The following is a 70,886-nucleotide window of genomic DNA, read 5'->3' as shown; positions in this document are numbered from 1 at the left end:
GCCTTGCACTCACACCAATTTGATGGATTAATAGCTACTAAGGCAACAAGACTTGCAACCAAATTGGTTGTGACACCCAAATTCTCGTAATGAGGGACAAGAGGGCCCACACAAGAGTTTGGTATAAATAGATTACTGACAAGAACGTATGGTTCAACAGTTTAAGTGTCCAACAGTGTGGCAGTGCATCAATAAGTGCTTAGCGGTGCCGTGGTGCAATAGGAATATGGGAGGAATACATCCTAAATTTCATCAAACAATATCCAAATTGGCAATACACAACAAATACATATGAATAAGGAAAGTAGGAGTGAGTGAGGGAGATTGGATATAATCGGGTGGTTGCAGAGCAGGACTAGCTTTTCCCTAATTTAGAAGTGAAATGCATAATTCCCCCCCGATGTAGATACTTTCTCATGGGTAATATCTAAATTTGGGCTCAGTGGTTTGAGTACTCGCTTAGCTCGTATTAGAGTTGTGGATGAATATCTTGGTTGGTATAGTGTTTTTTCTTGCTTTCTTAATTATGATAAGTGCTGATTGTTACACATTCAAGCCTCTTAATTTACATATGCTATTCTCTTAATTTTGTTATAGTTTGATTTTTTTATTTTTTTTTAGAATAAGTCTGCAAGTATATTGAAGTCAGCAAACTCACTTTTGGAAAGATTCAATTCCAAATCAATTCTGAATTTGTTTGCTGCAGAAAAGAGATATCAGCAAAAATCTGTTATTTTTGGAAAGATTTCAGAATGAGCACATCTCTGTATTTTAACCATAACTTTCGGCTCAAGTATCGGACTGTGATGAAATTAGTGATGTTGGACAGCTAATAAAAGAATCAACAAATATGAAATAGGTTTTTTCTAATTCAAATTTTTACTATGCCAAAATTTCCTTGCAATATAAGACCGAAAGTTTGGACGAATTTGGAATCCTTTTCCTTCTTAGATTGGATTTTCGGTCTCCTAATTAGACTAGGAGACTGACTTTCGATTTTTTTGGTTCTAGTGTTCTTTTAATCCCTGTAAATAGGCCTCTAAACATTGAAAACAAACACACAAGCTTTGGGAATGATCAAAGTATACTTCAAGAAGGGTTTTCTCTAGTTTTTCTCTTTGTTATTTTCTTATGAGGATGATTTTTGTCCAAATTATGTGTAGCTAATACTTTAGTTAGGGCTCGATTGAAGCTCTAATCATGTCTCTTTAAGTTTTCAATTTGCCTCACTACAATTTATATATTGATGCTTAACTTGATTACTTTTGGTTTTATTGAATTCCTCACATGTATGTGCTTAATCATCATATGCATGTGGTATGGATTTGTTATTTATGTCAATTTAGATGGCCGAGTCTTGGGCATAATAGAGTAACGAAAGAACCCCATTACAAGTTCTTGGATTAATCAACATGGAAAACTGAATGTAGATGCCATGCTCTAGGCTTCATGTGTTTGTCGAATCCATAGTTTTATGCTTTCTTAAAGAACAACTTAGTAGATGTCATGCTAAATCCTTTGACAAAAGAAAGGAAAGTAGATGCTATGTTTAATTCGTTGCTTAATGATATCAATAGCCTGAGGAGTAGATGCCATGCCCTTAGGTTGGCAAACATTAAGTCTCATGTTATGATTGTAGTATTGTGCATGTTGTGATTCTTAATTGAGTATGATTAGCAGTGGATATTGAAGTACTACCTTTTCTTCTTATTATTTCAAATCAATATTTTATCTCATCTCATTCAAGATATTATTTAGGAAATTCTCTTTAAGCATAATTTATATCAATCCTCGTGGGAATGATCTCGTACTTACTATCTACACTATTGGTTTGATCTTGTGCACTTACGAGTAAAACATACATTTATTTAAGTAGATATTTGCACAAAAAGTTTTTGGCGCCGTTGCCGGGGGCTGCATTGAATTATGTTTAGAAGTTTTTTTTTTTATTTATTTATTTTTGCTTAAATTAAAAAAAAAAAAAATCTAATTTGTTTTTCTAGATTTTGCTTCAAATATAAGTCATTTCAAATTCCTTTGAAAGTGAAATTTCATTTCAAGAAAAGATACTTAGAACAAGACTACGAAATCAAAAAGCAATAAATTCTTTTCCCAAATCAGTTACTTTTTCCAAAACAAAGAGTTTTCAACTACCTAAAAGTGCAATCTCGACATTTTTACACGATGCACGTGTGTGACCAAATTATTTTAGCTGCTGATTATCTAAGCGATTGGTCCATTTGATCACTCGATGCCATTAAGATCCTATTCAGCAGAATCCTCATATTGGTCTTCCTCATCTTTGACCATTGTTGCATAATCTTTCACGATACTTAGAAGAAAAGGTGTTATTTGGCGGCGAGTTCCCTTTCGAAGTGATCCGGCCTTCAATAATTGTTTCTCGTTTTGTCCCATCTCCACATACTCATCTGCTACACGGGACATATGAACTGCTATCTCGCATCTCCTCTTTGTGCTAAGGAAGGGATTGTGTGCTCCAGGAATTGGCGGGAAATTTGTTACTGCAAATATGTTGCGGCATTTCCACTTTACTGTTGTAGAGTCATTGCTGGAGTCCTTTGTCATGCTTAATTATCTCATTACTCTGGTATCCTCCCTCAACATGTTCAGTTTCGTTGACCTTTCCAGATAATTCGTCCTCAGTAGCCAGCTATGAATTTTATCCTCGGGCTCGTGCCTACGCGATGGAAAAAGGGACTTATAACCTTGTGTATATGGTTTGCACTCTGGTGGCCAATCACGTATAATTATCTCATTCCTGTGTTGGTCGTGCATCTGCTTATACAACAGAATCAAGCGTCTACAATACGGTGACTGGTTATAAGCTTGTACCCAAATACTCATCAAACCTATTTCTACCGCAATCAAACATAGGTTTTTACTTAGCCCGCACCTCTACCAATCAATCATACCATCAATACTTAATCCTATTCCTATGCTCTAGTCTTTACACAATTAAAACCTACTGAATCACCTCTTATTCTTAGATAAGTTTTTATGGTCGAGAAAGCCGAATGCTCTAATACTTTGCTGTAATGCCAACAAAATTAAATAATTAAATTTACTTAGCTTGGAGTGTTACTAGTAGTGCCTTGAAACTAACTGGTAATTAAATGAATTTACTACACCTAACTAATTAACAAAGTATTCTAGAGTGGAAAGTGGAAAAAATGATTTGAGAAAACAAGAATAAATCCATAAACAGTAACATGTATCATCAAAATAGACTTAGAGCTTCCAAACATATATTACTATAACGTTAACAACTTACATCTATCTAACCAAACTTAACAATGTGAACCATTCACTTAGCATCTTATTCCCAATGAATTTCTCACTCTATAGCATGACAACCTTCGAATATGCAAAACATTCAGGTGTTTCACAAGTGGAAGAAAGTAACTGCATAAATCCATGACTAAGAAAGTATTAGGGTTCATATTGGGCCAATATGGGACCCCTTAGTTATCAGGGGCGGGCTAACTTGATTCTTAATGGTGGCAGATATATCCAAATAAATTATTAGAGATGCTCACCGATTGATTAGTAAGATTTCTTCTTGGATAGTCCACACACTACAAAAAACCTTACAATTGGACGCGTGTCTACAGTACCCGTTACTGTAGACACGCGTCCAATTAGCCACGTGTATACAGTACACATGGCTAAAGGTATGTGCATCACAGTTGGCCGCGTGTATAAATTACACGCGGCCAACTGGACACGTGTAATTTATACACGCGTCCAATTGGACACGTGTATAAAATAAACGTGTCCAACTGGACACGTGTATTTATACACGCGGCCATATGTTGCCACGTGTAATAAGTACACGTGGCCAAATGTGAATTTTTTTTTTTTTCCAAATATATATTAAAAACGAAAAATATTGTATTTAGGATTAAAAAAAAAAAAAAAAAAAAAAAAAACTTACTTTCTTAACTATATATATATATATATATATATATATATATATATATATATATATATATATATATATATATATATATATATATATATATATATATATATATACATTTATACACACATATGGATCTTAAATTTGATCCATACATATATATATACACATAAGGTTAAGTTTTAGGGCTATATGTGAATACTATACTTAGGGTTTACATGTTGAGTTCCTTATAAGTACGTAAACCCTAACCTAATTTACATATTGTACTATATGCATTTACATAAATGGATGTACTGTAAATAATATACTTATTTATACATTGTACTAAATGCATAATTAAACCAAATTCAGTACTATATATATATATATATATATATATATATATATATATATATAGTATACTTATATAGCTATATATAGTATATAGACTTAGGGTTAATGTTTATAGATATATATAAAAGATATATATATATATATAGTATACTTATATAGCTATATATAGTATATACACTTAGGGTTAATGTTTATAGATATATATAAAAGATACACTTAGAGTTAGGGTTTTTTGCTATATAAAGTACATACACTTAGAGTTAGGGTTTATAGTTATATATGGTACATACACTTAGGGTTAGAGTTTTTTGCTATATATAGTACATACACTTAGGGTTAGAGTTTTTTGCTATATAAAGTACATACACTTAGGATTAGGGTTTATATGATGAGTTCCTTATATATATATAGTATATTGAAGAATAAGCTATATATAGCTATATATAGTGTATAGTGGGAGGGTTTATAGATATATATAGTATATACATTTAGGGTTAGGGTTTATAGCTATATATAGTATATAGGGTTAGGGTTTATAGATATATATAGTATATACATTTAGGGTTAGGGTTTTAGCTATATATACATATAGAACATACACTTAAGATTAGGGTTTATGGTTATATATAGTATATACACTTAGGGTTAGTGGTTTTATGGTTTAATTTTATGGTTAGGGTTTAATTTTAATTTAGGGTTTAGTATAGTATATATATATATATATATACTTAGTGTCAGGGTTTAAATTTAGGGTTATGATTTAGTTTTAATTTATAGTTTACGGTCTAGTTTTAGGGCTTAGGGTTTAGCAATGTGTCTAGTATATACACTTAGGGTTGCATGGGTTTGTATTTGTATTTAGGTGAATAAATTTTTTTTTTTTTTTTATATATATATAATATTTTATATATAATTATAGTATATTTTTTTATATTAAAAAAAAAACTACACTTGAAGACGTGTATGTCCATACACGTCTCCAATTGGACACTTGTACTACGTACACGTGTCCAATTGTTTGGCCAGGTCCACTGCGCGGGAGTTCTCCCGCGCGCCACTTGGCCAAACAATGGCCTTATTTTTTTTTAAAATCTTATAATTTTTAAATTCATATATATATATATATATATATATATATATATATATATATATATATATATATATATATTATAGAAATGGGTAGCTTCCTCTGGAAGCTACCCATTTCTTACGATCTCTCTCTCTCTCTCTCTCTCTCTCTCTCTCTCTCTCTCTCTCTCTCTCTCTCTCTCTCTCTCTCTCCGTCGAGCTCAGCCAGCCGGCGACAGCCCATCCCGGTGCCTCTCGGCCTTGTCTCCGGCGTGGTGACCTCTCTCTCTCACTGACTGTCTCTCTCTCTCTCTCTCTCTCTCTCTCTCTCTCCCTCTCTCTCATGTGTATATACACCGGATCTTAGCTCACTCTCTCTCTCTCTCTCTCTCTCTCTCTCTCCCTCTCTCTCTCTTTCTCTCTCTACTGGGATTACTCTCCGACAGCTGGGCACGGCAATCACCCTTGATTTGCTCCGGTAATGGTCATTAGCTCTTTCTGTTTACCGGATTCTACATATATACATGTAGATATTTTGCTAACTTTTTTTTCTTCTTTGTTCCTCCAAATATGCAGGTATATATATAAGCAACCCTAAATCCATAAACCCAATTTGGCAGTGAGTATTTTGTCCCTGATTTTTTGTATTTAATTTTTTCTTCCACATGTATATCCGGCCGAGTGCATTTTCTTCAACATGTTGAGGTCTAAATTTGTTTGGACTATAAACTGGGCAAACAACAGATTTATTGTAACAATTTTTATTTGTTCTAGAGTGATTTTTGTAATAATTTTTTGACTTTGTTCTTTTTTTTTATTGCAATGTTACTGATTTATTGTAATTTGTATACATATAATTTGGTTTTTTTTTTTTTTTTTTTTTCCTGTTTTTATGGACTAGGTATTTCGGTTTTGCTATATTTTGTGTTTTTGTTTTTGTTTTTTTTAACAATGCTGCATGTATTTGGTTAGTACATATTTGATGAATTTTTTGTGTAGACCTTTGTATTTTTGTGTCATTTAGGGTTATTTTTATTTTTATTTTTTTTGGAAGCCATGTACTTTTTCACTATGTTGTTGTGTTTTTATTGTTTTTAATTTTTTATTTGAGAGGTTTTATATATATATATATATATTTTAATGTGTTATTATGGATTAAGGAGTTTTTTTGTTAGAGGAAAAAAATCAAACAATATCCGATATTAGTTTAGCGTTATAAACCAACGATGACACTTTTGAAAATGATAAATGAAAAAAAAAAAAAAAAATGGTTTGAATAAGAAAGAAAAAAAAATAAAATTAACCGTCTACTTTTTAAGAAATACCTAAACTCTAACCCTAAACTTTAAATCCTAAAATCATAACCGTAAAACTAACACAAACCCTTAAAAAAAAAACACCAACACAAACCCTAAAAAAAAAATTCTAAAACTCTAAACCCTAAATCCACAACCTTAACCCTAAACCTAAACCCTTCAAAACAAACAAAAACCCTAACCATAAACCCTACACCCTTAAAACCCTAACCCTAAACCCTTTAAAAAAAATAACAATAAAACCCTAACCCTAAACCCTAAATCCTACACCCTTAAAAAAAAAAACAAAAACAAAAACCCTAAACCCTTTAAAAAAAAAAATCCTACACCCTTTAAAAAAAAATCCTACACTTTTTTAAAAAAAACTAAAACCCTAAACCCTAAACCAACACAAACCCTAAACCCTAAACCCTCTAACAAAAAAAAAATCCAACACTTTCTAAAAAAATACTAAAACCATAAACCCTAAACCCTAAACCAACACAAACCCTAAACCCATAACCTTAAACCCTTAAAAAAAATCTAAAACCCTAACCCTAAACCCTTAAAAAAAAAAAAAAAAATCCTACACTTCCTAAAAAAAAAACTAAAACCATAAACCCTAAACCCTAAACCCTTAAAAAAAAAAAAAAAAATCTAAAACCCTAACCCTGAACCCTAAACCCTTAAAAAAAAAAAAAAATCCTACACTTTTTAAAAAAAAACTAAAACCCTAAACCCTCTAACAAAAAAAAATCCAACACTTTCTAAAAAAATACTAAAACCATAAACCCTAAACCCTAAACCAACACAAACCCTAAACCCATAACCCTAAACCCTTAAAAAAAATCTAAAACCCTAACCCTAAACCCTAAACCCTTAAAAAAAAAAAATCCTACACTTTCTAAAAAAAAACTAAAACCATAAACCCTAAACCCTAAACCCTTAAAAAAAAAAAAAATCTAAAACCATAACCCTAAACCCTAAACCATTAAAAAAAAAAATCCTACACTTTCTAAAAAAAAACTAAAACCATAAACCCTAAACCCTAAACAAACACAAACCCTAAACCCATAACCCTAAACCCTTAAAAAAAAAATCCTACACTTTCTAAAAAAAAACTAAAACCATAAACCCTAAACCCTAAACCCATAACCCTAAACCCTTAAAAAAAAAAATCTAAAACCCTAACCCTAAACCCTTAAAAAAAAAAATCCTACACTTTCTAAAAAAAAACTAAAACCCTAAACCCTAAACCAACACAAACCCTAAACCCTAAACCCTCTAACAACAAAAAATCCAACACTTTCTAAAAAAAAACTAAAACCATAAACCCTAAACCCTAAACCAACACAAACCCTAAGCCCATAACCCTAAACCCTTAAAAAAAAATCTAAAACCCTAACCCTAAACCCTTTTAAAAAAAATCTAAAACCCTAACCCTAAAACCTAAACCCTTAAAAAAAAATCCTACACTTTCTAAAAAAAAACTAAAACCATAAACCCTAAACCCTAAACTAACACAAACCCTAAACCCTAAAAAAAAAAATCTAAAACCCTAACCCTAAACCCTAAACCCTTAAAAAAAAAAATCCTACACTTTCTAAAAAAAAACTAAAACCATAAACCCTAAATCCTAAACCAACACAAACGCTAAACCCATAACCCTAAACCCTTAAAAAAAAAAAAAATCTAAAACCCTAACCCTAAACCCTAAACCCTTAAAAAAAAAATCCTACACTTTCTAAAAAAAAACTAAAACCATAAACCCTAAACCCTAAACCAACACAAACCCTAAACCCATAACCCTAAACCCTTAAAAAAAAAATCTAAAGCCCTAACCCTTAACCCTTAAAAAAAAAAAATACTACACTTTCTAAAAAAAAACTAAAACCCTAAACCCTAAACCAACACAAACCCTAAACCCTAAACCCTAAACCCTCTAAAAAAAAAAATCCAACACTTTCTAAAAAAAAACTAAAACCATAAACCCTAAACCCTAAACCACACACAAACCCTAAACCCATAACCCTAAACCCTTAAAAAAAAAAAAAAAAAACCCTAAATCCTTTAAAACATATAAGTTAAAAAATAACACCTAAACCCTTAAAACACAAACAAAAATCCTAACCCTAAACCCTTAAAGAAAGAAACACCTAAACCCTAACCCTAAACCCTTAAAAAAAAAAACCTTACATCCTTCAAAACATATAAGTTAAAAAATAACACCTAAACCCTTAAAACACAAACAAAAATCCTAACCCTAAACCCTCAAAGAAAGAAACACCTAAACCCTAACCCTAAACCCTTTAAAAAAAAAAAAAAAACCCTACATCCTTCAAAACATATAAGTTAAAAAATAACACCTAAACCCTTAAAACACAAACAAAAATCCTAACCCTAAACCCTTAAAAAAAAAAAAAAACCCTACATCCTTCAAAACATATAAGTTAAAAAAGAACACCTAAACCCTTAAAACACAAACAAAAATCCTAACCCTAAACCCTCAAAGAAAGAAACACCTAAACCCTAACCCTAAACCCTTAAAAAAAAAAAAAAAAACCCTACATCTTTCAAAACATATAAGTTAAAAAATAACACCTAAACCCTTAAAACACAAACAAAAATCCTAACCCTAAACCCTCAAAGAAAGAAACACCTAAACCCTAACCCCAAACCCTTAAAAAAAAAAAAAAAAAAAAACCCTACATCCTTCAAAACATATAAGTTAAAAAATAACACCTAAACCCTTAAAACACAAAAAAAAAAAAAAAATCCTAACCCTAAACCCTTAAAGAAAGAAACACGTAAACCTTAACCCTAAGCCCTTAACGTACTACGGGCAGTTAGCCAATATAGTTGAGGTCGGTTAACCCATGTTCTTTATTTTGTTACAAGTTTATACTGTAAGAAGTATGATTTGTCTTAGTCTCTTAACCCTATACAGAGAAATATGGACAAGTCTTGGATGTCAGCATGTAGGGGTACAACACAGTATAACGACGGGTGTAGGGCGTTTGTGGCATTTGCCGTAAGTAACTGTACGGCCGTCGATGAAAAAATTTACTGTCCATGCAAGTATTGTCGAAATAACCAGCGTCACCCTCCAGATTACGTTCTTGCCCACCTGACAGGAGGTAGGGGGATGAATCCAGGATACAATTTGTGGTATATGCACGGTGAGACAACGACCGGGTCCGCTGTTCGTGGTCAGTGTTCGAGTCATCACAGTGGCACAGATTCCGCTGCCTGTAGCACTGAACATGATGAATTCACAGAACAGGGGGGTGTGGCCATGGAACAGGATGATGACATGCATGCCATTTTGCGTGACGCATTCGGTATGCATGATGTTGTTGAAGCCGTCAGTACGGATCCGCAACAAGTTGACGAAGGAACCTCTTGCGGGGGCGCATTGAAGTACCAAGAGTTGTTAAAGACTGCCGAGAAGCCCCTTCACCCTGGTACCAAGCATAGTAAATTGAGTACTACTGTACACATGTACAATTTGAAGTGCGTTGGAGGTATTAGTGATAAGATTTTTTATGACATTCTCGAGTTTATCAATCAGCTATTGCCTCCTTGCGATGAGACATTGTATGAGGCGAAGAAGTTCCTAAGTGTCATGGGTCTAGGGTATGAGAAGATTCCGACGTGCCGTAATGACTGTATGTTATTTTGAAAAGACAATAAAGAATTAGATTCATGTACCGTATGTGGAGAATCTAAGTGGAGGGCTGATGCACATATAGATGAGGATGGTGAGGTCATATCAGCGAGAAAAAAACGTCCGATGAAGATTTTGAGGTGGTTTCCACTCATCCCACGGTTATAGAGGTTATTCATGTCTGAGCATACTATGCCCCATATGAGATGGCATGCAGAAGGCCGCACTAGGGATGGCGTATGGAGATCGTTTGACCTTTTACATCCAGATTTTATGGCAGAGAGTAGGAACGTCTGGCTTGGTTTGACAGCAGATGGATTTAATCCTTTTGGGAACATGAGCACATCCCACAGCACATGGCCCGTAATGCTTGTGCCGTACAATTTGCCACCTTGGATGTGCATGAAACAGACGTCGTTCATCCTGTCACTGGTTATCCCTGGACCGAGCTCACCAGGTATGGATATTGATGTTTACCTTCAGCCATTGATTGATGAGTTGCTGGAACTGTGGAATGTAGGTGTACGAACATTCGATGCTTCAAAGAAGGAAAATTTTAATATGCGATCCCAGTTGATGTGGACAATAAACGACTTGCCAGCGTATGCAGATTTATCTGGTTGGCCTAACAGGGGTGTGAAGGCATGTCCTTGCTGTATGCACTCGACACGTTCTAAACACTTAAAGAACGGATGTAAATTTTGTTATATGGAGCACAGGAGATACTTGCCAACTGAACATCTGTGGCGGTTGAACAGAAGAACATTTGACGGTACTGAAGAATTTGATAGCGCGCCGATTGTGCCATGCGGAGACGAGATCCTCCAACTGTTGGACGGAGTTGCGTTTGGGGATGAGATCGCGGGTAAGAAGAAGAAACGGAAGAAGCAGAAGAAGGGTGCAGGGAGTTACGATGTTATATGGAAGAAGAAATGTATTTTTTTCAGATTGCCGTATTAGAAAGACAATTTGCTTCGGCACAATCTTGATGTTATGCACATAGAGAAAAATGTCATGGACAATATACTTGGCACTATTTTGGATATCAAAGGGAAAACAAAGGACAACCTGGCAGCTCAGTTGGACTTACAGGAAATGGGGTTGAGACCTAAGTTGCATCCGTTCACGGCCGCAAATGGCAAGACGTATATTCTCGCTGCCTGTCACACGATGTCTAGGGAGGACAAAGAAAATTTTCTGAAGGTTCTTCGAAATGTAAGGGTCCCGGACGGATACGCCTCGAACATTTCACGATGTGTTCGGCTCAAGGACCGTACAATTTCCGGGTTGAAGAGCCATGATAGCCACATACTGATGCAATAGCTTCTCCCAATTGCATTGCGTAAGTCATTGCCAGATAAAGTTGTTAGACCTCTTGTAGAGATTTTAGCATTTTTTAGAGGCATATGCTCAACCAAGCTATCACAAGAAGATATGGACCGACTGCAGGGTGACGTTTGTATAACTTTGTGCAAGCTAGAACAATTATTTCCTCTAGATTTTTTTACCAGCATGGTCCACTTGGTCGTGCATCTTGTGCGTGAGTGTAGACTCGGCGGACCTGTGCAGTATAGGTGAATGTACCCGGCAGAGAGGTAAAATTCGACGTAATATGTACATATATATTTTGATTTAATTGTAACCCTAATTGACGACAATCCAAATGTCGTGTATGTGTGTACACCAGGAGTCTTGGGAGTTTCAAGTCTAATGTGCGCAATAAAGCGGCTCCTGAGGGGGTGCATTGCAGAGGGGTACATAGCGACCGAGCTGGTAACGTTCTGTTCAAGGTATCTGTATAACGCACCAACATTCCACAACAAACCTCAGAGAAATCCTTCTGGATCCAAGGGGGCGAGCACGCGAGTTACCCTGAACCGGTTGACAATGCACCAGATTCATCATTATATTGTGTTCAACTCTGAAGAGTTTCACAATTTGCGGATGTAAGTAGTGTTTATATATTTAACAGAATTCGAATAAAATAATTAATAACAATTATTACATAATTGTATACGCTGAATGTAGGATGCACAAAGACGCGCTTAAGCGATCATGCACTAGGGCTCGCATTACGGAGGCTCTTATTGAAGCACAACATCATGAGCAGTTCTGGGAATGGTACCATGCATATGTAAGGAAATAGTGGTAATTTTGAGATAATAATAAATTTATGTGGGTTCAATGTAATTAACCAATGTGATGTTTAATATTTGTAATTATAACATAGGTCGATGGTCTGGACGATCAACGTAGAGAGGAATTGGGCCACAACTTGGTTATGCGTTGTAGAGGACTAAAGGAGACAGCGGTCAAGTATTCTACGTCGAAGATGGAAGGAACCCAAATTGGGTTTGCGCAGTTAGGACCAAACCGCGCAACGTGTACGACGTTGGTTAGGGGGAAGGGAGTAATGAGGCAGGTAAAACCTACCATGAGTGTGTACCACTCGTACTAGCCACTGATGACCTACCTGATACGAATGACGAATTCGAGTACGACCGGCCCGACATTGATCCGATCGAAGCTCCTGTGATACAATGACTGATATATTTATTGTTCGTACAATTCGCTTGAACTCAATACAATTTTTTTTTTATTTGCATAAATTTCGTTGTATAGTTTGGATATTCATTAAAAATATATAAAATACAAATTTTAATTAATTTGTCTACATTTGTTCGCAGGTATCGATGGACCAGAGACCCCCTCATGCATATCGGGCACCTCGCCTACCCGTGCCCCCCATGACCACGCCCACAGATTCGACGGCATTATATACTGCGGTGTGGCCATACCACCCAGGTGCCGCTTATAGACCATTGTTGCCGGGTACGATGGTCGTGCTCACGTCAAATCACGGGCAGACTAGCACAGCTGGATGTTGCAGTTCTCCATTGTCGGAGCTCCCGACATTATCTTAGATAGGGTTCACCCCACCAGGTAACGTGGCTCGATGGTGGGTGCGAGAGGGGATGGGGCCATAGGGTTATGCACCGTACTTTTCGTATACATATACTGGACCTATGACATGTAACCCTGATAGTGAGACGCAGGATGATAGATTTTCTCTGTCACAGACCGGGGAGATGCAGATGCCGGCTGTGGGGTTGGGACATGTGCTAGCACAGGCAGCGATGCAGGGCCAGATTATGGGGTTGAGACAGATGCCAACATCGACAGCGAGTCAGGTCCCGGGGCCTGGTGAGAGCCAGATGCCTTTATCTGGTGAGAGTCAGTTCCCACTTTTCGGTGAGAGTCAGATGCCAGATCTAGGGGGAGCCAGAGTACCCATGAGGAGGACGTTGAGATGTTGGTACCGATCAGTTGGCCCCCGATAGCCTCCAGGATATGCTTTCAGATGATGATCAGCAGCCTCCACCAGCGGGAGGGGTTGGCGAGGAGGTCGCAGGCGACCCAGCGACCCAGTACATAGATATTGAGCAGATTCGGTTGAAGGGTAAGTACATATTTAGACATCCTTATAACTCATATTATGTTACCAAAAATAAATATTAAGTTTGAATGAAAAATAAATTTTATGCACAATTTGTAGATATAATTATGTTTTAATGTGTTAACCAATTAAATGTTGTATATTTTTTTCATTAGGGTTCAATCCAGACGGAACCATATATTATGAGGTGATTAGGGACCCAGAGAGAAACTGGGTGCTCCCGAGGGGGAAGAAGGTTGTGTTGCAGTACAATGCTGCTCTACAACCTGTTGGACGAGCCTGCAACCGTTTTAGGCGGGCTGAGGGAAGGCTTATCAGGAGCGGGTCCTACATACATATGCGGGACGAATGGGCAAGGGTAGATAAGCAGATTAAGCAGGTAATGTGGGACGCGCTAATGGTATGTTTTAAAAATCTAATTTATTTATTTATTTGAATTAAACTTAAAATTAAGTTTTTCTTGAAGTATTTAAACCTATAATGCTGAAATTGAATGTGTAGGAGGAGTTCTATCTACCTGTATCAATAGACAAGTGCAAGGCACAACAAGAAGCGTGGAATGATATAGGTCGGAAGCACCGCTCGTGGAAGTCGAGGTTCAAAACCAAGCTACATATCCAAGACGGTGACACTCCCGAAATTATCCGTGCGAGAGTCCCGGACAATTTTTTTGCAAAGTATGACGCAGCAGATGTAGAGTTCCTGCTGAGCGATTGGTGCACTAAGCATAAAAGGGTATGTAGGCTTTTAATTGTATGACAAGAAAATATTGTGGTTTTTTAATAACAGTTCATTTAATTTTATTACTACTTTAAGTGTGTCAATGCAAACATTTTTATTTCCATGTTCAATGCGTAGGCGACCTCTGAACGGATGAAGAGGCTGCGGGAGCAGAATGACCTTCCCCATTGTACGGGATCCAAAAGTTATGCCAAATTTAATCACGAGGAGGTGTGTAAAAATATATGTTTATGTTTTTAATATTTGTTGGTAATTGTATTTCTTTTTCTTTACACTATTTTATCGCTCTCTGTTTGTTATATATTTCAACTGGATGACGACAGACATGTACATCTGGCACGCCCCCCACTCGCGCCGCGTCGTTCGTGAAGACCCACACAAGGAAGGACGGCACTTACTTGAATGAACGTACACGGGTCCTATGCGTATGCTACTGATCTAATTTACTAATATTTTTAAATTATGTGTGATATGTCATTATTCAGTATATGAGTTTTTCATGTTGACGACGTACAGGAGAGGATGACGCAGAGTTCATCCAGTGATTCAGCCGCCACGAAGAGCGTCTTATCAGACACGGTGCGTTGGGCACCGAACGACGCGTACGAACAGGCGGTTGGGAGGCCTGAGTATGCGGGGAGGGTTCGGCAGGTTGGGCCGAACGTTACACCTGTTCGGGGGACATGTTTCTCATACAGGCCTCGCTCACAGGGGGGACCATCTGAGGGCACGTCTCGGGATTGGGCCGAACACGCCCGGAAGATAGAAGAAATCCAAGCGGAGTTACGGGCTGAGCGAGAGAGGAATGACGCGTTGGAGTAGCGCATGCAACAGTTCGACGCTATGGAGCAGCGCATGCGACAGTTCGAGGTCTTCATGTCCTCCATGGGAGTATTAGCACCATGTCTTGGTGCTCAGTCTTCACCTGCACACGTAGGTAGTACGTCGTCTGTTAGTAGTGCATCTGCAGGTATGATTTATATTGTGTATAGGACAAAATTAATTTCAATTTGTTTTCATTACCCCTTTAATTTTGCAAGTAATATTATATACTTTAATTGTCTATATTATTTGCAGGTAATTCGACAACGGTTGGTACGTTGTCGCCTGTTGGACGACTGCTAAGCCAGCACTCCCCTGTCGCTACACCTTCGCCCGCTACACCATCCCTTGCGCAGCAATCGCCGGTTGGCGATAACAACCTGGGACGGTACCTCGTGCTTCGCAGGGACGCCCTTCGGATTTGTAAATATTTTGTGTAATTATTTTGTGTAATTATTTTTTGTTTGTAAATATTTGCATATTTAACAAATACGTTATTAATTATTGATTTGTGTAATTTGTATTTTTTTTTTTTTTTTAAACGCAATATTTTTTTAAATATTGCTTTTAAAAGAGAAAAAAAAAATTAATTAACCTAAACAAATTTAAAAAGACAATAATCAAAACTAAATTAAAAAAAAAAAAATTCAAATTGTATTTTTTAATTTAATTAAAATTTTAATTTAATTGCATTTTTAATTTAAATTAAAAATATAATTAAAGAATTTAATTAAAAATTTAATTAAATTAAAAAATACAATTTGAATTTTTTTTTAAAAAAAAACATAAAATAGACACGTATATTGAGATACACGTGTCTGACAGTTTGACACATGTATTAAATACACGTGTCGAACAGTTGGACACGTGTATTTAATACACTTGTCCAGTTAGACATGAGTATTGGAATACACGTGTCCAACTGTTTGACACGTGTATCTCAATACACGTGTCTAACTGTCAGACACGTGTATTTAATACACGTGTTCAGTTAGACACGAGTATTTGAATACACGTGTCCAAATGTTTGACACGTGTATTTAATACACGTGTCTAACCGTCAGACACGTGTATTTCAATACGTGTGTCAAAATGCATCGTTTGTGACATCCACATCTGACACGCATCGCACGCGTGGCGAAGCGCGCGTGGCAACCTGTTTGACACGTGTACAGTGTCCGTACACGTGTCAAAATGCACGTGGCAAATTTCATGTATTTTTGTAGTGACAAGATCCACCCTAATGCCAATGTTTTCACATGCAACTTAATTTGATGGGTTGTCTCCCATCTCAATATGGGAAGTATTTTCATTTTTCTCCCTTCTCTGTGTACTAAATCAAATTAGTAATTACAACTCGCCTTTTCTCTGCCTTTGTATTTGTAAAGGAAAAAAAACAAAAAAATAGTCATCGCTAAAGACCGTTTTCCTGTTGTGATATATAAACACCCTTTTCCTTTATTAGTTTGATTTCCACGATTCAAGCATTCGGAATTTATCTGTATGTGGACATGCATATAAAATTCTTATTCGTTATATATATATAAAAAAAGAAAAAAAAAAAGAAAAAAAAAAAAAGAGAAGAAGAAGTTGGAATCCCTTTATTGATCATATGCACAAATAAAATAATACATCACAGTTTTTGTACAGAAGTAAATTCGACCAACAAAAAATAAAAAAATAAAAAAAAAAAAAAAACCTATATATGGCATTACCCAAAATGTATAAATTCTCTCGAGTAGTGTTCTTAATTCCTTATAAAAGGAAAGCCGCGGCAATGGGCAACAAGGAGACGAAGAAACTAGCAAAAACACCAGATGATGAAGAGTCGGGCGGGGTCGGCGTCTGACCAGTGGGTCCGCCGGCCTTGGGAGATGCAGCGGGGGACGAAGTAGGAGTTGGAGTGCAAGGAGCAGGGGTCCCTGAGGAGGGAGAAGGCGTGGTAGGAGTAGTAGTTTGAGGGGAGGGAGGAGTAGTTTGAGGGGAGGGTGGAGTAGTGGGCGTAGGAGAGCCGGAGACGGTAATGGCTAACTTCTGGCCAAACTGGCAGTGCTGGCCGACGGTGCAGATGTAGTAGTGGTTGCCAGCGTTAGAAAGAGTAATGTTAACAGGGCCAGTGGTGATGGTGTCACCAATAGGATTGGCTGAGCTGCAGGAGTCGAAGGATTCTTTTGGTACTTGGAGGACGTCGTGCTCCCCTGTGGCGAAGTTGAACGCTGAAAGACAGGAGTTATATATGTTAACATCAAATTAATACATGCATATATATATATATATATATATATATGAATGAGGATCGAGGATAATTAATGATGATTTTCTTAACAGAAGGAAAAGAGGGAGAGAGAAATCTTACTTAAAATATCACCAACCAGGAACTTCTTGTTGTTAGCCCAAGTCTGATATGCCGCAGCACCAGCTTGCACTACAAAAAACACTGTAAATCGCCGCGTGTCTACAGTAACCGTTACTGTAGACACGCGGCCATTTGGCAGCGTGTGTCTCTGGCCACGTGGCCAGATGGGGCGTAGAAACAATTGGCCGCGTGTATAAATTACACGTGTCAAACAGAATGCCACGTGTATAAAAATACACGTGGCTAACTGGTGTATTCCAGAAAAATATTTTTGGAATTCCTTTTTAAAAAAAAAAAAAAAAAAAAAACAAATAGTATGTACATGATAATATTACTATGTACCCTATACCAAATTAGAGTTTATAAACTAATTAGTTTTGTACAGTACTTGTAGTTAAATATTTTTGAATTTATTTATATAAAAAATTCTTATTATATACCCCAACAATAAATTTGTGCTATATTTAGTATGTATTGCATGTACTTATAGTTATGTTTTAGGGTTTACATGCAGGTTGAGTTTCTTGAATATGGTTTATGCGTTAGGACTTAATTTATTGTATGTGTAGTACATACTCTCAGGGTTAGGGTTCGTAGAACATCCATTTGAATGTGTTCGCCTTGTGGTCCCGATCATTATAGCATACCTTACACAAGTATAAAATTGCATGCCTCTATCATTTGATCTAGTTCAATGTTCAAAACTTGGTCGAATTATCATTTGATCCTAGAGTTAGGGTTTATCACTATATATATAGTATATATATTTAGGGTTAGGGTTAGGGTTTATGGCTTATACATATATTACATACACTTAATATTAGGGTTAAGGTTAGGGTTTATGGCTTATACATATAGTACATACACTTAATATTAGGGTTAAGGTTAGGGTTTATGGCTTACATATAGTACATACACTTAATATTAGGGTTAAGGTTAGGGTTTATGGCTTACATATATATGGTACATACACTTAAGATTAGGGTTAAGATTACGGGTTTTAGGGTTCAATTTTATGGTCAGGGTTTAGTATAGTATATATATATATATATATATACTTAGGGTTAGGATTTAGTTTTAATTTATAGTTTACGGTTTAGTTTTATGGCTTAGGGTTTAGCAATTTCTACAGTTCATACACTTAGGGTTTAACAATTTGTACAGTACATACACTTAGGGTTGAATGTGTTTGTGTTTGTATTTGTATTTGTATTTGTATTTCAAATCTATCTTGTCATATTATGTATATACATATATATAATATATGCATGCATGCATGCATGCATGTAAACGGCGTGCCGAAACTATATACCTTTATAGTTACTTGTATATACCCTAACATTGGTGTTTATGGCTATATATATATATATATATAGTATACTTATATAGCTATATACAGTATAGCTATATATAGTATATATATACACTTAGGGTTAGGGTTTATAGATATATATAATAACGTTGTATATACACTTAGTGTTAAGGTTTATGTTTATATAGAGTACTAAATGCATAAATAACCCAAATTTGTGCTATATATATATGCATAATTATACGGCGAGGAACAAAAAAACAATATGCAACATAACAAAGTACATACACTTAGGGTTAGGGTTTATGACTATATATAGTATATAAACATAGGGTTAGGGGTTATGGGCTACGTGCAATATGTTTATAGTATATTTACGTTTTACGTGTTGAGTACTTTACATATATATGGTATACTTATAAGTAAACCCTAACTCTAATTAGGATTTACGTTAATGGAATACTAATCTAATAAAACCCTAACCCTATATATATATAGGACCTATATATATATATGAAACTTAACAGAGACTTAGGGTTTAAGAATTAGTTTTAGGGTTATCGTTTATGGTTTAGTTTTATGGGTTAGAGTTTACGTAAACGTTTAACACTATATATATTACATACACTTAGGGTCGGACGTGTATTATTATACACGTCTATTATTATACGTGTATTATTATACACGTCTCTAATTAAAAAACCGATAGAGACGTGTATTATTATACACGTCTCTAATTGGCCGCGTGGCATTACGCCACGCGGCCAATTTTTGGCCAGGTGACCTGCGCGGGACAATTCCCGCGCGCCACCTGGCCTCGTTTTTAATTAATTCAAAAAAAAAAAAAAAAAAAACAAGGTAGCTTCCAGAGCTACCCCATGCGATCCACACATTTCTCTCCCTCACCTCTCTCTCTCTCACTCGGCTCTCTCTCTCTCCTTCTCCGTCCACCGACCACCGCCCTCTGGTGTCTTCTCCGGCCAGCTCCCTCTCCGGCCGTCACTGCACCACGCGGGTTGGCCCAATAGGTGCATGCTCTCTCTCTCTCTCTCTCTCTATCTCTCTCTCTCTCTCTCTCTCTCTCTAACCGAACCAGGTCCTATCTCTCTTTAGCTCTCTCTCTTTCTAGCTATCTCTCTCTCTCTCTCTCTCTCTCTCTCTCTCTCTCTTTCTCTCTGTCTCTCTCTCTATCTCTCTGTCTCTCTCTAGCTCTCTCTCTCTCTAAGTCTCTCTCTCTCTCTCTAACTGAACCAGGTCCTATCTCTCTCTACATCTCCCTCTCTCTCTCTCTCTCTATCTCTCTGTCTCTCTCTAGCTCTCTCTCTCTCTCTCTCTAACCGAACCACAGTAGGTCTGGACCTCTCTCTCTCTACACCCATCTCTTTGACTCTTTCTCTCTCTCTGCCTTGTACGTGAATATTATTTTGGGACTAATATGTTTTAATGCAGGTACATTTTGGCTAAGGAGCATACAAATCACTCAAAAAAAAAAATTTGTGAGTAATTTTACCATTAATTTTTTTTCTTTATTTTTGGCTATAATAAACTTGGTGCATTTAAATTAATTTGTTTAAAATCTGTTTCTAATTTTTTTTAATAGTTTCATATAATAATTGTGGATTTAGCAATTAATAATGGTCTATGCAATGCTGTTAATTTTGTTGGGTTTGAATATCTATTGTTGTGTAATTTTATGTATTTTGATGTGGTTGGTCGTTATGCATGAAAAATATTCGTACAGTTGTGGTATTTTTTTTTTTTATTTTTTTTTTTTGTAATATGTTTTACTGTACTACGAATTGGTGTGTGGATTATTATTTGTGGTAATTATTTTATTAACTTCATCATAAAATCAATGATCCAAACCAATAAAATATAAATAACTATGCGGTACTATTTCAACAATTTTTGGGTTTTTTAAGAACAAATAAAAAAAGTTTAATTGTTCATTCTCAGGTAATTTTTTTACAAACAAAAAAAAAACATTTCAAAGTAAACTCGCTATCATTTTATAATAAAATGATCGTATCCAACGATTATTGGATAGATACAGAAAATTAAATTTGGCCCCCGTCTACCATTTATAATAATTATTTTTATTATTCAATTTATAACAAACGTGTAAACAATAAACCCTAAACCCTAAATCAAAACCAATATAAAAATCCCTATGATCAAATCTCAAAACCAAACCCCTAAGCTTTATACTCTAAAAAACAAGCAAAAACCATAAACCTTAAACCCTAGCCCAAAATACCGTTCACCCTAAAAACCCTAAACCCTACAAAAGAGTGAAATTTTTTTGTTACTTTTTTATTTTAGTTAAACCCTAAACCCTAACCTTAAAACCCTAACCTTAAAACCCTAACCCTAAAAACTAAACCCTAAAAACCTAAATCCTAACCTTAAAACCCTAAAACCTAAACCCTAAACCCTAAACTCTAACCTTAAAACCCTAACCCTAAAAACTAAACCGTAAAAACGTAAACCCTAAAAACCTAAACCCTAACCTTAAAACCCTAAAACCTAAACCCTAAACCCTAAACCCTAACCTTAAAACCCTAATCCTAAAAACTAAACCCTAACAACCTAAACCCTAAACCCTAAACCCTAAAACCTAAACCCTAACCTTAAAATCCTAACCCTAAAAACTAAACCTTCAAAACCTAAACCCTAACCTTTTTAACCCTAACCCTAAAAACTAAACCCTAAAAACCAAAACCAAAACCTTAAAACCCTAACAACCCTAAACCCTAACCCTAAAAACTAAACCCTAACCTTTTTAACCCTAACCCTAAAAAAAGAAACCTTAAAACTCTAAACCATAAATAAAGAAAAACGAATATTAAAAAAGAAAAAATTAATAAAGGGAGAGATCTCTTTTTTTTTAATTACTTTTTATGGTGAGGTAAACCCAAACCCTAACCCTACAAACTAAACCCTAAACACCTAAAACCCTAAACCCTACAAATATTTTTACCTAAACCCTAAACCCTAACCCTAAAAACTAAACCCTAAAAACCTAAACCCTAACCTTAAAAACTAAACCCTAAACCCTAAACCTAAACCCTAACCTTAAAAACTAAACCCTAAACCCTAAACCCTAAACCCTAACCTTAAAAACTAAACCCTTAAACCCGAAACCCTAAAAACTAAACCTTAAAAACCTAAACCCTAACCATAAAAACTAAACCCTAAACCCTAAAAACTAAACCCTAAAAACCTAAACCCTAACCTTAAAAACTAAACCCTTAAAACCGAAACCCTAAAAACTAAACCCTTAAAACCTAAACCCTAACCTTTTTAACCCTAACCCTAAAAACTAAACCCTAAAAACCTAAACCAAAACCTTAAAACCCTAACAACCCTAAACCCTAACCCTAAAAACTAAACCCTAACCTTTTTAACCCTAACCCTAAAAAAAGAAACCTTAAAACTCTAAACCATAAATAAAGAAAGACGAATATTAAAAAAGAAAAAATTAATAAAGGGAGAGATCTCTTTTTTTTTTAATTACTTTTTATGGTGAGGTAAACCCAAACCCTAACCCTACAAACTAAACCCTAAACACCTAAAACCCTAAACCCTACAAATATTTTTACCTAAACCCTAAACCCTAACCCTAAAAACTAAACCCTAAAAACCTAAACCCTAACCTTAAAAACTAAACCCTAAAAACCTAAACCCTAACCTTAAAAACTAAACCCTAAACCCTAAAAACTAAACCCTAAAAACCTAAACCCTAAACCCTAACCCTAAAAACTAAACCCTAAAAACCTAAACCCTAACCTTAAAAACTAAACCCTAAAAACCTAAACCCTAACCTTAAAAACTAAACCCTAAACCCTAAAAACTAAACCCTAAAAACCTAAACCCTAACCTTAAAAACTAAACCCTTAAAACCGAAACCCTAAAAACTAAACCCTTAAAACCTAAACCCTAACCTTTTTAACCCTAACCCTAAAAACTAAACCCTAAAAACCTAAACCATAACCTTAAAACCCTAACAACCCTAAACCCTAACCCTAAAAACTAAACGCTAACCTTTTTAACCCTAACCCTAAAAAAAGAAACCTTAAAACTCTAAACCATAAATAAAGAAAGACGAATATTAAAAAAGAAAAAATTAATAAAGGGAGAGATCTCTTTTTTTTTAATTACTTTTTATGGTGAGGTAAACCCAAACCCTAACCCTACAAACTAAACCCTAAACACCTAAAACCCTAAACCCTACAAATATTTTTACCTAAACCCTAAACCCTAACCCTAAAAACTAAACCCTAAAAACCTAAACCCTAACCTTAAAAACTAAACCCTAAACCCTAAACCCTAAACCTAAACCCTAACCTTAAAAACTAAACCCTAAACCCTAAACCCTAAACCCTAAACCTAAACCCTAACCTTAAAAACTAAACCCTTAAAACCGAAACCCTAAAAACTAAACCCTAAAAACCTAAACCCTAACCTTAAAAACTAAACCCTAAACCCTAAAAACTAAACCCTAAAAACCTAAACCCTAACCTTAAAAACTAAACCCTTAAAACCGAAACCCTAAAAACTAAACCCTTAAAACCTAAACCCTAACCTTTTTAACCCTAACCCTAAAAACTAAACCCTAACAACCTAAGCCCTAACCTTTAAACCCAAACCCTAAAAACTAGAACCCTAAAAACCTAAACCCTAACCTTAAAAACTAAACCCTTAAAACCCTAACCCTAAAAACTAAACCCTAAACCCTAAACCTAAACCCTAACCTTAAAAACTAAACCCTTAAAACCGAAACCCTAAAAACTAAACCCTTAAAACCTAAACTCTAACCTTTTTAACCCTAACCCTAAAAACTAAACCCTAACAACCTAAGCCCTAACCTTTAAACCCAAACCCTAAAAACTAAACCCTAAAAACCTAAAACCCTAAACCCTAAAAATAAAAATAACAAAACCCTAAAGCCTAAAAAAAGAAAGAAGAATATTTAAAAATATAAAAGAAAAAGGTTCGAGATCTCTCTTTTTTTTTAATTTTTTTTTATTACTATTTTATTTTAGTTAAACCCTAAACCCTAAAACCCTACACCCTAAAAAACCCTAAACCCTACAAATATTAAAACCTAAACCCTAAACCCTAATCCTAAAAACTAAACCCTTAAAAACCTAAACCCTAACCTTAAAACCTAAAAAGAAAAAACCCTAACCCCTAAAAAAAGTATGAAAAAAATGATACTTTGAGTTAACTGTTTAAAACAAACATTAAACAAACAAGCACTTTATTTGCTGTAATCAAATAACATATTTCGTTTCAGACTGTTAACTCGCGTACAGATGAATATGGACAAGTCGCGGATGTCAGCACCTAGAGGTACGACACAGTATAACGACGGGTGTAGAGCGTTCGTGGCATTCGCCGTTCGTAACTATAGGTCTGTTGATGGCAAAATTTACTGCCCATGTAAGTACTGCCGGAATAACCAGCGGCACCCCCCAGATTACGTTCTTGCCCACCTGACAGGGGGGAAGGGAATGTGCACGGGATACGGTTTCTGGTATATGCACGGTGAGACAACCCTAAACCCTGCTGTTCCTATTCGGGGTCACGACCATCCCAGTGTCACAGATACGGCTGCATGTGGCATTGAACATGTAGAAGTCACAGAACAAGGCGGAGACCTGGAACAAGGTGGTGACATGCACGCCATGTTGCATGACGCCTTCGGCGTGCACGATGCATCAGATACCGATCATGTTGGCCAGCCCGGAGAAGTAAATGAAGGAACCTCTGCAAGGGACACATTGAAGTACCTTGAGTTGTTGAAGACTGCCGACAAGCCACTTCACCCCGGGACAAAGCACAGTAAATTGAGTGCTACTGTACATTTCTACAACTTGAACTGCATTGGAGGTATTAGTAACAAGATTTTTTCTGATATTCTTGAGCTTGTCAGTCAGTTATTGCCTCCTTGCGATGAGGCATTGCCGGTGAATACGTACGAGGCGAAGAAATTCCTCAGTTCCATGGGTCTCGGGTATGAGAAGATTCCGGCGTGCCGTAATGACTGTATGCTATTCTGGAAAGACAATAAAGATCTAGATACCTGCACCGTATGTGGAGAATCTAAGTGGATGGCTGATATACATTTCGATCAGGATGGTGAGGTAATATCGTCGAGGAAAAAACGTCCAGTGAAGGTGTTGAGATGGTTTCCACTCATCCCACGGTTACAGAGGTTATTCATGTCGGAGCACACGGCGCACAATATGAGATGGCATGCAGATGGCCGCACTAAGGACAGCGTATTGAGGCACCCCGCGGACGGTGAGGCATGGAGATCGTTCGACTCTCTACATTCGGATTTTATGGCTGACAGTAGGAACGTGCGGCTTGGACTGACAGCAGATGGATTCAATCCATTTGGGAACATGAGTACATCCCACAGCACATGGCCCGTATTGCTTGTACCGTACAATTTGCCTCATTGGATGTGCATGAAACAGACGTCGTTCATCCTGTCACTGGTTATCCCCGGACCGATCTCACCTGGTATGGATATCGACGTCTACCTTCAGCCACTGATTGATGAGCTGTTGGAGCTGTGGGATGTAGGGGTACGAACACTAGATGCTGCGAAGATGGAGAATTTCAATATGCGTGCTCAGTTGATGTGGACAATAAACAACTTCCCGGCGTATGCAGATTTATCCGGTTGGCCTAACAAAGGTGTGAAGGCATGTCCTTGTTGCATGCATTCGACACGTTCTAAATATCTGAAGAACGGTTGTAAATTTTGTTACATGGGACACAGGAGGTACTTGCCAACCGAACATCTGTGGCGGCTGAACAGAAGAACGTTTGATGGGACTGAGGAGTTAGAATGTGCTCCTGATGTGCCCTGCGGGGTCGAGATCCTCCAACAGTTGGACGGAGTTGCGTTTGGGGATGAGACCGCGGGTAAGACGAGACGGAAGAAGCGGAAGACGGGTGCACGGGGTGCTGATGATGTTGTGTGGAAGAAGAAAAGTATTTTCTTCAGATTGCCGTACTGGAAGGACAATTTGCTTAGACACAATCTTGATGTCATGCACATAGAGAAAAATGTCATGGACAATATACTTGGCACTATTTTGGACATCAAAGGGAAAACGAAGGACAACTTGGCAGCTCGGCTGGATTTGCAGGAGATGGGGTTGAGACCTAAATTGCATCCGTTCACCGCCGCAAATGGTAAAACATTTATACCCGCGGCTTGTCACACGATGTCCAGGGAGCATAAAGATAGCTTTTTAAAGGTGCTTCGAAATGTGAGAGTTCCAGACGGATATGCGTCTAACATTTCACGGTGTGTTCGGATGAAAGACCGTACAATTTCAGGGTTAAAAAGTCATGACAGCCACATACTGATGCAGCAGCTTTTACCAATTGCATTGCGTCAGTCATTGCCAGACAAAGTGGTCAGACCTATCGTTGAGATGTCAGCATTTTTCAGAGGCATATGCTCAACCAAGCTAACCCAAGCTGAGATGGACCGACTGCAGGGTGACGTCTGTATCACACTGTGCAAGCTGGAACAGGTATTTCCTCTTGGGTTTTTTACTAGCATGGTCCACTTGGTCGTGCATCTTGTGCGCGAGTGTAGACTCGGCGGACCCGTGCAATATAGGTGGATGTACCCGGCAGAGAGGTAAAATACAGCAGAACATATATAAAAATATAAATATATATATATATAAATATATATATATATATATATATATATATATATATATATATATATATATATATATATATATATATATATATATATATATTTATTAATTTTTTTTTTCATGTAACTCGTGGCATTAAACGGGGACAAGCCCTTAATGTTTGTGTGTGCACCAGGAGTCTTAGGGGTTTCAAGTCGAATGTGCACAACAAAGCGGCTCCTGAGGGGTGCATTGCGGAAGGTTACATAGCGACCGAGCTAGTAACGTTCTGTTCGAGATATCTAGAAAATGCACCAACCTTCCACAACAGACCTTTGAGAAACCCTGATGGTTCCAAGGGGGCGGGAACGCGAGTTAGTTTGAACCGGTTGACGATGCATCAGATCCATCGTTATATTGTGTTCAACTCTGAAGAGTTTCTCAATTTGCGGATGTAAGTAGTGTTTACATATTGAACCGGATTCAAATGATATAATTGATAATAACTAGTTTTTTAATTATATCCGATGAATGTAGGATGCACAAAGACGCTATTAGGCGATCATGCGTTAGGGGTTGCATCACAGACGCTCTAATTGAAGCCCAACATCACGAGCAGTTCTGCGAGTGGTACCGCGCATATGTAAGGAAATAGTGGTATTTTCGTATATAATATTTACCTATTTTCAGTGTCAATTTAAGATAGGATTCGACAATATGCCGCTATTAACCGATGTATTCTTCTAATATATGAAATGATAACATAGGTTGATGGCCTTGACGATCAAGGTAGGGAGGAATTGGGGATGAAATTGGTTATGCGCAGTAGAGGGTTGAAGGAGACAGCAGTGAAGTATAACAGGTACGTGGTAAACGGGAAACTGTTCCGCACGCTAGCCCATGATGTGGGAAGGAGGACTCAGAACAGCGGCGTATGTGTGCCAACCGTTGAATGCGAAACCTACTACGGGCAGTTAACCGATGTGGTTGAGGTCGAGTACTACGATAGGACTACGTACGTCCTATTTAAGTGCAATTGGGCGGACCCCACGATGGACAGAGGATTTAGAGTCGACCAGTATGGTCTAGCGTTTGTCAACTTCACTCACCTCGTCCACAGGGGAGAACTGCTTACTGACGAGCCTTACGTGCTTACATCTCAGGTAGACCAAGTGTTTTATGTCGAGGATGAAAGGAACCCAAACTGGTTTTGTACCGTGAGGACTAAACCGCGCAACGTGTACGATGTTGGTCAGGGGGAAGGGAGTAGTGATGCAGATAATGCATATCACGAGTGTGTACCGATCATATTACCCACTGATGACCTGCATGATATAAATGATGAATTCGATCATGACAGGTCCGACATTGATCCGATTGAAGCTCCTGTTATAGAATGATTGCTATATTTATTATTGGTACAATTTGCTTAAACTCAAAGTACTTTTGTTAGTTTGCATAGAGCTCATTCTATATTATGCATATTCTTTTTTAATATTAAAATTAAAACGAATTTCAAATAATTTGTCTCACATTTGTTCGCAGGTTTCGATGGACCAGAGACCCCCTACTTGCGCACATCGTGCACCACGCCTACCCGTGCCTTGCACGACTACATCCACACCGGCGATGTCAGCGGCACTACATACCACACCGTGGGCACACCACCCGGACGCCGTTTACAGACCATTGCCCCCGGGTACGGCGGGGATGAGCAGGTCAGATCCCGGGCAGACGAGCACAGCTGGATATTCTCCTTCTCTATACCCGCCTACGTCCACACCGGCGATGTCAGCGGCACTACATACTACACCGTGGCCACACCACCCGGACGCCGTTTATAGACCATTGCCCTTGGGTACGGCGGGGATGAGCAGGTCAGATCCCGACCAGACGAGCTCAGATGGATATTCTCCTTCTCCTTCTCCATACACGACGTTATCGCAGTTGGGGCTGACCTCACCGGGTCATATTGATCGATGGTGGGCGCGAGAGTGTCATGATCTGAGCAGATTTCCGTTGTACTATCCACACCCTCTTACACCACCTATGCCAGTCAACCCTGATAGTGAGACTCAGGATGACAGATTCCCCCTGCCACAGCGGGGGGGGATGCCTATGCCGGGTATGCGGTCGGGACAGCTGTCGGCACTGGCGGGGGGCCAGGGCCCGGCACCTGGGGAGAGCCAGATGCATGCTTATGGACAGAGCCAGTTGCCGCTTCATGGGGAGAGTCAGGACCCAGATGTGGGGGAGAGCCAGCTGCCCCGCGAGGGGAACCCTGTGATGTTGGGTCTTGATCAGTTAGCCCATGATGTCCCCCAGGATATGGCTTCGGATGACGATCATGATGATGAGCATCACCCAGAAGATGAGGTAGGCGAGGAGCATGCTGGTGACCCAGCGACCGAGCACATAGCGTTCGACCATATTCGGCTGATGGGTAAGTACATTTTTATACATCATTATATCTTAATTTAGCAAGTTCGTATAATATTTAAATTGAATTCTTAATTTATTAATATAATTAAGTTATTTAGTGTTAATATATTAACGTTTATTATTTATTGACTAGGGTATAACCCAGACGGGAGCATCTATTTTGAGGTAATTAAGGACCCAGAGAGAAATTGGGTGCTCCCGAGGGGTAAGAAAGTTGTGTTGCAGTACAATGCTGCAACACAACCCGTGGGACGAGCATGCAATCGTTATAGACGGGCTGCGGGTAAGATGTTGCGGAGCGGGTCCCACATTCACTTGCGGGACAAATGGGCAAAGGTAGATAAACAGATTAAGCAGGCGATGTGGGATGCCATAATGGTATGTGTATGAAACTAATATATGTATTTTGTGAAATTAAAGTTAAGATGATTTTTTTATTGAACTGCTAAAATTAATTATTAGATTGAATGTGCAGCAAGAATTTTATGTACCCGTATCCGTCGACCAGCGCCTGGCACAGAATGAATTCTGGGGTGATATGGGCCGTAAGCACCGTTCGTGGAAGTCGAAGTTGAGGACCCAGCTAAATATTCGAGACGGTGACACGCCATTGACAATACGTGCGAGAATGCCAGATACCTTTTTTGATAAGTATGACCGAACGGATGTGGAGGACGTACTGCACGAGTGGTGCACAAAAATAAATGTGGTATGTAGGTCTTTCAATGTATTACTAAAATGTTGTGTTTTTTTAATAAACAGTTCATTCAATCATAGCACATAAGTAATTAAGTGTATCAATTCTTACATTTTTTTGCGAATGTTCAATGTAAAGGAGAGGTCTGAACGAATGAAGCGGTTGCGGGAGCAGAATGACATCCCCCATAGTCTGGGGTCCAAAAGTTATGCCAGATTTAATCACGATGAGGTATGGAACAATATGTAAAAACCCTAATTCTTATTTGTACATAATTGTTCTTTCTTAACATTAAATGAATATCCAATGTTTGTTATATATTTATACTGTATGGCGACAGGCATCTATATCTGGCACGCCCCCCACTCGCGCCGAGTCGTTTGTGAAGACGCACACAAGGAAAGACGGCACTTACCTGAACGAGCGGACACAGGACCTATGTGTATGCTACTGTTAAATGTTACCGATTATTATTAGTTATGCGTGTGATAAAGTATTTATTAATTACCAGTGTTTTGTATGTTGACGACGTACAGGAGCGGATGACACAGAGTTTGTCCACTGATCCTGCTGCCTCGGACCCAGTCTCATCAGATACGGTGCTTTGGGCACCTGGCGACGCGTACGAGCAAGCGGTTGGGCGACCCGAGTATGCGGGTAGGGTTCGGCAGGTTGGGCCGAACGTTACTCCTGTTCGCGGGACTTGTTTCTAGTATAGGGACCGCACACGGGGGGGACCGGCCGAGGGCACGTCTCAGGATTGGGCTGCTCATAAAATTGCGGAGTTGGAGGGCATAGTGCAGGCCGAGAGAGAGCGGGTTGACAGCATGGAGCAGCGCATACGACAGTTTGATGCTATGGAGCAGCGCATGCGACATTTTGATGCTATGGAGCAGCGCATGCGACATTTTGAGGCCTTCATGTCCTCTACAGGATTATTGTTCGTATGCCCTGGTGCTCAACAGTCTTCACCTGCACACGTAGGTAGTACGTCATCTGTTAGTAGTGCGCCTGCAGGTATGGTTCATATTATGTATACATTTAGGTTTATTTTTAATTTGTTCTCATTACTTGTTTAAATTTGCATATAATATTATGTAGGTTAATTATTTTTATTACTTGCAGGTAATGCGACAACAGTTGGTCCGTTGTCGCCTTCTGGACAATTGTTGAGCCAACAATCCCCTCTCGGGACTCCATCGCCTGTTACACCATCTCTTGCGGGACAATCGACAGTTGGCGAGGTCACGCCCGGGACTGCACCTCATGATCCGCAGCGATGTCCTCCAGATTTGTAGATATTTTGTATATTTTTTTTTTTGTTAGTCACGAATAACTTTATTAAATCAAGATTTAAAAATTTGTTAATATTGTTGTGTAAGTAGTTATTGTTAGTAATGAATATATTTATTAGTACATGGTATTCGAATTTTTAAATATTGTTGTTTTGATTAATTTGTGCAATTTGATTTTGTGATATTTTTGGATGAAATAAATTTGGAGAATTTTAGTAAAAAAAAAATATATATAAAATAATATATAAAAAGAATATATAAAATATATATATATATTTTATACTGCGGCCAGTTGGCCGCGTGTACATTAATACACGTGGCCAACTGTGCAGTTAGTGCCACAATGATCCGCCACGTGTATTTACGTTGCCACTTGCACGTGGCAAACAGTTCGCCACGTGTACAGTGACTGTACACGTGGCGAACTGCAAGTGGCAAAAAACCATGTTTTTTGTAGTGTTGTGGAACGCTCCAACCCATGCCATCTCCCACCACATGCACTGTTTGTGCTTCAAAGCATTGTAAAAGCATTGCAGACAAAACAATCACAACAATGATGATGAACTTGTCCATTCTCTCAATTGTAGTAATTGTATGCCTCTGCGTGTTGTATTGTATATATGCCTTTGATGACAATGTGAAGGTTTCCACACAGAATATATATAGAATGATCAGGCAAAAATGATGAGCAACAGCTCCTCTAGAACCAATTAATTAGACGCGTCGTCCTTGACGGTGAACCGAAGGCGCGACCAGGCGCCGTTTAGATGCTACGACGAAGCGTGGGTGCCGGTCCATTTTGTACAATGGAGGTGGACTTTCTACTTTTCAATATGGCTTGACTTTCCCTTTATTAATGGACTTGGCCTATGAAAATAACTATAATTGGCCAATATTCAGTAATATATATTCCTGTGAATATGGATTAGTTGAAATCATAATCATTTAGTTAATTAGTTAATACGAAGCTGGTTAGAGAGGGATATAATTGCACTCATTTACTATTTTTAGATTAACCACTACAATTATTATTAATATTTTTTTTTCCCTTCATTTCTCTTTAAATTTCCCTTTCTCTGTACTTTTCCATGCTTCTTGGGTTAAAGTTTATACCAAATTAACACACACCAAGAAGCTACGAGGAAGTATTATATCTTCCAATTAATTGACTTTGAGCACATGATTAGTTGTGACTTGATTTACGTGTTTGTACGCAACGAGTAAACAGATATTAATTACAAAACAAGACTTGGAAAAACATGAGCCAAGAAAAAAAAAAAAAAAAAACACTTGGAAAACATGATCAGCCCTTGAAATTTGGGGCCTTTTGAACTTTTCTCAATTCTCACCCTCCAATATTGGAATGATCATGATTTAAATTTCCAACAGCGACAGCGTCCAGAGTTCCAGCAATTGGAAGCTTTCCACATCATTTCGTCTTCTATCTTGTTGCATGTAATTAAATTAGCCCAATTGCGAAGGAGTGTAATTCAGACATTCTAAGAACTTTCTTTTCTTATTGTCCCTATGCAATAGCAAGGGAATTGGGTAAAGGGGAAAATTGATACTAGTGCTAATTATGAGAAATGGTTTATAAGAAAGACCTCCAAAGATAACTCATCCATGCATGCAATTACAGAACCATTAGAAGAGGACCCGTGGTACGGTGCTTGTAAACTCATCCATCTTTCGCTCCTTGGCCAATGTGGGACAACCTGCTTATAAATCATTATCATCTATTCAGCTTTAGTGCCATTTCACCTCTTACGTAGAATATATATATATATATGTATACAAATAACTCTATTTTTCTGAAAAAAAATACTTTACCCTATGCATTACCACCACATTTTTATTTACATGTCCAAACTTTAAAAAGTGACGTCTGAGACCTTATACTACCACCGCGTGTTAAATTAGACACTTTACGTACGTTTTTCAACCCAAAATACTCATAAAGTTACTAAAAAATCCATTTGAAAAAAATTAAACCAAAAGGGAAAAAACAGAAAATTGCAGTGTTTCTTTTCATATTAGCCCCCTTAATTAAAATGGAGGAAAATATACTTTAGCTCTTGAATTACCACCACATTTTTATTTACGCATGCAAACTTTAAAAAGTGACATTGAGCCCCCCATTCTCCTATTGCGTGTCAATTTAGACAGTTTTGTATTTTGCTCCCCAAAAAACCCATAAAAGTTATTAGGTAAATACCTTTTTGTCCCCTTGAGTTTTAACAACTTTATTTTTTCCCACATCGGTCTCACTTTCGATCATAGGTAGTGCCTCGTCTATGGGCATATCCAAATAGTACATCGGTCGATTTGCCGTTAAGAAAACTAACAGATTTACACGTCAAACCATTCCAAATTTGACATGTGTCAACATATACTTCATTAAAAAAATAAAATATAAAAAATAAATTGTAAAACCAAGAAAAAAAAATTAATGGGTGGTTCGGCCACCCCCAAATGGATAAATGGGGGTGGCCGAAACCACGGTGCCTTGTGCCTTGTGCTTGTTTAGTTTATGTTTAGTGTGTGTGTTTGTGGGATTGTTGTTAGAGATTCCTATAGTGATTTTTGATGGGTTGATGATGATTTTAGGATTAGAAAGTTGGAATCTTTGGGGATACTTGGACTATTTCGTTTACCTTGCTTTGTATCTTATTGTTTGAGATGGTAACTTGTAGGTTCTTGTGTTTTGGAGTTTGTTTTTAAAGAGGCGTTGTGTTTTAGTAAAGGTTGGATTTTTGGAGAGAAATGTTTGAATTTTGGTGGTAGGTTCTTGTTTTGAGGTATGGTTTGTGCTTAGAAAGGTATTTAAGAAATATGTTGGGGCCTTGGATCATGTTAGGCAGGTTAAAGGTAGGACCTTTTTAGGTTTTTAGAGTTTATGCTTAGGGATTGGTCGAACATCCTGAGCAACGATCGATCGTTGCTAATGATTGAACGTTGCCAAGAATGATCAAACGTTCTGAACAATCAAACCTTCCCCAACAACGATCGATCTGTCAGTTGGCCATAATGTATAAAAGTCCAATTTTAGGGTTTTGACAGTGTTTTATCCTAGAAGTATGACTAACCTTTCGTAGGAGACGGTATTGAAGGATTTGAGGATACCAATATATAGGACCTTTGTGACCGAGGTGAGTGAAACTCATGTGAAAACTTTTATCAAAGCTTTATAGCATGTCTATTTTTATTATTAATCGTGCATGTTTTATACTCACATGAACTATCTTGTATAACGACGTGAACTCCACTTTTGTGTAAACGAGTATTTGAAAAAGGAATGATGCATCATGTGAGTTTTATAAGTCTATGCATGTAAAATGAAATAATTAATTGCATTTGACATGGCTACCATTATATAAGCTTGATCTTATTGTCAATTTGTCTAGAGACAGTAGATCTAGGGTTCCTTGAATCCATTAGCAAGAGCGACCACTGCGACACTCGACGGATGGCGGTCACAACCTACGGCATTACTAGTGGTGTAGGCAGGGCCGGGCGCGATACATTTGAGGCCTAAGATGAGAAGTTTAAATGATGCTTTTTATTTAAAATTAAATATTATTTAATTTAATATTACAATTTTATTTAAAATTCATTCTTCTCGCTTTTCGGGATGCAAAATTACTTATAAAATCTTATATTCAACTTTTCCTAACATTTCATTTTCAATTGATAATATGGTTAATCCATTTAATCTTTCTTGTGATATTGTTGACCTGAGGTAGGATTTTATCAATTTTAATTTTGAAAAACTTCTTTTTACAGAAGCAACTGTAACAGGTATTGTCAATAAAATTCTATAAGCGATACTTGAATTAAGAAAAGAATCAAGTCTTTTTATATAATTTAATGTATCAATTGGAGTACTTTCTTCTATTTGTAAAATTTCTTTCAAAATTTTTAGTTCTAAAAAATAAATATAAGCCATCAATATTATAATAGATATCATGTGTTAGAAAACCTTCAAGATTAAGACTTTTTTTTCTATCATCGTCTAGTGATTTTAATTTCTTAAATCTGAAATTGTTCAAACCTACTTTGAATTGAAGAAATGGCTTGATCTACTATATATAAGAAGTAAGATTACTTCTAAAAGATTCTTCAACAGATTGTGTTGTCTCTTCATTGGCAATATCATCAAACCGTTTCTTTCTATGAATTATGCATTTTTAATGAATTACATTTTTCTTTTAAAGTAAGAAAGAAGACATTTTAATTGATCTATATCAACATCAATATGCATGTCTTCTGATTATAAATTTTTACTGATAGTATTAACGAAAAATAATATATCATACCAAATAGTCATGCTTAAAAAGAATTCCAAACTTTCAATCTCATAGGCTGCTTAAGAATTAGCTTCATTTTTGTTTTAGGATCTTCACTTGTTTTTTCTAATTGCAACAAAGCATCTCTAATCTGCGTAGTTTGAAACTTTGTTGCTTTAACATGTTTAATCCGACTTTCCCAACGTGCTTGTGAGAGAGGCTCAAGAGTTAAATCCGACACATTATCTTGTAAAATTTTTCATCATTTTGTAGTTGAAGAAAACAAAGAATATATACGTTGTACAACTTCAAAAATATTTATAGCTTTAGGACAAGAATTGGCCATTTGCTTATTACAAGGTTAAGACTATGACAACTATATGGTGTGTAAAATGCTTTAGGATTAATATCAAGAAGTCTTTTGATGAGAAGATACGAAGGAGTCCTCCCCCTAGGTTCTCTCTCTGTGGAACCCCACGAGGTCAGTGTTTTAGTCTCTTACCGATTAACCCGGCTGAGAATTTTAGTCTATTTGATTTCCCTTGCTTGGCTGAACCATCATTTGAACTTCGATGCATTCATGATGGTGGACTCTATTGAAACACTATGCGGAAAGATGACTCTAACGGAAGGGGAGAAGGTGGGCATCACCATCTCCGAAGATGAAACTGCTGATTTGCGTTTGAAGAGTGGGAGATATCTCATTGGGTGCCTAATGTCCGATCGACGAATCCCAAAAGAAGCATTTTGGACGTAGATGTCCCAGCTATGGAAGATTTTGGATTGTGTGGCCTTCAAAGAAATTCACGACAACTTGTGGCTTATTGAATTCTCAAATGAGAATGACAAAAACAGGGACAAGGAAGGACTTTTGTGGCTATTCGATCGAACCGTCTTTGTTCTAAAGGAGGTGGAGGATAGTATTCCCCCAACACAGATGGATTTTACCCAATCTCTATTTTGGGTACAAGTTCATAATATGCCCGTCATCTGCATGAACTGTGAGGTGGGGCATAGGATTAGGGCAACTATGGGGATGGTGGATGAGGTAGACGTCACCAGAGATGGGGTTGGATGGGGACGCTGCTTGCAGCTTTGGGTCAACATTGATCTGACAAAACCATTGGACAGGGGCCGAGCCCTTCACCTGAACGGGAAATCCATTTGGGTGACATTCAAGTATGAAAAATTGCCGCAATTTTGTTATGCATGCGGTCGGATTTATCATGCGAGTACCAGTTGCAAGGGCAGCAAAGGGTTCTGGCTTAATGAGGAGGTACCAGCAAAACAATGAAGAGTTTGGTTACGGACTGATGATCTCCGGTACTGGAAGGGTGGACCACCAACATCAAGTTTGGTACAAGCAGAATCCTCACAAGACAAAGATGCTAAAACAAATTCTGGCCAGAGCATAGGGGTCGGCCGGAACGTCCACTTGACTGGCGATACAACAAGGAAATCCTCAATCCTACAATCACGGACCCTCCCAAATCAATTACAAAGGCTAGTAAGGAAAGTATTTATGGCAAGCAAGATTCTGGGAGCATGGAAGGGAAACTGACGCCCGTTACAACCTTGGAGGAGTTATTAAGGAAGCCGTTAGGAGAGCCAACAGAATCATATCTGCCAAATTCTATGGATTTCAGTGTATACGGTAATTATTCCGCTGTTGAAAACAAGGAGATATCCCAAAAAAAGTCAGAATGCGAGGTGGCAGCCGATACTAGGTCTTTAGCGCTCCAGATTTTAAGACATAAAATATAACGACTTAAAATAGAAATTTAAGACCTAATAATAAGACAAAAGAATATATGAATATTTATAAGAATAAATATTCATTAATATTTGATATGAATATTTATAGGATTGAATAATCATTTATATTTTAGGCACATTTATAGTTCTAACTGATTAAATAAACCAACTGGACCATAAAATTATAGGAGATCAGAAATAGGATAACACGCGAGGGCGATCGATCGACACAGCGCTTGATTGCCAATTCCTGCTGATCGATCGCCATAGTTCTGCATAAACAAAATTAGGCAAGTTAGTTTCCTTAAGTTAGAAATTAGGAAAAATTACGGTTTAGCCCCCCAAATTACCACTCATTTTGCGTTTAGTCCCACAAACTGCCAACACTCCAACTCCGGCCCCCAAAACTACCAAAACCTTTGAAAAATGCCCCATTTGGCGAAATATCCCGTATTACCGCTGCCATGTATCATTTTTTAATTAAAAAATATTTTTTTTAAAAAAAAAAAAACTAAAAACTAAAAAAAAAAAAAAAAAAGTAAACTAAAAAAAACTTATTTATTTATTTTTTTCAAAAAAACAAAAAGGAAAATCTGGTGGCTCGCGGCCATCCCAGCGATTGGGGGGTGGCTCGCAAGCCACCCCTAGGGCTCGGGGGGTGGCACGCGGCCACCCCCAGGGGCTGGGTGTGGCCGCGCGGCTACCCCCAGTGGCCGGGTGTGGCCGCGCGCCACCCACCGAGCCCTAGGGGTGGCTTTTTGGGCCACTCCAAATGGATTTCGGGATAGCCCGAAAGCCACCCCTAGAGCTCGGGGGGTGGCGGCCACCCTTGGGGCCGGGGGTGGACGGGAGTGGTCGCGCGCCACCCACCGAGCCCTAGGGATGGCTTTTCGGGCCACCCCAAATGGATTTCGGGGTGGCCCGAAAGCCACCCCTAGGGCTGGGAGGGTGGCGCGTAGCCACCCCTGGGGTCGGGGATTGCCGTGCGCCACCCCCTGAGCCCTAGGGGTGGCTTACGAGCCACCCTGAAATCCATTTGGGGTGGCCTGAAAGCCACCCCTAAGGCTCGAGGGGTGGCGCTCAACCACCCCCAGGGGCCAGGGTGGCCTGCGAGCCACCCCCCTCCCCAAGGGGGTGGCTCGGCAGCCACCCGCAAATCCCATATTTTCTATTTTTTTTAAAAAAAAAATAAAAAATAAAAAATTAGTTTTTTTAGTTTTTAATTTTTGTTTTTTAATTGAAAAATTACACGTGGCAGGGGTAATATGGAGAATACATTTTTTTCACCATCTTCATTTTTTCAACACCTTCTCCACTAGAAAACCTCCTCTTCTCTCTAACCACAGAGAAATTGACATCGTGTACTCCATTAAAAATATCAACTATTAAATTCTGACTATGAAATAAATATTATCTATTTCATTTGAAATCTTTAGATGTGTTTGATAATTATTTTTATTTTTATTTTTATTTTTTATTTTTTTTTGGGTTAAATACCTCTTTGTCCTCTTATATATATATATTCGTATATGGTACCTGTGCTATGTGAAAAGACGGAAATGGTACCTCTGTCAATTTTTCCGTCTAAAACTGACGGATTTCCACCTTAGTGACACGTGACACCATTGAAAATTGCGACACGTGACTACACAATTTTTTTTTAATATTTCGCCCCCTTTTTTTAAAAAAAAATAAATAAATAAAAAAATATTAGGGGTGGCTTTGGGCCACATGCCCCCCCCCATTTGGCCTGGGGGTGGTTGGGCCACCCCCAGACCGGTCGGTCCGCTCTGAGCCAAAGTGAAAAAAAAAAAAAAAAAAAAAGGGTTTTAGACCATGGGGGTGGCCAAACCACCCCCTTGGGCCACGAGGAGACAGGGGTGGTTCGCCAAATGGGGAGGCCCAAAAAGAGTGGCTCAGCCACCCTTAATTTTTTTATTTATTTTTTATTTTTAAAAATGCTTAAAATTTTTTTAAAAATGGTGTAGCTATGTGTCGCAATTTCAATGGTGCCACGTGTCACTGACGTGGAAATCCGTCAGTTTTGGACGGAAAAATTGACAAATGTACAATTTTCGTCTTTTCGCATAGCACAAATACCACGTATAAAAAAAATGAAAACTGAGGGGGCATCAAATAAAGTTTTTAAACCATAGGAGTGTATAAGATATTTAAGCCAATTTTTTTTTTTTTTTTTTTGGTGTTTCGATTGAAAAAATGTTTGTATACGAGGTAAAGGTAATATGATTTTATTATTCAATGTTATACTAGAAAAATTGTTCCTGTATATTTTGACTCTTTTTTTATTTTTTTTTTATTTTTTGGTATTAGTAAAAAAAAGGAAAGGAAAAGAGAGCTTGTCTCTTCAGAGATGCTCTGAAATGCAAAACCAACCAAGGAGCGATTAGTGCATAATAATTATGTAATTGTTATGCATCATTTTAAAAATACGGATGGGTCTCACGTGAAACCATACGATGGAATCTATCAAATGGAACCAACCTATGATTCTAAGAAGAATCAATTTTCAAACCAAAAATCCCACGTGTCAAACCATGAGCTCCGGGTTCTCACCGTACGCGTCCCCTCTCCCTTGTATCTCCACTCTATCTTCCTCCCAACGTTTAGATTTCTTCAACGCTCCAATAATATTATTCAACAACCTCAAAGGCCCGAAACAAACAGACCCGAAACCATTGTTGTGCAATAATCAAAGTCTTCGGAAATTTTAAGGAAGCCGACTAGAGATGAAAGAAGGCTTCGTTGTGGAAGCTGGGTTCGTATTCCAAGAGGAGACTCATCTCACCGTCCTAAAGACCTCTCTGTTCTTTGCCAATGATGGGTTCTCCGTGTATGATTGCAAGGGCGACCTGGTCTTCCGAGTCGACTCGTACGGTCCGGAGACCCATGACAAGGGTGAAATCGTTCTCATGGACCCTCACGGAAGGTGCCTCCTCACTGTCCGGCGAAAGGTAATGTAGGCTTTTTCGTTATGACCACGATTCGACTCAGTGAGTCAAGTTAGGGCCTATTTTTCATTAAAAAAAAAGAACGTATAGAAATTGCGAAATGGTTGAATCGTATTCATTACAAGTTTGTGAGTTTTTGAATCGTGCATGAAATGAACCTAAATGGGTCGCCTTTGTTTTTCTTGTTTTCTAATGGATTACCGATTTGATTTTAGTTTAGTGAAAGTGTTAATCGTGACTCAGGAGTGCCGAGTCAACTCGGGGAGTAGTTTAAACAATTATGGAAACTAAATTTGCCAATGCCAACTAAAACTGTCGTGAAAATCTCGTTTTTTTTTTTTTTTTTTTTTTTTAATGGGTATTAATTTACTTCCCTTTGTATTGTTCTTGACTCGTTGATTTGAACGATTCCGGTAGACTGTGCGAGTTAACTCAAATACTTTTTGTTTGTGAAACACAGCGGCCGAGTCTGCATCACCGGTGGGAGGGGTTTATAGGGGAGAGAATCGACGGGCAGAAAGCGACCTTCAGCGTGCGGAGATCCTCGATGATCGGACGGTCGAACGTGAACGTGGAGGTATTTAGCGACCCAGGGGAGGAGTACCAGATCGAGGGCAACTTTGCACAACGCTGTTGCACGATCTTGGATGCGGCGAAGGAAACAGTGGCTGAGATCCGACGCAAAGTAGATGCTTCCACCCAAGTGGTGCTTGGGAAGGACGCTTTCTCTCTTTGCGTTAAGCCTGGCTTCGATGGGGCTTTTGCCATGGGATTGGTGCTCGTTCTTGATCAGATCACCGGTGATGGTGATCATGGCGATGGCGATGGCGACGGTGATGATAGTGTTACTGGGGGAGTTCAGGTGGAGCCCCTCACAGATGATTAGTGGGATATTATTTCTGTTTCTGGCTTTGCTTAATTAATATAGCTAATCTACGGACGGTAATCTTGATCTTTGTTGTATTTAACTTCCGATCCATTTTCGCTAATTTAAAAAGGGATTAGCTTGGGCTCTTCCCAGCGACTGCTTTGATTTGGTGGATAATGGAAAATCATAAAGGAATAATGAAAATTTTAGTGTTCAAGTTCTTTCATTTGAATTAAATAAATTTAGGGATGAAATTCTTAGCACCATTTGATCATGGTGATTACCCATATTAATTTCTTCTTCCTCTACTCTACATAATTCTTTGGTCATCCTGAAAATCATGCATAGTTTAAGTGCAGATATGATACTAGTTTTTAAGTTATATACTTCTGTCATATAACTTGAAAATGTTACAGGAAAAATCATCATTTAAAGTACTTGTAAAAATAAATAAATTAAAGCTGATTTTTATTGGATTATATAAAAGTAAAATGCATATAAAAGGATTTTAAAGAATAAGAAAGAGACACAAAAGATTTACTTGATTCGGCCTATGACCTACATCCACGGATTAAAGTCTTTAAGGTACATTTTGCTGTTATTCACTTGATATTTTTTACAATATAAAATATTATATTTATAGGAGAATTGGAATCAAATCTGATTATAAGATATTATAATCAATTATAATCAAATCTCTTAAATCAAATCCCATAATATACTCTTAACGTTTTCTCTCAAAACTCAAGATGGAAGATTCTGAAAGTTTGAATTTGAAAAAGTTTGATTTGATTTGATTTTTTTATTTTTTTTTCTTTGGAGATGGCAGTCGGTAGGCAGAGGTAGAGGCCATAAAATTGGTGTTGGTGGCGGCCGATGACAATGACTGGAGGCGATTAGCGACGGTGATTAGAGATGGGCATTTAATAATAATAGGTCAAAAGAAAGCCAACTATGTGCCAAAATTAGAGCCAACAAATGGCAGAAAATGAGACTAACTATGAGCTTTAAATGGACCTTGGCCTTCAAACTAAGGGTATACAAGAGGACGGTTATTAATCTCTTAATAACCGATAACTGCTAATAATCGCTAACCGCTTAACCGTTCTTTTAAGTAGTTGGACAAAATGCTAAACCATATATGGCAGTGCGGTTAGGAATTTTAGGAGAAAGCGAAGACGGTTAATAACTGCTAATTGCTTGCCCTTATATATTAAATATATATAAAAATAATAATACTATTCCAAAACGAATACCATTTAAAATAGACCTTAAATCGTCTAAAAACCATTTAAAATTGACCTTAAAAAGAGGTCCAAGGTAGGCGCAAAACATCAAAATATGCTTAAAAGGCTCATTTCTAAAAGTTGGTTATGCGGGTACGGTTTCGGGTTTCAATTATCATTAATCAAAATTTACTTCAAAATTGCTAACCACTTAAGACGGTGCGGTCACTGTTACTAAAATTTGATAATTGCCTAAAGCGGTTGTGATTATAGACAATAACCGCTAATCGTAATTGCTTGTGCACCCAAATTTCAAATCATACCACGAAAGCCATAAATTGGGCCAACAAAGATCCAAAATGAGAGCCAACAAATGGTTAAAATGCCAACTATTGGCGTGGGTATTCAAACCATACAACAAAGGCTAGAAATTGGGCCTCAAATTGGCCAAAAACCTACTCCTCACAAACATAGCCTAGGGCATACGCATGACCGGGAGGCGGTGCAAAGATTGATTTGCGAGGCACGGTGAATGGAAGATGCGGCAGTGTGGGCTGATGGCGGAGGTCGAAGGAGACAACGACGCATCGAAGATGGTGGTAGCATGATGAGGCATTGATCCGAGGATCAAAACAGATCGTGGCGGCATGTGGAGTTCACATTGGTCGAAGATGTAACACTCCCAAAATTGAAGTCACAGACCACTCTATAGAGTCTAATACTATACGTAAACTTTAATCATGCAACAAATCCTAAATATTCCTTTTTACCTGAATCGATTTTTTGGTCCTCAATGATCGATCGATCAGTCCTCTATGATATATAGAAACAAGAACCTAAGTCTAGCTACTCAACTCTTGATTCCAAATAATAAACTAACCCTTAAATCATTCCAAAGATCCTAAAACATAACATCTAGCATACATGCATGTTTGAATAATGCGAAATAAATCATAAAACCGATTTGTACTTTTTAACACGTTAAAAAATGGTAGCTAGATCTAAATTTTCAAAACAACGACCTTTCAAATCTATGTAAAGAAATCCACTTACTATATCAAAAGTGTTTAGATGCTGGTTTAAGCTAAAAAAAAAAATGAGATACATAACGTTAAACCTGTGAGAAAACCATTTCTTCCCAAAGATGTCTATATCTACCTATATTTATAAAACTGGTTAAACTTAACTTAGTTATGGAGTAAACATTAATTGTAAGGACGTATAAAACAAAATATCGAAGTTTAGATTAGGAGGGTTACCTTGAATAGGAAACTTTCAAAGCTTGAGAATGGACTCCTCCAATTAAGTATGAACTCCCTCAACATATTAGAGCCGTAAAGACTATATTTTGCTCTTATTTATTTAATGTTTATTATAAGATAAATGTTATTTTGTATTCTCTTGTGATTCTTTGTTGATGTAGAATTGTCAATTCACCATTAGAGTTTTTTTTTTTTTTTAATTAAGATTGGTCTAAAGGTAAATTGATAATGTCACATCAACATAAAAGGATAGGAGAAGAATCGGAAAAGTGTGTATAGCACATACAAAATACTTTTGTTTATAAAAGAATTTGGATAGATACAAGTATCAAATGATTAGTTTCACCTTGCAAATAAGATTACTTTCTTACAAAGAAAAAAGTGTAAGTTATGAGAGTTTTCATGATTGTACTTTTGTAGAATAATAGTGTGTAATAACATTTATTAAATGATTAAATTTATCATGGTTTATACCATGTTAAATATCTACATATTCTTAAAGTTTAAACTCATAAAAAGTGATAAATTTAATCAATACTTTAATGGAGTATACACGGTAAACTTTACCAAAACATCGTTGACACTTAATTCTTGATGCCACATATTGACAACAAATGATGCATGCATCTTAGGAATTCTATTTTGAATTATGTTTGTAATCTTTTTTTTCTTTTTTTTTGGCATATAGTTGAACTATAATATATAAAGACAAAAAAAAAAAAAAAAAATGATCTTATCATTACATTTTATTTCACCGTACCCCTTCAAAAATAAATTCTTGGCTCCACCACTTTCCTCACAATAAATGATGCATCTTAAGAATTCTAGAATAAGAGACCTTTCTTTCTTCATTGCGTACGTTGTCATAGCAACGGAGGGTTTATTTTTTATTTTTTAATTTAATTTTTATTTTTTAATCTTTTTTTAATTTATAATTTTTAATGGGTAGACGTGGGAATGGATGATTAAACCCTACTCAATAAAGAGATGATTAAACCTTACTCAATAAAGCTAGTCGCTAGAGATGATTAAAGATTTCTTCATAAGAATCTTTTTTGTTCTGTTTTTATTTTTTTTCAAAATCAATTTGTTTTTCCGAAACTGAAATTCACAATTTTCTGCCTTTTGTTGGTGGTGGCTAGACAAGTCGTCACCTCGTCCGTACGAGACGACAAGCAATTTATGAAATTGGCCAATCGGGCCACAAAAGGGTTGCTTGGGAACAGATTTTTCTGCGTGTCATTATCACTGCGTTTTTCTAAGCTGTTTTTCTTCTCCTAAGCGTCATTATCGTTGCTTTAACACCACAAAATGAGACACAATGTTTGACATTTCAACTATTTTTTTTTTTTTTTTTTTTTTTCCGTTGCCATTAATTAAGGTCAACTTCAAGTTGAGGAATAAAACTAATTTAATTTGTTTCTTTCTATGAAAAACTGATTAAATGTTTTTTTTTTATTCATGTTATATATATATATATATATATATATATAAGAGAGAGAGGGAGAGAGAGAGAGAGTATATCCAAGAAAAAACTATATATAGTTATAAGTTAAGATATAAATGAGGAATTTATAATGCAATAGATATGTATAATATAATTATGTGTTTATCATTGATAATTATATGTCAAGATTGACAAAAGGATTATTAGGTTTTACTTATTCCCATGCAATCGATTATGGAATGGCAATGCGAATATCAAGGCCGGTTTTCAAAGAAGAAAACGAAATAAAAATAAAATAAAATAAACAATAAGACATGTGGCTTATTTAAAACTCTAGATTTTTTTTGAAAACATCATCATCATTAGTCGGCTCCTTTCTAATTTAAGTGAACCGGAGAGGACCTAAATCCATTTTGCAAGCCATATTAGTACAAACTAAAATGGTGGTAAATACTTCAAAATAAAAAATAAAAAATGGTGGCAAATGAGTAAGCATACAATTTGCCCAAAGGCCTATGCTGGCACTCGGTTTTAGTTTCTAGGGGCACTTTTGCATTCCCCTAGACTATAGAAGCCCCTAATATTTAAAGAGACGAGATAAAAAAGAAAAAAAGAAATTAATGTGATTTAATCAATAACTCACGTTTACACGTTAAAGTTTTTGTTTATTAGTTATATATTTAATAATTTTAATATTATACGTCTCTTTTATTTTTATGTTAATAAAAATAAATTTAATTAAAAAAAAAAAAAATCTTATAGACCTTGTTTTTCTATAGAATTCCCCCCAATACGATTCTTCGCTTTTGAACATTGTCATGTGGTCAAAATCGTACTTACATATCTTGTTTCTGCACCATTTTCACCTGTTGGATCAATGACAACCCGCCAGCCGACAGGGACAACTAATGGAGACAAACAGCACTTCCTTTTTCTTTTTTCAGAAGGGAAAAAGATATTTATGCACCTCTCTTTTTCAAAAGCTGCTAACCGGAATCAATCTCACGTACGTGTGAGAGAAAGAAAGTTTATGGGAGCACGTACGTAATCAAGATCGAAAAGAAAATTAAAAAAATGCAGGAAAAATCTCATAACCAATATTGGTTAGGTTGCATGGAGAGATTAAAAAAATACTGCATGTTGGACTGCAAGTAGTAATAACGTTGTATAAAGTATGCCATGTTTGGTGGACCAATATGATTTGATACTGATTTTGCAGGGCTGTCGTATGAGATATTTGTTTTGAAAATAGATATACAATGACAGATTTGTAGGGCCATCATGCTTAGATATACAATGAGAGATTTGTTTCGAATATAAATCTTGCAACCCAATGGGTGATGTTTTGTTTTTATATGAACTAAAATTCCTAGCTACTAGGGATTTGAATAACATATTACAAGTGTTTTTTTTAACCTTAATTACTCATTTTTGTTTTGTTTTATTTGATTATAAAGAAAACTATGTACATACACCTTTCTCGGTTTGGGCTATGGTTCGTAATCGGTCGGTGTTGCATGAATGACAGATGCACAACAACGAAAAATAATAAATTTTAAGTCAAGATCAAACTTTAAGAAGAACATGTAAATAATTATGTTATTTTTTAAAAAAAAAAGTTCATATTTAATCCTTAAGTTTTTATTTAATTTGGATTTATTAGTCATTTGGTTTTTAATTTCAAGCATAAGGTCTTTAGATTTTTCATATGCTTCAAATAGGTTATTTTATCATTTTACTGTTAAAGTTAATGGTTTGTCATTTGTCACATATGTCTTATTTATCACATTAGTATCCATGTGAGCAACATCATCTATATATATATATATATATATATATATATATATATATATATATATATATATATATGAGTTCAACAAAAACTAAAACACCTTACTAATAAACTAATTCTTGAGTTAATTAGTAATAATAATAAAAAAATTAATTCTTGACCATAGATGGACTAAGCAAAAGCCCTACTCCACGTACGTTATCCATCCAGTAGCAGTCGACATAATATTAGTTCGTAAACAACAAAATGGGTGAGATCTTTAGCCCTCGATTACGAAAATTTTGAACAAGAGTTTATTATTATTTTTGTTTCTTATCATGTTGTATTGTTGTACACCTATGCAAACATAATATTCATAGTGAATAACATTTTATTTTTGTTTGTCATTGCATCGTCTTACACATAGCACTTAGAAATGAGTAATTCTATAAGAAGGATTAGAGTCCTCCCAAATATCATTCAACTTTTAAAATTACCATTAAATTAAAATTTAATAATGATTATTTTAAATTTAATAGTAATTTTAAAAACATAAAATATTTAGAAGAATATAAAGAAAACTATTTTACTCTTTCTAGCATTACTTGTTAGAAAGAGCATAGTTGAAAGATTTATGCAACATCCAAATACAAAGCGCCCCAAGAAAATTGGTTGTCTTTTAATTTGTTCCATGGGAAGCTACAGCCAAAGTAATTATAAGTCTCTTTACGTTTCCGTTGCTAGTTGCAGCTTCACAAAATCGAAGGAACGAGGGGATTGTAACATTGCTTGGAATTTACCAAAAAAATAAAATAATAATATAATGCTTGGAACATGTAAATAGACATACCCTCCGATCGAAAATGCTAAAAGTGATATTTTCTATAATATTACCATCTTGGCATCCTGTACGTACGGTAGCAGCATATATTAATGTGATGTGAGAAGATGCAGGTTCACGTACAATTATTGGCTTAAGTTAAAGCTGAACTGAAAGGCACTACCTACTCTTGTCACGTAGCAAGGCATGGTATAGTGGAGGCAATAATCTACAATTGGGGAAAGCTAAACATGCACTTCATTGTTTGTTTGTTTGTTTTTTTTTTTTTTGTGTTTTTAATATGTAACGTGGTACTTGCTTACAAGGAATTTACTTCGGATTTTGCTGACATAGCATTAATATATATTAGAGGCTGATGTGGATATTGAAGTGTCAAATGAGACATGCATAGCATATGGCAAGTTATTAACTTTGATGGTAAAGTGATAAAAGCTTTACCTATTTAGAATATGAAAAAAACCGAAAAACCTTATTTTTGAAATTAGGAATCTAATGACAAAATTCAAATTAAATTATAACCTAAAGGTTAAATATGATTTTTCTCTTTTAAAAAAGTGCAAAAATAAGAACCACTTATTTGGATGTACGACTATTCTTTGGCTATTGGGTAAAATTTTCTTCTTGCTTCTTCAATGAAAAAGAGTAGCCTCAGGGATCTCAGAATCTTCAAGTATTTTCACCAATGACTAAGAATGACCAAGAGTGTGGGCTCTTATCTTGCTCTTCAAAACCTTTAACTTATTCTTGAGAATACTAAAGAATGTAAAGTTCTTAATAAATATTAAAGAATTGGAGTGATGGTGTGTTTTAAGAAAGCTTCATGCTTCTCTATTTATAATAGGATTGGAATATTAGGAGAGATAGAAGAACTTATCCATGTGGGACGAGTAGGGGTGGACAGCTAGGGCTAGGAAAAATCCTAGCCTCTACTCCTAGCATGTGACAGATGGGACCAGGGATTTAATCCTTGGCCATGCGTCTCTTGCAATGATGCCGGGCTTGAGTTTTATCCCAAGCGAAATCTCTCATACATGCACTTCATTCACTCTTTCTATCTAACCCATGTTTTAAAAAATAAAAACAAGCAGCCCAATAAATAAAAGTATGACTGGTTAATTTACATTAGCTTGGCGAGGGACTCAAATGAAAAAAAATAAAAACTATCTTCAAATATAGGCTTGACTATCACAAGTTCCTATTAAATTATAATTGATTCCACTAAACAATTGTAATTGTACTCTAGCTCATATTTTTTAATAAGTTAATTAATCCCTTAGACTTTCTTAATATTGATTTTTGATTCATCTATGAAATTTTTCATAGTAGAATCAAAGCCAATGATATAGTCACTTTAATTCTATACCTCTTTAACATTGAGTAATTGATTTTATTTATAAGAACTTGATTTTATTTATTATTCTCATACTTGTAAAAACATCTTCACCATGTACGTTTGAATTTTGGTATTCCATACCAAAATGCTCTGGCTAGTAACAGAGAATATATGATTCAATCCACAAAATCTATCTAAAGAGAAAATTTCTTATCATTTGAATAAAGGACTAGGATTTATTTTTGAGAAAAGCTTTCTCACAATGCTATATGTGATCACCCAACGGAATTTTAATTGTAGTAAATTTCTCACTACTAAATGCATCAAAGTGACATTCACTTGACATCTGAGTTCACAAAGGTTTATAGCCTATGACCTTGGGTGATAACCCTGTTACTCACACCATAGAGTGTATTCAATATAATCTAAGGGCCATTCACATACACAATATAAATAATATAAGCATGTAAAAGGATCAAATGCCACATACTTAGTTAAAGAGATTAGTTGAATAATAACTTGTTTCATTACAAACTAAAATGTCATTCTTAAAACATTGAGATTTTAGGGCATAATCCCCAACAGCCTAGAGATCAAGCCTTGCACTCACACCAATTTGATGGATTAACAGCTACTAAGGCAACAAGACTTGCAACCAAATCAATGGTGACACCCAAATTCTCGTAGTGAGGGACAAGAGGACCCACACAAGAGTTTGGTGGAAATAGATTATTGACAAGAACGTATGGTTCAACAGTTTAAGTGTCCAACAGTGTGACAGTGCATCAATAAGTGCTTAGCGGTGCAGTGGTGCAATAGGAATATGGGAGGAATACATCCTAAATTTCATCAAACAATATCCAAATTGGCAATACACAACAAATACATATGAATGAGGAAAGTAGGAGTGAGTGAGGCAGATTGGATATAACTTGGTGGTTGCAGAGCAGGACTAGCTTTTCCCTAATTTAGAAGTGAAATGCATAATTCCCCCTCGATGTAGATACTTTCTCATGGGTAATATCTAAATTTGGGCTCAATGGTTTGAGTACTCGCTTAGCTCGTATTAGAGTCGTGTATGAATATCTTGGTTGGTATAGTGGTTTTTCTCGCTTTCTTAATTATGATAAGTGCTAATTGTTATACATTCTAGCCTCTTAATTCTTATATGTTAATCTCTTAATTTTGTTATAGTTTGATGTTTTTTATTTATTATTTTATTTATTTTTTTGAATAAGTCTGCAAGTATATTGAAGTCAGCAAACTCACTTTTGGAAAGATTCAACTCCAAATTAATTTTGAATTTGTTTGCTGCAGAAAAGAGATATCGGCAAAAATCTGTTATTTTTGGAAAGATTTCAGAATGAGCACATCTCTGTATTTTAACCATAACTTTTGGCTCAAGTATCGGATTGTGATGAAATTAGTGATGTTGGACAACTAATAAAAGAATCAAAAAATATGAAATAGGTTTTTTCTAATTCAAATTTTTACTATGCCAAAATTTCTTTGCAATATAGGATCGAAAGTCTGGACGAATTTGGAATCCTTTTCCTTCTTGGATTGGATTTTCAGTCTCCTACTTGGACTAGGAGCCTTACTTCCGATTTTTCTGGTTCTAGTGTTCTCCTAATTCCTGTAAATAGACCTCTAAACATTGAAAACAAACACACAAGCTTTGGGAATGATCAAAGTATAGTTTAAAAAGGGGTTTCTCTAGTTTTTCTCTTTTTCTTTGTTATTTTCTTTTAAGGATGATTTTTGTCCAAATTATGTGTAGCTAATACTTTAGTTAGGGCTCGATTAAAGCCCTAATCATGTCTCTTTAAGTTTTCAATTTGCCTCGCTACAATTCATATATTGATACTTAACTTGATTACTTCTAGTTTTATTGAATTCCTCACATGTATGTACTTGATCATCATATGCATGTGGTATGAATTTGTTATTTATGTCAATTTAGATGGCCGAGTCTTGGGCATAATAGAATAACGAAAGAACCTCATTACAAGTTCTTGGTTTAATCAACATGGAAAACCGAATGTAGATGCCATGCTGTAGGCTTTATGTGTTTGTCGATATCCATAGTTTTATGTTTTCTTAAAGAACAACTTAGTAGATGCCATGCTAAATCCTTTGACAAAAGAAAAGAAAGTAGATTCCATGCTTAATTTGTTGCTTAAGGATATCAATAGTCTGAGGAGTAGATGCCATGCCCTTAAGTTGGCAAACATTAAGTCTCATGTTATGATTGTAGTATTGTGCATGTTGTGATTCTTAATTGATTACGATTAGCAGTGGATATTGAAGCACTACATTTTCTTCTTATTATTTCAAATTAATATTTGATCTCATCTCATTCAATATATTTATTTAGAAAATTCTCTTTAAGCATAATTTATATCAATCCTCGTAGGAATGATCTCGTACTTACTATCTACACTATTGGTTTGATCTTGTGCACTTGCGAGTAAAACGTACATTTATTTACCTATTTATTTAAGGAGATATTTGCACAACAAGTTTTTGGTGCCGTTGCCGGAGACTGCATTGAATTATGTTTAGAAGTTTTTCTTTTTATTTATTTATTCTTGCTTAAATTAAAAAAAAAAAAAATCTAATTTGTTTTTCTAGATTTTGCTTCAAATATAAGTCATTTCAAATTCCTTTGAAAGTGAAGTTTCATTTCAAGAAAAGATACTTAGAACAAGACTACGAAATCAAAAAGCAATAACTCTTTTCCCAAATCAGTTGCTTTTTCCAAAACAAAGAGTTTTCAACTACCTAAAAGTGCAATCCTGACATTTCTGCACGATGCACGTGTGTGACCAAATTATTTTAGCTGCTGATTATCTAAGCAATTGGTCCATTTGATCACTCAATGCCATCAAGATCCTATTCAGCAGAATCCTCATATTGGTCTTCCTCATCCTTGACCATTATTGCATAATCTTTCACAATACTTAGAAGAAAAGGTGCTATTGGCGGTGTGTTCCCTTTCGAAGTGATCCGGCCTTTAGTAATTGTTTCTCATTTTGTCCCATCTCCACATACTCATCCGCTACATGGGACATAGGAACTGCTATCTCGCATCTCCTCTTTGTGCTAAGGAAGGGATTGTGTGCTCCAGGAATTGGTGGGAAATTTGTTACTGCAAATATGTTGCGGCGTTTCCACTTTATTGTTGTAGAGTCCTTTGTCATGCTTAATTATCTCATTACTCTGGTATCCTCCTTCAACATGTCAATTTTGTTGACCTTTCCAGATAATTCGTCATCAGTAGCCAGCTATGACCTTTATCAATGGGCTCGTGCCTACGCGATGGAAAAAGGAGCTTATAACCTGGTGTATATGGTTTGCACTCTGGTGGCCAATCATGTATAATTATCTCATTCCTGTGTTGGTCGTGCATCTACTTATACAACAGAATCAAGCGTCTACAATACAGTGACTAGTTATAAGCTTGTACCCAAATACTCATCAAACCTATTTCTACCGCAATCAAATATAGGTTTTTACTTAGCCCGCACCTCTACCAGTCAATCATACCATCAATACTTAATCCTACTCCTATGCTCTAGTCTTTACACAATTAAAACCTATTGAATCACCTCTTACTTTTAGATCATTTTTTGTGGTCAAGAAAGTCGAATGCTCTAATACTATGCTGTAATGCCAGCAAAATTAAATAATTAAATTTACTTAGCTTGGAGTGTTACTCGTAGTGCCTTGAAAGTAATTGGTAATTAACTGAATTCACTGCACCTAACTAATTAACAGAGTATTCTAGAGTGGAAAGCGGAAACAAATGATCTGAGAAAACAAGAATAAAGCCATAAACAGTAACATTTATCATCAAAATAGATTTAGAGCTTCCAAACATATATTACTATAACGTTAACAACTAACATCTATATAACCAAACCTAACAATGCGAACCATTCACTTGGCATCTTATTCCCAACGAATTTCTCACTCTATAGCTTGACAACCTTCAAATATGCAAAACATTCAGGTGTTTCACAAGTGGAAGAAAGTAACTGCATAAATCCATGACTAAGAAAGTAAATGATTGATAAACTGGTTTATGCAATGAGCTTAAGTGATAGTTTGTAAGCTTTAAATATTAGGGAAAAATGCAAAATTTGTCCCAGTGGTTATCAAATTTACAAAACACTCCCTGTCGTATATATATATTTTAATTTTTATGTTTTTCATTTTTAATATATATTTTTTTATTAAGAGTGACATGTGTCATGTTTTTATTGGGCATGACATGGCAACTTAACGGTTTTTGTCAAGTAGTGGACGAAAATAGACTTCAGAGAGTAATTTGTCAATTTCGCCTATCACAGGGACTTCTCAATTAATTTTTATACCACATGGAGTGATTTATAAATTAGACCAACCACATGGACAAATTTTGTAGTTTTCCCTAAATATTAAACGTGAGTTTTTCATAAAATTAGGTATGTGTTATCTCCGTTATTATGTCATTAAAAAAATAATGTTTATTTTGAAGTAAGGTGGGTGCTGTCCCGAGTGACATGTAGTACAATACCGGTGCCCCGATATTGCCGCATACCGTCGTATAATAATAGCAAAGCCGTAATGGTGACCTATTCGTACATGATGCGTTTGTCGAAAAACAACCATTGGATTCAAAGCCAAATATAAAAGTAAATCTCTTTGACTATAGAGTTTAGCCTGTATAATGGTACCCTATAACCAGGGGCGGAACTAGAACTTTGAGTGAGAGGGGATGAAACTAAAAAAAAATAAAAAAAATTGAGGTGGACGAAATTAATTTTTGAGAAAAAGAAAATTTTTGGATGTTTTAAATTTTTGGGGGACTCCCCCGAGCCTTATGCTAAGTTCGTCCTTGAAAGAAACTTGTTTCGTAAAAAAGAAAGGAAAGAGAAATTTTTTTACAATAGAACTTGTTGCAATGTGAAAGATAAGTGTTTCTCTCTTAATTAGCCATATTATATTCATAAGCCATTTTACTACTACGGTAAAAAAGAAAAGAAAAGAAAAGCTTGTTACTACCTTTCTTTTCACACTCCACAGGACGTGTAGCTTGTGCAGTGTGAAAAGCTGCAGGTCTTGTGCAGTGTGAAAATAAATGTTATATATTTGACTTTTTAATATTTTTACTTCTTTAATCATTGTGAAAAGCTACATTCATTTTTAACTAAGAAAGGATTTGACTTGAGAGTAGACCTCAACCTGTCCTTTAAGGGACGAAAAAATCATTTGGGGGGATGAAAAGTGAACTATGAAGGGGTAATAATGGACTTATTAGTGTTTTTGAAGGAATTTTAAAAATCATTGGGGGGACACTTGTCCCCCCAACCATAAACGTGGTTGCGCCCCTGCTTATAACTGTAAAGACCAAGAAAATAAATAGGTAACTTAGTAATTAATAAATTACGTTTATTAAATAAATGTGATATATAATTATGTTTTAGATAATAATGTTTATATTACCAAATAAAATAAGCCTAAGATTAAATAATGGAAATTAGAATTATAAAATACTACTAATGGACTTTTAGGAAATAATAAATAATTAATTGTATTGATGAAATATGGTTAGATTAAATGTAGGGTCAAATATAAATTGTCAATGATAGGATCTTTAAATTAGGGGGTCCTACAATGATTTATAAAAGCTAGGGGCTTTAAGAATAAAAAAACTGTAATCTCCCCTGCCACATGGCGTCGCCTGAATGGGTATGAGAAGATTACCCCATCCTCTTCCAGCCACTCACAGCGCGCCATGTGTCCCACCTTATCTCTTTCCTTCTTTTCTCTCTTTTCCTCTTTCTTTCTCTTTCTCTCTTTCACGCATAGATCCGGGTCTCTCCCTCTCACTGCACGATTTCTCTCTCTCACGCATAGATCCGGGTCTCTCCCTCTCACTCTACAATCTCCCCCTTCTTCTTTTCATCATCTTCTTCTCTTCTTCTTCCTCTTCGATCATGCCCAACCAGTAGCCCTTCCCCTTTCTTCTTCTTCTCTTTGTCTCTTTCCCCCTCACACACACACACACCCAGCCCATGAGAGACCGATTGAGAGAGAGAGAACCGGTGTAGGCTCGGGAACCCACCGAACCCACGAAACCAAACCGTGAGAAGGCTTGATCCTGTTGTTGTCCGGCAGGTGGTGGTGCGGTTTTGGAGAGCGGTGGTCAGGCCACCGTCTGGGCGTGGAGATAGCAGCTAGGGCCGTGAATTCCAGCCCTGTTCCGGTGAGACACCTCTCTTCCTCTTCTTTGATTTTGCTCGAATCTTCCTTGATTTTTGGTAGAATCGAATGGGTCTTTTTCGGGTTGGATTATTTGTTGCTTGGATTTGTCTTGTTTGGATTAAAGGACCGATTATGAGAATTGATTTTAGGCTTTGCTTGGGTGTTGATCTGTTTGGGGTGGAACCGGATGGGTATTGTCAATGTTGAAGGGTTTCGGCTTTGTGGTTTTGATCCACGATTTATGCTTTGCTATGAGTTGAGTTGGGTTGATTTTCAATGGTTAATGTTTAAGATTTTTGGTTGTAAATCTGGATGGAGGTTATTGGGGATTGTAGGGCTGATTTGGGGTTCCTTTCCTTGGTGGCTGGATGATGTATTCATGAAGGATTGGGTTAATGCTAACCTATAATGGAAGTTTGATTGTTTGGTTGGTGGAAAAATTCAGATTTGGGTTCTTTTGAGGTGTTGACCAAATGATGAATGTCTCTTGAGATTTCGGTTTGTGATACTATATTTGTGTTTGATGATTCTAAATAGGTTTTCGAATTTGTATTTTTGAATCATTATTGATGGGTTTCTTTGGAGTTTAATTGAGGTTGAAATCCTAGGGCTTTTATGATTATGGGTTTTGATTTTTGATTTTGGATAACCTATGATGTATGCCTTAAGTGATTTTTAAAGAGTATCTTATGGAAATCCAAATCTGAACTTGGAAGTTGTAATTGAGTGATAATGCTAGTTTAAGGTTATTTGAGGCTCTCATTTGATGGGTGTCTTGGTGAACTTAAAATATAGATTTGAAATTGTAAATTGAATATTGAGTTAGGCTATGATAAATGCTTTATAGTAGATTATTGATGTTTTATTGGAAATGAATTTTGAGGGATGTTCTTGGTAGAACGCAAACTTGGTGTGGATTTCCTATCTAGGTAATTATGGTTGGTTCATGTTAGGTGTTGATTTTCTTTAAGATATAATTGTTGATTGACTTTGGTGGTTGTATGGCATAGGGTGAGTTGGTAGGGGATTTTAAATGCATGGGTGATGGCTGGATTTTGGGTTAGTTGATGATGATGGATTGGTTTAGTTGGTAGGCTGCGGTTGGTTGAAATCGGGATTCTTGATGAGTACAGTTTGAGTATAGGAAGTTAGGAAAAAAATGGAAGAGTTTGAAGTTAAGTGTTTAGATCCTTTTTATGTAGATGACAAATACGGTGGAAATAGAAATGAAAATAGAGAATATGTTATTGTGGTGTCAAATTGAATAAATGAGTATGGAATAGTTAAAGAAAAGAATAAGTGAAAGAGTGAAGGAACGCATAAAGATTGTAGCATAAGAGACATAGCTTATATTAAGAACTACTAAACCAACTCTACGTGTATCTTTAGATTATGTTTAAGCATTGTATGTGTATATGTATAAACGTATATGTATACACATGCATGTATGCGGGTTAAAATATATTTGTAACTTGGTAAATAAGCAACGGGCCATAAAAAGTTAACGATGATAATACGATTTAACAATAATAATAGACGAATAAAATAGTAAATGTGTCTTAAAGATAATAAGCGATATAAAGTTAACCTATAACCAATATTAATCTAATAATAGTTTAATATACCTAGTTAGCTTTAGAAGCGAGTAATACAACGTGTGAGCACGCGGGTAGTTTTAGGGTCATAGAATGAGTCCCATAGCATAGTCTAATGTCATAATTGTTTGCAGGATAGTATCCGGATTGGAGACTTCAATGGGTTCTTCAATGTAGAGTTGGAGTCGTGAGTCCAATGCAGCCAAGTGATATTTTACTCACTGAGAAACTATTATTTTTATGTTTATTGGAATAGCAAAATATGTGTTTTATAAATCTGAACCAACTGTATGTTGAATATATCTGTTTTGGTTGATTTGAGTAATTTCAACTATGTTCAAATAATATCAATGATGTTATGAAATGATGTATGGATGAAATGTGTAGAATTATTTTTAAAGTATTTGAATGTGAGCTGCGGTTGGGATTTAAACTATGCAAAGTAGAATGATAAAGTTTCATGTTAATTGGTTTATTGTACTTGTATTTGAAGGAAGCATGATTTGTAAAGAATAGGAGAATAAAGTTTGAATTGTAAAGCATAAAGCATGAGCATAAAAGGAATGAAAAGACAAAGCACAAAGAATGAAAGGAAGGAAAGGACAAAGCACAAGGAATGAAAGGATTGACATAAGGAATGGAAGGACAATCATGAGCATGCATATCATTGTTAAATTGTATAATGTTTTCATGATATAGAATATTGTAGTTTTTATGCTAGACGTATTAGTATGCCTAAGAGTTTTAATGGCAAAAGAGCTTATGTATACTGCTATCGTCTAGTTGCATGATTTTAGAACATTGAGCTTGGACGAACAAGAATATTGTCATGGTTCGGTATGAGTAATACAGCGTCCTAGGAGTAGGTAGATGAATTGTCGTGGCACGTCAGTAAGAAGTGCTTGGATACTCGAGTTTTACTCTAGTAACCGCATGGACAACTACGTGCTCGACATGAAGTTGTAATGCCCTAGGATTCCGTGTTAACCATGTTCGCAAAATGATAGTAAGCTTGTACTAAAGAGCGAGATGGCATGTTTTAAGCTTAGTGTGCTTGGTTTTGACGCTATTGGTTGCGATATCGGTGTGGCTTGGGAGTAGGTAGATGGATTGTCGTGGCACATCAGTAGAAAGTGCTTGGATATCAGAGTCTTACTCTAGTAACCGCATGGACAACTATGTGCTCGGCATGAAGTTGTAATGCCCTGAGGCACAGTGTTATCACAATTAATATCGTTAGGCCTATGTGCATTTGAGCTACCAACATAAAAGTATTATTGTAGGTGGGTTTATACGTGGTTGCTTCCAAGCCAATGGAACTTCTACGTATGAGTCCAACTACATAGTATGTTTTAAATGTTTTCTAATAGTCGGTGTCTGCTATATCAGCTATGGGGGTTTTCAAACAAAATTTTATACATTGGTAGCTGTTATAGTGTACGCGAGACTAAAAAGAAAAGTTGGTTCATTTGGAAAACTCAGTTAGTTTAATATCACTGAGGTCTCGGTATTATGTACTGAGGCAGTGAACTCATCATTTCACCTATACGGATGTGGCAAACCCCCACAACCGTATAGATGATGTCTCTTGGCTGCAGGTACTCAGGTCGTAGACGTGCATTTGGGATATTATGACCGGAGCTCGCCGCGACGGTCGTAATTGCGGGACCATGGGCGTCCTTAGTTTTATAGGTTTTGTTATGGCTTGTGACGCATGTGTCACTCGTTATTGTGTAAAGCCATTTCTGTTATGTATTTATATTGAGGAAAGACTTAAACACATAGATGTTAAATGGCTCTTATTATTAATTTATAATAGATGTTTAAGATGTGATTTCCGCTATTAGATTTATGTTTTCCGCTGCATAGTTAGATAGTTGTCATACTCTGATTTACCAGGTACATATTATGGGATATGTATCACATGTTGGCTGTGCGACAAATCGTCGTGCCACTGTGAAGATCCATTTGTATTTTAAGAGATTAATGTATATGAAATGTTTTGTAAAAAAAAAAAAAATGGGTCGTCACAATAACCCATGGTCATGTCATACGATACAAATATTGTTAATTTAAGAAAATCATATATATACATTTGTCCATTTGAAGCACTCTTAAACATGTTATAAAAATAAGTAAGCTCATGACATACAATAATACATGCTCAGTTTGTTGACAAATGACACGTTATATATGATCAGTTTTGTAATCAATTACTTACCTTTATCACTTGTCCACAATCTTGGACATCTTAACTCCAAGTCACTGCAATCTCATTCTAATGTTAGGCATAAACACGCTAAAATTTCTAATCCTTACACGTAAAACCTATTAGTGTGGTAAAACCCTAATCCTTAATTAAAAACCGTATTAACCTATTCTATATAGCAACTAGTTCGCTCTTCAATATTCGAATGTTTGTTCACGAATGAGTGACCATTCGTCTATCTAGGTTGATCGTTTGTCCCCTCAAAGAAACCATAAACTCACCTGAATACCTATACCCAAAAAATAATCCAACTTGATTAGAACATAAAGGTTTGAACACAACAAAAACGAAATATTTCATATGTCATGTGAGTAAAAATAAGTCTTAAAGGTGATAACTTTATCTGTTTAAAACTAACTCATCTGTTAAAATGTCATTAAAATTAGTCTAAAAAAGTATATAGTAAAGACATTAGTACTATTCATTAGGAAATGTATATCATATTATTAAACCTTCATGTTCATAAGTAAAAACTTGATAAATAAACTATTTTTATTAAAACCACAAACAACCAATCATGTTGAAAGCATGGATTTAAACAGTAAAATGTTGCCAAATCTTCACATGTATGACAAAAAATGGTCCCCTTATTTTTTAAAAATGTTGTCTGCGTACAACCTAGCGTTTGAAGGAAACTTCGAGCGTTTTCTAGCGATCGTTCCAAGGAAACTTAGAACGTTCTCCAACGATCATTCTAAGGATACTTCAAATATCCTCTAGTGATTGTTCCAAGGAAACTTCGAACGATCATGTGTTGCACGTTTTAAAAAAATAACATACATGCTTTTTATTTTGAATAGCATTTTACTTATTAGGGAATTTGCAATATTTGAAACTAATAAAAATTGGCGTAAGGTCATTTTATTCTTTCATAAAAAGGTTATTAATTATTCGGGGTATTACAGATCTTAACACTAAATAATTTATGGACCATAGTGCTACAAATAACTAAAACACTCTGACTGAAAAGGATAACTATAACTATCCTTATTTAATTAAACTACAACTACTTTAAGATAAGCTACAATAAAGGTAACTTTGAGAGTTTCATTGGATACGTGCTTGTGAGTCATGTCAACGTCTTTTAGCTGCTGTCGAATTCTACTTTCATAACATTCCTTCCTCCCTGAAAGTGTCATTGTTCTCAAGGACAAAGTTTGAAAATTGGCTTTCATTCGTTTCCTAGGCGGGCGTTCACTCGGTGGATTATACCTCTCCTCCACCAGCGGCATCTATGTAGAAAGTGTTACACAGTGGTTACTAGGTTAAAGGATCTATAACCAGAGTTGCTTCATAATCAATGTGGCTCCATGATGATGGATTCGTCAGTTCCTTGCATAAATAGCCCAAAGTGGTAGCACATCATATTGGGGTAGCCGGATTTGCGTCGTTTTGGTCATGGAAAGTGGTACTCCATTGGTGTCAAGCGGTGCTGTTTGAAGCCTTTTGGTTTTGGTTGCTTGGTTTTCCTGCGATGATGGGATGGATTGGAGCGACATTGTTTGAGTGTTTGTGAATGCTGAGGGCATGAGACTTCATCCAACAAGATTTTCATTAATTCTGATTTCTCTTTATTAATTTATCACCCTTTAAATATGGGATTACATGAATCAAACTAAAAGACTTGGACATAAACTTCTACTCTAACTTGGAGATAAACTCCTATAAAAAACAATAGAAACCTACCACTAAATTATTTTTGCACCATAGTGCTACAAATAACTAAAACACTTTAATTGAGAAGGATAACTATAACTATCCTTATTGTTAGTTTCTGATTGGTTGCATTCTGGTGAACAAAATCACTTTTATGTAAGTTCAAAGAAATGTGCTTCTCAAAGTTCAAAGAAGATTTTGTGCAGTTTCCAAGTCAGAAAAATCGGATCCCAAGCTTCCGTCTGGATGGCCCAGTCATGTGTCCAGACGCCCATCAGTGTCTACTGTTCAAGCTTGCATCCGTCCAGACGTCTCAGCAACAGGTCCGGACACTCTTAAGAGTTCCAGAAGAATCCAATGTTCAAGTGCATCCGCTCGGACGACGTGGCAAATATTGTCTGGACGCTAGTCAATGTTTGACAAGTAAAAGGATTTCATTCGAAGACACAAATATGGAAAGATAGCTGCAACCGTCTGGATGATATCCTTGATAAGGCAAGATGTGGAGAAGAATTGCAACCGTCCGGACGCCAGTCCTTATTATGAAAATTGTGCGCGGTTGAAGTGCAACCGTTCGGATTCTAGGGCAACACCGTCCGAATGCAGCCTTATTCTGAAAAGAATTTTAGCGCTTTATAGAAAGCTGGTTGTACAGTTCATCGTCTGGACGGCCTCAGCTTGCCGCCTAGAGAAAACCGAATCAGAGTCGATTTAGGTCTTCTACAGCCTATAAATAAAGGCATCTAGGCATGCATTATTTACAGAATTCGGTATTGATATCTTTAGTGGTTAGAGAGTATATTTTAGGAGATGTTGTGCTGATCCCCTTGCTCTCAAGCCATTGCAGTTGTGTTATTGCTCTGCTCATCATTGAAGTCTATCTTAGGGAGAAGCCTTACGGTAAATGAATCCATAGAAAAGCCCTTCAAGTAGGAGACTTGGTTCGGAGGCGTTCATGTTGGGTTACGTGTCAGAGTGCTAGATACGATCGCTACATCGGGTATGTGAGTGTTACTGTCTATGCACTAACTTTGTCTTCTAATAGTGGATTTCTCATGTTTGGCTACCCCGAAGTGGGTTTTCTCTTAACTGAGTTTTCACTTCGTTAAAAAAAATAATTGTGTTATTTAAATTCCGCATTTATATTATTTTGTTACATGTTGCACACGCACACGGTTAAATTAGAAGTTATCTATTTTTCACTTATTTAATTAAACTATGACTACTCTAAGATAAGCTACAACAAAGATAACTTTAAGAGTTTCATTGGATATGTGCTTGTGAGTCATACCAATGCCTTCTTGCTGCTGTAGAATTCTATTTTCATAACAAATTGCCTCTATTATGATGATCGGTCACTGAGCATCGATCAATCACTGCTCGAGTAGTGATTGATCAGCACTATTCGTTGCTTGTTCCTGATGAACAATGATTGATTAGGACATTGTTCATCATTTTAAACCTCCGATAAAACTCATTCTTATCTCGAGAGAGGCCTCCAGAGGCCTTAAGACTTAAAAAGATCACCCCTTTTAACTCTCATAACACCTTTAAACGCCTAAATCCATAACCTTTATATCTGCATCAAATCCAAAATGTTTTGATGGACAGTCCGATTAACAACCATTCAAAAGCTTCGATGGACAATCCTTGTCCACCTCTCATAGAGCCTACACTCGAGTTAAAACTTATTAAGTCATATTAAAACAACAATCAACCTAAATTGAAGTTTTTTCAATAAAAAGCTTAAACCTTTTTTCTCAAACCATGCTTAAAACACTTAAAAAACAAAATTTATTCACAGACAACCAACTATGGGAAATACAGTAAATAACAAGAGGTGGCTAGAACAAGGATTCTTACCTCGTGGGACCTTGATCTCCCAAAAAACACCACAAAGTCACCTCTTCTATTCTCTCTCTCTCTCTCTCTCTCTCTCTCTCTCTCTCTCTCTCTCTCTCTCTCTCTCTCTCTCTCTCTCTCTCTCTCTCTCTCTCTCTCTCTCTCTCTCTCTCTCTGTTTTGCACTTTGGGAATCCTAGCCAACAAAATGGTTGCAAGGGTTGGCCTAAGGGTGTTTAAGAGCCAAACCATCGCATTTGCAAGTCTTGGACATATTCAAATTGCAGACTAGTTGACACAGATTGACCACTACTGTCGGGGTGATCGATCATCCTAGGCTGATCGATCGCCTCATGTTGGTGATCAATCACTCAGGCCCAAAAATGGCCCAAGTGTCGAATTATGCCCATTTTTCCTATTTTTCATGCAAAATCTTACTCCTTATTAAATTTTAAGTCATAATTAAGGATTTCTTAACCCTAATTTAGATCAGGGTATTTAATTTCTTCCCCTTATAAAAATTTCGTCATTAAAATTTCAATTCTCGAAATCCATAGAAAGGGGAAGTAAGAATACCTCATCATCAAGTGTGTCTTGAGGTCCGTTTAGTTAACTCTTGGGTAATCTCTTCCAATCCATTTTTTAGCATTCATACCACAACTTTGTCATGTTCGTGCATCTGGAAAAATATGTCCAAGGATTAATCTTCCAGTTGTTCTAGGTCTGCGTCCACATAAAAGTGTTAATGGTCGTCAGGTAGATCGTCTAGGAATTCGTTGTCAATGTTAGCCATGTTATACCAATCATTGTCGTACTCAACCCATAACCTCATCCACTTGAAGAAAAGATAGTTCCATTTGTAGTCGGGGTTCGTGGGTATCTTGGCCTTGATCATATGTTTATTCAAATAACTGTATGTTGGTATCCTCTCCGCAAGCCTTGCTTTGCCTTCCAAAAGGCTTCCTCAACTCCATAGTTTTGCCATTATCAGAATCCTTTTCATGCGCAACACCTACCCTTTAAGGTCTACATGATGTTAGGGTACTTCCTTATAGGACAAACCTCTTGAATCTACAGGGAAGTACCCTAACGTCATGCGGACCTTAAAAGATATACACATGACGTGGTCCGGGTTGGCAATGTATTTCCCTAGCATCGATAAGTGGAATATATCGTGCATCCCTGCTAGATTCGACGACAAGACAATTTGATATGCCACTGAGCCTACTCTCTTGGTGATCTTGACTAGTCCTACCATCGAATGCTGAAATCCCCTTCACAGGTGATATTCTCAAGAATACCTTGTCTTCTACTTAAAAATGCAACTCTCATCTACGTTTGTTAGCGTAACTCTACTGCATGTTGACTCTGCACTATTGTCATTAGTATTTTCTGGCACTATTGTCGAACTCATATCACAAGCTTGTTCTAGGTCGGGAACAATGTGGTTGGGATGAGTGATATGGAGACTTAGGCTTTAGAGTTGAGCTTCCAGAATTTTCTGGAACTAGGCAAGCCAAAGGATTGATTGGTTGCACGAAGTGGAATGAATATTTGATTATAAAGAGGTTCCAAATCGTATGGAGGTGAAGATTGTCTTCATCAAGCAAAAGGGTCGCACATTCGCTTGGTGTGAGAATTTGAAGCGATCACGCGATAAACCAGGAAAGTCGAAGATCTGGGCAGTTTATGTAACACCCAGAAATAATTCGGGAACTTAATAATCTAGTAGTTAAGTTAAAACACTTAGAAAATGAGTTGGCGTTCAAACGAGAGTTTATTTATTTGAACGGAACGTTCCAGAGGAGATGCAGAACGTACTATTTGTTAAGGCGTTCAAACAGTGTTGCGAAGGGGAATGTGACAGTGCGTCCGGTTCACTAGGGTTCATATTGGGCCGATATGGGCCCCCTCAGTTATCAAGGGCGGGCTGACTTGATTCTTAATGGTGGCAGATATATCCTAATAAATTATTAGAGATGCTCACCAATTGATTAGTAAGATTTATTCTTGGATAGTCCACAAGATCCACCCTAATGCCAATGTTTTCACATGCAACTTAATTTGATGGGTTGTCTCCCATCTCAATATGGGAAGTATTTCCATTTTTCTCCCTTCTCTGTGTACAAAATCAGATTCGTAATCACAACACCTCGCCTTTTCTCTGCCTTTGTATTTGTCCAGGAAAAAAAACAAAAAAATAGTCGTTGCTAAAGACCTTGTTCCTGTTGTGATATATAAACACTCTTTTCCTTTATTAGTTTGATTTCCACGATTCAAGCATTCGGAATTTATCTGTATGTGGACATGCATATAGAATTCTTATTCGTTATATATATATAAAAAGAAAAAAGAAAAAAGAAGTTGGAATCCCTTTATTGATCATATGCTCAAATAAAATAATACATCACAGTCTTGGTACAGAAATAAATTCGACCAACGAAAAAAATAAAACAAAATAAAAAAACCTATATATGGCATTACCCAAAATGTACAAAATCTCTCGAGTAGTGTTCTTAATTCCTTAGAAAAGGAAAGCCGCGGCAATGGGCAACAAGGAGACGAAGAAACTAGCAAAGACACCAGATGATGAAGAGTCGGGCGGGGTCGGCGTCTGACCAGTGGGTCCGCCGGCCTTGGGAGATGCAGCGGGGGACGAAGTAGGAGTTGGAGTGCAAGGAGCAGGGGTCCCTGAGGAGGGAGAAGGCGTGGTAGGAGGAGTAGTTTGAGGGGAGGGTGGAGTAGTGGGCGTAGGAGAGCCGGAGACGGTAATGGCTAACTTCTGGCCAAACTGGCAGTGCTGGCCGACGGTGCAGATGTAGTAGTGGTTGCCAGCGTTAGAAAGAGTAATGTTAACAGGGCCAGTGGTGATGGTGTCACCAATAGGGTTGGCTGAGCTGCAGGAGTCGAAGGATTCTTTTGGTACTCGGAGGACGTCGTGCTCCCCTGTGGCGAAGTTGAACGCTGAAAGACAGGAGTTATATATGTTAACATCAAATTAATACATGCATATATATATATATGAATGAGGATCGAGGATAATTAATGATGATTTTCTTAATATATAGAAGGAAAAGAGGGAGAGAGAAATCTTACTTAAAATATCACCAACCAGGAACTTGTTGTTGTCAGCCCAAGTCTGATATGCCGCAGCACCAGCTTGTGGAACACTCCAACCCATGCCATCTCCTACCACATGCACTATTTGTGCTTCCGAGCATTGTAAAAGCATTGCAGCCAAAACAATCACAACACTGATGATGAACTTGTCCATTCTCTCAATTGTTGTAATTGTATGCCTCTGCGTGTTGTATTGTATATATGCCTTTGATGACAATGTGAAGGTTTCCACACGGAATATATATAGAGTGATCAGGCAAAAATGATGAGCCACAGCTCCTCTAGAACCAATTAATTAGACGCGTCCTTGACGGTGAACGGAAGACGCGACCAGGTACCGTTTAGATGCTACGACGTAGCCTGGCCGCGTGGGTGGGTGCCGGTCCATTTTGTACAATGGAGGTGGACTTCCTACTTTTCAATCGGGCTTGACTTTCCCTTTATTAATGGACTTGGCCTATTAAAATAACTATAAAATCATGTGCTGCATGTAGTTTTTTTTTTATTTTTTTATTTTTTTATTTTTTTTTTATTTTTTTTTTATATTATTTATTTATTAACTTGCAGGATAAAAGCACAAATTTCTTTGCTGGTTGGCCAATAATATTCTTGTGAATATAGATTAGTTGAAAGCATAATCATTTAGTTAGTTAATACGAAGTTGGTCAGACAGGGATATGATTGCACTCATTCACTATTTTTAGATTAACCACTAGAATTATTATTAATATTTTTTTTTTCCTTCCTTTCTCTGTACTTTTCCATGCTTCTTGGGTTAAAGTTTATACCAAATAGCACACACCAAGAAGCTACGAGGAAGTTTTATATCTTCCAATTAATTGACTTTGAGCACATGATTAGTTGTGACTTGATTTACGTGTTTGTACGCAACGAGTAAACAGATATTAATTCCAAAACAAGACTTGGAAAAACATGAGCCAGGTAAAAAAAAAAATAAAAAATGATCAGCCCTTGAAATTTGGGGCCTTTTGAACTTTTCTCACCCTCCAATATTGGAATGATCATGATTTAAATTTCCAACAGCGACAGCGTCCAGAGTTCAAGCAATTTGAAGCTTTCCACATCATTTCGTCTTCTTGTTGCATGTAAATTAGCCCAATTGCGAAGGAGTGTGATTCAGACATTCTAAGAACTTTCTTTTCTTTTTGTACCTAGCCTATGCAATAGCAAGGGAATTGGGTAAAGGGAAAAATTGATACTAGTGCTAATTATGAGAAATGGTATATAAGAAAGACCTCCAAATTAAGATATATAACTCATCCATGCAATTACAGAATAATTAGAAGAAGACCCGTGGTGCTTGTAAACTCATCCATCTTTCGCTCCTTGGCCAATGTGGGACAACTTGCTTATAAATCATTATCATCTATTCAAGCTGCCAACATATAACTCTATTTTTCTGGAAAAAATATCCTTTACCCTCTGCATTACCACCACATTTTTATTTACATATCCAAACTTTAAAAAGTGACATCCGGGACCCTATACTATCACCGCGTGTTAAATTAGACACTTTTACATACGTTTTTCAACCCAAAATACTCATAAAGTTACTAAAATATCCATTTGAAAAAAATTAAACCAAAAGGGGAGAAACAGAAAATAGAAAATTGCACAGTGTCTCTTTTCATATTAGCCCCCTTAATTAAAAAGGAGGAAAATATACTTTAGCTCTTGAATTACCACCACATTTTTATTTACACCTGCAAACTTAAAAAGTGACATTGAGCCCCCCATTCTCCTATTGCGTGTCAATTTAGACAGTTTTGAATTTTGCTCCCCAAAATACCCATAAAAGTTATTAGGTTTAAATACCTTTTTGCCCCCTTGAGTTTTAACAACTTTATTTTTTCCCACATCGGTCTCACTTTCGATCACAGGTAGTGCCTCGTCTATGGGCATATATCCAAATAGTATATCTGTCCATCTGTAGATTTACACGTCAAACCATTCCGAATTTGACATGTGTCATATACTTCATAAAAAAATAAAATATAAAAAATAAATTGTAAAATCAAGAAAAAAAAAATTAATGGGTGGTTTGGCCACCCCCAAATGGATAAATGGGGGTGGCCGAAACCACGGTGCCTTGTGCTTGTTTAGTTTATGTTTAGTGTGTGTGTTTGTGGGATTGTTAGAGATTCCTATACTGATTTTTGATGGGTTGATGATGATTTTAGGATTAGAAAGTTGGAATCTTTGGGGAGACTTGGACCATTTCGTTGACCTTGCTTTGTATCTTATTGTTTGAGATGGTAACTTGTAGGTTCTTATGTTTTGGAGTTTATTTTTAAAGAGGCGTTGTGTTTTAGGAAAGGTTGGATTTTTGGTGAGAAGTGTTTGAATTTTGGTGGTAGGTTCTTGTTTTGAGGTCTGGTTTGTGTTTAGAAAGGTATTTAAGAAATATGTTGGGGCCTTGGATCATGTTAGGCAGGTTAAAGGTAGGACCTTTTTAGGCTTTTAGAGTTTCTGCCTAGGGATTGGTCGAACATCCTGAGCAACGATCGATCGTTGCTAATGATTGAACGTTTCCAAGAATGATCAAACATTCTGAACGATCAAACATTCCCCAGCAACGATCGATTGGTCAGTTGGCCATAATGTATAAAAGTCCAATTTTAGGGTTTTTATGGTGTTTTATCCTAGAAGTATGACTAACCATTCGTAAGAGACAGTATTGAAGGATTTGAGGATACCAATATATAGGACCTTTGCGACCGAGGTGAGTGAAACTCATGTGGAAACTTTTATCAAATCTTTATAGCATGTATATTTTTATTCTCAATTGTGCATGCTTTATACTCACATGAACTATCTTGTATAACGACGTGAACTCCACTTTTGTGTAAACGAGTATTTGAAAAAGGAATGATGCATCATGTGAGTTTTATAAGTCTATGCATGTAAAATGAAATAATTAATTGCATCTGACATGGCTTCCATGGAAAAATGGGTGAAGTATTTGGAACATGGGCATACCATTATGTAAGCTTGATCTTATTTTCAATTTGTCTAGAGACAGTAGATCTAGGGTTCCTTGGATCCATTAGCAAGAGTGACCACTGCGACCCTCAACGGATGGTGGTCACAACCTACGTCATTACTAGTGGTGTAGACAGGGTTGGGCTCGATACATTTTGAGGCCTAAGACGAGAAGTTTAAGTGATGCATTTTATTCAAAATTAAATATTATTTAATTTAATATTACAATTTTATTCAAAATTCATTCTTCTCGCTTTTCGGGATGCAAAATTACTTATAAAATCTTATATTCAACTTTTTCTAACATTTCATTTTCATTTGATAATATGGCTAATTCATTTAATTTTTCTTGTGACATTGTTGACCTGAGTTAAGATTCTATCAATTAATTTTGAAAAACTTCTTTTTATAGAAGCAACTGTAACAGGTATTATCAATAAAATTCTATAAGCGATACTTGCATTAAGAAAAGAATCAAGTCTTTTTATATAATTTAATGTATCAATTGGAGTACTATCTTCTATTTGTAAAATTTCTTTAAAAACTTTTAGTTCTGAAAAATAAATATAAGCCATCAATATCATAATAGATATCATGTGTTAAAAAACCTTCAAGATTAAGACTTTTTTTACTATCATCGTCTAGTGATTTTAATTTCTTAAATTTGAAATTGTTCAAACCTACTCTGAATTGAAGAAATGGTTTGATCTACTATATATAAGAAGTAAGATTACTTCTAAAAGATTCTTCAATAGATTGTATTGTCTCTTCATTGGCAATATCATCAAACTGTTTCTTTCTATGAATTATGCATTTTTAATGAATTACATTTTTTTTATTTAAAGTAAGAAAGAAGACCTTTTAATTGATCTATATCAACATCAATATGCATGTCTTCTGATTATAAATTTTTACTGATAGTATTAACAAAAAATAATATATCATACTAAATAGTCATGCTTAAAAAGAATTCCAAACTTTCAATCTCATAGGCTGCTTAAGAATTAACGTCATTTTTTGTTTTAGGATCTTCACTTGTTTTTTTTTTACTTGCAACAAAGCATCTCTAATCTGCGCAGTTTGAAATTTTGTTGCTTTAACATGCTTAATCCGACTTTCCCAACGTGCTTGTGAGAAAGGCTCAAGAGTTAAATCCGACACATTATCTTGTAAAAATTTTCATCGTTTTGTAGTTGGAGAAAACAAAGAATATATACGTTGTACAACTTCAAAAAAATTTGGGGTAATTACCTTTTCCTCCCATGAACTACCAAAAAATGCGCGATGCACCCATGAATTACCAACTCGACCAAAATAAAGCATTCAACTATTAAAGATAACCCTTTTCCCCCATTCCGTCAGTCAAAGGGGTTAAAATAAACGGTCAACGGGGTCACGTGATCGTCACACGCCGTTTTACCCTCATTTTCTTCCTCTTTCCCCCCCGTGAACTACCTCCATATACCTCTTTCCCCCCCCCATGAACTACCACTATCTTCCAATATGCCCCCATGTAAAACGGCACATGACCCGTTGACTGTTTCTTTTAACCCCTCTAACTGACAGAAGGAGAAAAAATGGTTATCTTTGGTAGTTGAATGCTCTATTTTGGTCGAGTTGGTAGTTCATGGGGGCATCGCGCATTTTTTGGTAGTTCATGGGAGGAAAAGGTAATTACCCCAAAAAATTTATAGCCTTAGGACAAGAATTGGCCATATCGCTTATTACAATGTTAAGACTATGACAACTATATGGTGTGTAAAATGCTTTAGGATTAATATCAAGAAGTCTTTTGACGAGAAGTGTTGTGAGTTTAAAAGAGTACTTGCAAGCGCACGAATCGTTTGCAATATAAGTGTGTGCAAGTGCGAGGTCGAATCCATAGGGAAATGGTAAAAAATCAATGTCTTGTTTAATTAACCTCATTTTAACCTAGTTCCAAATGTTTGAGGTTTTTTTGCAAAATGACACTAAGTTAAAAATGATGAAATAAAATGTGTAAAAAGAACTAAGGCTAAGTAATCCACCAAACCAAATCCAACAACACACACTCTTGGTTTCTGCTTGAACACGCAAAGAACATTTAAGCTTAGGTGTCATTCAAGTTTCTTAACCACAAATCTTAGAACCATTAAATGAATCCAACTCAAAGACAAATCACAAAGAATACCCATTTGAAATCAAATCATCCATTATATCCATTCAAAGAACGAATCATAATGGATATCCTCTTTTAAACCGATAAATCAATGTATCCATCGGTTGAAATACATTAAATGTCTTACTTC

The 70,886-nt window shown here is 36.5% G+C and overlaps 4 protein-coding genes and 1 long non-coding RNA gene across 5 annotated transcripts; 3 read left to right on the top strand and 2 right to left on the bottom strand.

Annotated features, from left to right (window-relative positions):
• Positions 1 to 17,047: 17,047 nt before the first annotated feature.
• On the bottom strand, positions 17,048 to 24,732 carry LOC133863292 (cucumber peeling cupredoxin-like). Its single transcript, XM_062299243.1, has 3 exons — positions 24,726 to 24,732; positions 17,683 to 17,763; positions 17,048 to 17,542 (listed from the first exon to the last, which is right to left on the bottom strand). The coding sequence occupies exons 1-3, from the start codon at positions 24,730 to 24,732 to the stop codon at positions 17,082 to 17,084; spliced, it is 549 nt and encodes a 182-aa protein (XP_062155227.1). The 3' UTR covers positions 17,048 to 17,081.
• A 4,171-nt stretch (positions 24,733 to 28,903) lies between these two features.
• Positions 28,904 to 29,488, top strand: LOC133863291 (uncharacterized). The gene is made up of 3 exons (XM_062299242.1): positions 28,904 to 29,113; positions 29,246 to 29,414; positions 29,461 to 29,488. Exons 1-3 carry the CDS (start codon positions 28,957 to 28,959, stop codon positions 29,486 to 29,488), a joined length of 354 nt encoding a protein of 117 aa, XP_062155226.1. The 5' UTR covers positions 28,904 to 28,956.
• Positions 29,489 to 39,662: 10,174 nt separating this feature from the next.
• Positions 39,663 to 41,208, top strand: LOC133863472 (protein LURP-one-related 5-like). The gene is made up of 2 exons (XM_062299409.1): positions 39,663 to 40,117; positions 40,575 to 41,208. The coding sequence occupies exons 1-2, from the start codon at positions 39,893 to 39,895 to the stop codon at positions 40,998 to 41,000; spliced, it is 651 nt and encodes a 216-aa protein (XP_062155393.1). The 5' UTR covers positions 39,663 to 39,892; the 3' UTR covers positions 41,001 to 41,208.
• A 13,506-nt stretch (positions 41,209 to 54,714) lies between these two features.
• Positions 54,715 to 58,555, top strand: LOC133863474 (uncharacterized). The gene is made up of 3 exons (XR_009899395.1): positions 54,715 to 55,115; positions 56,844 to 56,915; positions 58,288 to 58,555. It is a non-coding gene; the product is annotated as an uncharacterized LOC133863474 (long non-coding RNA).
• Positions 58,556 to 64,829: 6,274 nt separating this feature from the next.
• On the bottom strand, positions 64,830 to 65,917 carry LOC133863473 (cucumber peeling cupredoxin-like). The gene is made up of 2 exons (XM_062299410.1): positions 65,572 to 65,917; positions 64,830 to 65,439 (listed from the first exon to the last, which is right to left on the bottom strand). Exons 1-2 carry the CDS (start codon positions 65,747 to 65,749, stop codon positions 65,000 to 65,002), a joined length of 618 nt encoding a protein of 205 aa, XP_062155394.1. The 5' UTR covers positions 65,750 to 65,917; the 3' UTR covers positions 64,830 to 64,999.
• Between the last annotated feature and the right edge of the window lie 4,969 nt (positions 65,918 to 70,886).

The sequence above is a fragment of the Alnus glutinosa genome, chromosome 3 (assembly GCF_958979055.1).
Source record: "Alnus glutinosa chromosome 3, dhAlnGlut1.1, whole genome shotgun sequence".
Taxonomy (NCBI): Eukaryota; Viridiplantae; Streptophyta; class Magnoliopsida; order Fagales; family Betulaceae; genus Alnus; species Alnus glutinosa.
This window is presented reverse-complemented; position numbering and strand designations above follow the sequence as displayed.

Coding starts and splice junctions, on each gene's coding strand:
- LOC133863472 (XM_062299409.1), top strand. CDS start 39,893: ATGAAAGAAGGCTTCGTTGTGGAAGCTGGGTTCGTATTCCAAGAGGAG. Junction 40,118..40,574: donor TCCTCACTGTCCGGCGAAAG/GTAATGTAGGCT, acceptor TGTGAAACACAG/CGGCCGAGTCTGCATCACCG.
- LOC133863292 (XM_062299243.1), bottom strand. Junction 17,543..17,682: donor CCTGGTTGGTGATATTTTAA/GTAAGATTTCTC, acceptor CCTGTCTTTCAG/CGTTCAACTTCGCCACAGGG.
- LOC133863473 (XM_062299410.1), bottom strand. CDS start 65,749: ATGGACAAGTTCATCATCAGTGTTGTGATTGTTTTGGCTGCAATGCTT. Junction 65,440..65,571: donor CCTGGTTGGTGATATTTTAA/GTAAGATTTCTC, acceptor CCTGTCTTTCAG/CGTTCAACTTCGCCACAGGG.
- LOC133863291 (XM_062299242.1), top strand. CDS start 28,957: ATGTTGGGTCTTGATCAGTTAGCCCATGATGTCCCCCAGGATATGGCT. Junction 29,114..29,245: donor CGACCATATTCGGCTGATGG/GTAAGTACATTT, acceptor TTTATTGACTAG/GGTATAACCCAGACGGGAGC. Junction 29,415..29,460: donor GGTAAGATGTTGCGGAGCGG/GTCCCACATTCA, acceptor GTAGATAAACAG/ATTAAGCAGGCGATGTGGGA.